Source organism: Magallana gigas, chromosome 1 (assembly GCF_963853765.1).
Source record: "Magallana gigas chromosome 1, xbMagGiga1.1, whole genome shotgun sequence".
Lineage (NCBI taxonomy): Eukaryota > Metazoa > Mollusca > Bivalvia > Ostreida > Ostreidae > Magallana > Magallana gigas.
Window position 1 is genome coordinate 49,478,397 of NC_088853.1, and position 61,803 is coordinate 49,540,199.

The 61,803-nt window shown below is 32.6% G+C and overlaps 5 protein-coding genes across 8 annotated transcripts; all 5 read right to left on the reverse strand.

Moving 5' to 3' along the window:
* Positions 1–5,852: 5,852 nt before the first annotated feature.
* LOC105334293 (protein draper) lies at positions 5,853–13,662 on the reverse strand. Its single transcript, XM_034466296.2, has 10 exons — positions 13,510–13,662; positions 11,443–11,667; positions 10,625–10,876; positions 9,648–9,785; positions 9,379–9,516; positions 8,800–8,940; positions 8,415–8,552; positions 8,104–8,247; positions 7,696–7,810; positions 5,853–7,576 (listed from the first exon to the last, which is right to left on the reverse strand). Exons 1-10 carry the CDS (start codon positions 13,568–13,570, stop codon positions 7,384–7,386), a joined length of 1,545 nt encoding a protein of 514 aa, XP_034322187.2. The 5' UTR covers positions 13,571–13,662; the 3' UTR covers positions 5,853–7,383.
* Positions 13,663–15,067: 1,405 nt separating this feature from the next.
* LOC117688334 (platelet endothelial aggregation receptor 1-like) lies at positions 15,068–43,046 on the reverse strand. 4 transcript variants are annotated; one of them, XM_066069530.1, is made up of 10 exons: positions 42,726–43,046; positions 39,788–40,015; positions 19,761–20,012; positions 17,555–17,692; positions 17,218–17,355; positions 16,863–17,003; positions 16,642–16,779; positions 16,191–16,334; positions 15,974–16,088; positions 15,068–15,857 (listed from the first exon to the last, which is right to left on the reverse strand). In XM_066069530.1, exons 1-10 carry the CDS (start codon positions 42,784–42,786, stop codon positions 15,659–15,661), a joined length of 1,554 nt encoding a protein of 517 aa, XP_065925602.1. In that variant the 5' UTR covers positions 42,787–43,046; the 3' UTR covers positions 15,068–15,658. The 4 variants fall into 4 exon arrangements, with proteins under 4 accessions (XP_065925602.1, XP_034322216.2, XP_034322215.2 ...); XM_034466325.2 differs by lacking the exons at positions 39,788–40,015; positions 42,726–43,046 and adding exons at positions 20,159–20,386; positions 23,893–24,021; XM_034466324.2 differs by lacking the exons at positions 39,788–40,015; positions 42,726–43,046 and adding exons at positions 20,159–20,386; positions 20,961–21,130.
* Positions 32,621–39,629, reverse strand: LOC105340720 (multiple epidermal growth factor-like domains protein 10; the record flags this gene model as incomplete). Its single annotated transcript, XM_066069554.1, has 8 exons — positions 32,621–33,086; positions 33,203–33,317; positions 36,875–37,018; positions 37,277–37,414; positions 37,498–37,638; positions 37,854–37,991; positions 38,200–38,337; positions 39,386–39,629. Coding segments are annotated over 8 exons (1,257 nt in total), but the record flags the coding sequence as incomplete, so codon positions are not given.
* LOC117684092 (MAP7 domain-containing protein 2) lies at positions 34,827–36,865 on the reverse strand. The gene is made up of 3 exons (XM_034454844.2): positions 35,757–36,865; positions 35,353–35,525; positions 34,827–35,080 (listed from the first exon to the last, which is right to left on the reverse strand). The coding sequence occupies exons 2-3, from the start codon at positions 35,471–35,473 to the stop codon at positions 34,836–34,838; spliced, it is 366 nt and encodes a 121-aa protein (XP_034310735.2). The 5' UTR covers positions 35,474–35,525; positions 35,757–36,865; the 3' UTR covers positions 34,827–34,835.
* Positions 43,047–45,767: 2,721 nt separating the features above from the next.
* Positions 45,768–53,975, reverse strand: LOC136270815 (multiple epidermal growth factor-like domains protein 10). Its single transcript, XM_066069561.1, has 9 exons — positions 53,743–53,975; positions 53,360–53,611; positions 50,604–50,741; positions 49,458–49,595; positions 48,756–48,896; positions 47,368–47,505; positions 47,081–47,224; positions 46,860–46,980; positions 45,768–46,770 (listed from the first exon to the last, which is right to left on the reverse strand). Exons 1-9 carry the CDS (start codon positions 53,819–53,821, stop codon positions 46,578–46,580), a joined length of 1,344 nt encoding a protein of 447 aa, XP_065925633.1. The 5' UTR covers positions 53,822–53,975; the 3' UTR covers positions 45,768–46,577.
* Positions 53,976–61,803: the final 7,828 nt, after the last annotated feature.

Here is a 61,803-nt window from a genome sequence, read left to right on the forward strand (position 1 = left end):
TTAAGTGTGTGAATTAACTGTCAACTGTTCCCTATCTATTTAAGAATATGCTATTGCTAAAAACATTGTGCGTAAAATGTTGAAAAAATGTCGTGAAAGAGATGATGAAATTAACAAAACGACACACTCTTATCAGTCCGGTGTATCCAGGAACACAGCCAAGACAGGTTCCATCCACGATGTGACAGTGACCTTCCTGACAGTTCTGTGGACACAGTAAAGAACAGTCCTCTCCGTAATATCCTAGTGTAGGACAACCTTAAATGAAACCATAATACAGCTTTGCAATGCAATTACATTACAAGATATTTTTTTAAATGAAATATGCTAAAACGGTTGCCATACAGCAGGTATTTTATTGGCGATTTGAACAGTTTCATATGTACAAAATATGTAAACAATTATGATAGTTTTCTAGCTCCGCCTATTTTATGCACCCGATCATTAGTTCACAACTATGCAATGATGTATTGTAATGTAATTTTTTCTCAATACAATGGTATTTAAATTGTATTGAAATTGTATTGCAACCGAGCGTTCGCTAAAATTTATGTTAAAAGTATAGAAAAATTTGACAAGCACCTACTCTGCTGAACACACTCTAGATGATCAGAAAAGCTCGCTTGACCTTACTGTTCATGTGAGCTAAATTTTATGCAACTACGTTTACTGTAGTTTTTCATATGACTAGTATGTGTGTACTATTTCTAATTATTTTGATTACAAAGAAATATACTAGTAAATCTTGCTGATTGTAATATGTTTTATGTGAGCTAAATTTTATGCAACTACGTTTACAGTAGTCTTTCATATGACTAGTATGTGTGTACTATTTCTAATTATTTTGATTACAAAGAACTATACTAGTAAATCTTGCTGATTGTAACATGTTTTATGATGATATTTAACAATATGATTGATTATTTAAGTATCGCATTGTTACATAATTATATGATTTTGACTATTGGATATATGCACGGAAATACATAATCATGCCCAAACATGTAAACTGAATAAAATGTGTCAAATAGGGTTAGATACCTCAGAAACACTTGAAATTTTTATACCAAGAACACTGGCGTCGGAATCAAATTGAAAGTGGTGGGGGGCTAGACTAGTCCTCAGAAATATTGAGAAAAAAACCCTAATTCCCAAAATCATGAAAATCCTAATCCGTGGGTGTGTGTGTGTGGGGGGGGGGGGTATACCTAAACTTCCAAAAAAAATCTTACCTAACAATTTATTTCCCCCAAATCATGGAATTCGTACTAACGGTTCGGTCTAACTTTGCAAAAAAAGGTGTGTGTGTGTGTGTGGGGGGGGGGGGGGGGGGGTCCGACGCCTATGAAAAAAGCGTTCCCGATTACATACAAGTAATGTATTAAAAAAAAAATAACACACCATACACTTCCACTTCACATAGATCGTTGAATGCGTGATCACTATAACTAGGTGGGAGAGGAAAGTGAGTCCTGTTGTTGTAGTAGATAACATATCGCCCATGCATCAGACAGGTCATGCTTATAGAATCGGGAATTGTGTCCTTTGTATAGTTGGTATCCTTGAAACAAAGCGTGCCTTCTTCCTTGTTTGTTGTGTTCGATATGTAAACAGCGAATCCTAGAAATCTTGTGTTATAACCATTTTCTTGATCTTAATTATAAAAAGAAAGTGCAGATATAAATGTAATAAATCAGAGTTACTTTTATTGAACAGTTTTGCAAAAAAAAAAAAGTAGACATACCAGTAGTTAAATCAAAATGAAGTGGTTCTTTGAAGAATATTGACCAAATAGATTACTTCAGTCAGTTAATCTTTAATGGTAATTTGAATAATGAAAATATATCGGTAAGAAATATCGTATTTATAAGCAAGTACATGTATAATGAATTCGGCATTGAAACCGAAAATCGTAATATCATACTCCAGACAACATTATCCGTCCTGTACTGTATATAGATGTGGTGTATACTAAGTACTCCTCCCAGATCTACCCGCCATTCTGCCGTTGTTTGGTTATTTGCTGATATCGTGCACTGTCCCCCAAAGGCAGACAGATTAGATTGTCTTCCATCCACTGCTAGGTCTGCTCCCCATGACCGAAGAGGGTAGGGGTGCTGCTGCCATGCTGGTTTGTTCAGAGCAATATTTCCTGGAAATAAAACACAACTGCGATACAGACATTAATATGAGTGGCATTCCATCCACTCTTTAATTAGTTTGTTGAGCACAAAGACAAACGCGTAAATTTTATTTGTTGCAAGAAATAGTGATAATCAACTGTACAGTTAAAAAAAAAAATATAAAAAATCAAAGTTATATCTACCTGCTAGGAAACATGCGGGTATTTTGTGTTTAATTATTAATTCTAGAATGTTGAAGTTTATCCAACCACAAAAATGAGAAATAGTCAATAATTGTTTTAAAATAAAAAAAAAAAATTAAAATCAAAGATCAAGGATGATTTCTGTCGATTTGTGAGTAAAACCGAATGAGCGTTAAACTTTGTTTACAGCTCAGATCAATAATACTTTTTTTTTACAAAGGTAAACGATTGAAAAAAAATAAAGTTAGGTAACTTACCATATGAACTTACTACCCAAAAAAGTTTGCTCAAAAACAAAATCCTATACATTTACGTTCTGTAATGTCCTTGCACTAGGAAGTAAAAAAAGTCTATCAATCTATCCAAAAAAAAAAAAAATACCAAAAAAAAAAACAACAAAACAAACAAAAACCCATAACATAATACTAGACTGACTAGAGTGTTAAATATTCATTTCAAATAACTCTGCAAACAAATTGCAGTTAAGTTCTGGTTAAAACCAAGCATAAGATTAAACAAGCATATAAGGGCAGGAAAATCGGTTTGTTTATTCTGCTTTTGAATGTACTTTTAATTTTCCTGCTAATATCTTGTGAACGTATACCTCGGACACAAGAAAATCGTGAAATGAAGGTTGATAAGTAATGACACACCGATATTACAATAAAGGAAGTTTGCAATTTGATTGTTTAATTACAATATATATTTGCGTTGCCTCTGCATGTTCCAAATAGAGAAAGTGTTATCACAGCGCGTAAATACAAGAGATGACTTGTCTATTGTTAAAAATGTAGAAGGAGTTCGATGAAGAAGGTTTTTTGTGAAAACATGTAATTTTTAACCAATTATTTGACCCCCAGGACTACCAGAGAATTTTTAAAACCTTTTTACAAAACAACGTGACATCCCAAATCAAACTCCAAAAGTTAAGTTTGCTTATTTATTAGATGTAAGAGCAGTTTGAGAAAGCTTGATACATGTAATTATCATGTTGAATTATTTTTTTTTTATATAAGGAAAGTTCCTTTAGAAATAAATTAACACAAGCGATACTTATCACGAGGCGCATACGTCCTCCAAAATACATTTTTTAACCCTTACGATGGGAATGGACTTCAAAAATTTCCAATACGTGTTGTCAACTTTAAAATATCAATATACATCGTAGACCAATAATCTCAGCCGTATTCTTAAGTGTAAATTGACGCAGACAAAGTCCGAAAAATGTTCGCCCGAATGTAATGAAAAAGTAAAATAGTTATTTGTTATAAATTAAAAAATAAGTAATACACTTAGTAATTGGTTATCAATTTAGTAGTTAGTTTCTAATCTGGTAATTAAATGGTAATTGACAGGACCATTAGGATAAGTTGTATTTAACGGAAAATTAAGGGGTCTAGCTAATCAATGACATACCTGTATGATTCCGCGGTTTATGGAAACATACATAAACCTACCGATATCATATTTACATCTTACAACTATGATTCCCTCTATTTCTAAAGAAACTCATTATAGTTAATTCAAATCTCTATAGAAACAGCCAAACGGAATTCTACATGCTCCGTTTATCGATTGGTCGAAACCTACAGCGACTGAATCTGACAGGACTGAAATGTGCACTCCCGTTAATCGATAGGTCGACACATACAGCGACTTCAAAAAAAATTCATAGACTGTACGAAATAATCGTGATGATGTCAGAATCAAATTCCTATAGGCGACAATTAGGCTGCTGCCTTTAGCTAATGTACTAATGTACATTAAGTCATTTAGTGAATTCTACTTGCTTTTTACATGTATATCAAGTTATTAATTTGTTAAACGAAATATGTCAACATAAACAATAAAATGCTTTCTTTTATGCACTACTAAGTATTCGTCAAATTTCCCCCTCCTTGCATCCAATTACATCCGCGAAAATGTATCATAAATAATGAAGAAGGACCATTACTTTTAATTTCATATATATCAAACTAATGCATATGGAATTCAGCAATTGATTCATGGTAATTCATTATTTTTGTTAGAAAATGATTATAATAATGTTGCAATTTAATTATAATAAAAAAAATTGTTAGTGCCATGCAATATCTTCAATTCTATGTTTGTTTATTTAACTCCCACTGTTGATGAAACTCCGAATGTAAGACAGCTGATTATTTTTAACATGTTTCGAGAAGTTTACATGTCAGCTTTAACAGCTTTAGCATAATTCAGATTATGACAACTTAACGCTATCACTAAACCAATTCTAATTTGTCCATTTAATCAAACAAGTACACAATTACTTATATAACCAATTAAAGACCAGGAAGACCCAAAAATATATTTCAAAATGAAACTCCCAGATGGGAGATTTTTGATGAAAATTGTAAATCGTACTTTAATTCAACCAAATATTTTGTAGTCTACAAAGAAATTCCAATCAAAAAATGAAATCAAAATTGTTCGGAACGCTACTCATTGTAAGATTTTTACGACCAATTACAACTTCTCAAGTCTTTCTGGTCTCTGACGAGAGGCTTAGGATTTTGCGATTATATTATTTCAATGTGATCATCAATACTATAGCGTGCCCAAAAGAGACCAATGAAACAATAAAACCAGTTATTATATGATTGATTAACTCCTATCTCTCTAATTGACTGATATTCAACAATCTGGAAAACATTAAAATGTTATACCAACCTGCAACTGACCTAGGATGTCCAAAAAACAGTTGGTATTTTGTACGTTGGACTAAATATAGACCGGGAATTTCAAAAATGCTACAATTGTTTATCATTATTCCTATCGTTCATTGAAATATCGCGTTTCTCAAATTGTTCTTGTTATGGGATCGAAGAAAAGGGTGATGAAGTGTTTTCCCTTGAAAACACTCAGTTTGATATGTGTGTATCAATTATTTGCAGAATCATATAATAAAACGATTATTGCTGGCTTTCTTTTTATTAATACATAGTATTGACCTTAAAAATCGCAGCAATACTTGTATATTATTATATCGATGATATCCGACATTCTAGAAAAAAAAAATAAAACGGTATATTAGCCTGCTCGTGACCTAGAGGGTGGATATAACATTTTGATTTGTTTTACTTCGAAAATGCAACAATTGTATACCATTATTCCCGTCGTCCAGTGAAATATCGCATTTTGCAATGTTTTCGGCTAAGACTAACAACGGTATTCTTCGATTGATAATACTTACTTTAATACGTCGCTTTAAATTTGTCGCTAAATCATGTAATAAAACAATTATCGCTGTTTTTCGATCAATACGATGATTTAAGTACGAATTACATTTGATGATATAGGTACCTTCGAAGTAAAATATTTACCTTAATAATTAGTAATAATTGTTTATGTAGTACTTTCTGATCTGACAAGGAGCTTAAAAGATGAGACAACACATGATTTGCGAATTTAGTAATTTTATTAAATGAGAGAGATGAAGCTTTCTAGACAGCCTCATTATATGACCCGAATTGATATTTCAAAGATTAAACGATGGTGAGTTATGCGGTTATTGTGACCTTGCGCAAAAGTCGTTTCAGAGATCAATCTAACTGCTTTAATCTAATGTTTCACTGAAAAAACCTTGAAATAATTTTTGGTCTCTAAATAATTTTTCTTAGAGATTAAGCACTTAATAAAATGGAAATACGTATTAGAGGACTTGAATAATCAAGTAGTTTGACATACACAGAGTAATGAATGCTCGTAAGTTTGAATTGGCTAGAACGAGCAAAAGTTGTTGATGTTTTATAAAACAAACACTACCCTAATGATTAGAATTTAACATATTGAATAAGGATGCTTACTGGTGGTAAAATAAAAGTCTCCGGATTCATTATTTTGGTAAGTTCTTGTATAGAAACACGATTAAAGCGTTTTGTTTTGGTCGTCGTTGTCAGGACTCCTTGATAAATAACGTGATTTCTGGTTTTATAAACTACAGATATGTGTTTTCCTTTGTTATTGTTATAAAAATATTCGACAAAATCCATTTTAAATCAATTTTTGGTAGTAGATACAGCTAAGTGGAAAATACTAGAAAAATCTTAGAAAATAAGTCACTAAAAAGTTGAAGCGAAATAGTTCAAACCGAAATATTTGATAAAACATCACCCGTTTGATAAAGCAAAGGTATACCACACGTATGAGATAAACTGCAGTATTTAAGACTAACCGATTACTGATTTCATTACCGGTAGCGACCAATCAACCAGTTTACAAAAAAACAATATTAATTGCAAAATGCTAATGACAAACGATAACAAAGAAACAATGATATCTTTTCATTATGCAGGGAAGTGAAATAAGCTGACAACACGTGTACGCATTGTTCCATGTTGAAATATAACATGATACAGAAATATAATATATAACATCATATGATGAAGAGATTTGTCAATACGTACACTCATTTTATAATATGTTAACTAACGTTAGGTCAAATATAACAAATATCTAATTGCAACAAATATATGCCTGTTTGAAATGCGTCGAGATGTTCTGATCGAAAGAAGGGCGTAAACGAAATGCAAAGCACTAAAAAAAACGAAGAAATTTCTTGTTTAGATATCAACATCCCTCGCTTGGTATATTTTTTTTCAATTTTGATATTTAAGTTATTTGTTCAAGGCAAACTTTTTTATTGAAAAAAAACCTATTAAGCTTACTACAGAGCATACTTGATCTCATTATTTTGTCAAATTCAAATAATAATTTGTTTTTGTAATCCGTTTTGTTAAAATTACTAGTTTCCATCATTTTTTTCGATTGAAAATCTGGTTTGAGACATATAAAGATGACATTCAATATACAATAGTTCAAAGAAATTGTCCCTCTCCTATTTCCTGATTTTCGCATTCCATGACATTTTTGTTTAGAAATCATGTATTCAAACACAGCAAGTATAAAGCGACCTCAATTACCCTTCCCAAATTTTGAAATTTGTTCACAAATCAAATAGAACCAAACAATAACAAATGTGTAATTTTTTCACAAACATAATAATGCACCACTACATTTGGTTTTGTACAATTGTCTCATGGTAGTTTAGCGTACTGAGATTCTTGTGAGAAGTCTCCTAGTTCATAATAAGCAGAGTTGTCTTCTCCTTGCTTGTTTTCGTATTTTGGTGAATGTTTGGTATGTTTGGGTTCATTGCTATGTCCTTCATTATGTTTATTGATATTTTCTTGGTTTTTTTGTTGTCTGCACATACCGATTCTTAGTAGTCTAAAAAGCCAAGAGGAATCGGTTTTAACTATTTTTTTTCTAAACATAAACTGATCAACAGTAAGTTAATCAAACATAAAACAGACAATATCAAAGGAATAGATTTTTCATATACCTACCTGACTATTAAAAACACAATTACTAGCCCACTTAAGATGTTAATGGCTACAGAGACATAGAGTGGGGTGGATGAATGTGTCTCCGACTCATCATCTATGGCACTGGTCTCCATCACTGAAAAGTGAAAAAAAAAATCTCAACTCCATTCTCAATTTCCAAAAACGAAATGAATAAGAATACCTACATTATTCTTAATTTCAAGAACAAATCAGCAGGCTGCTTAATTGAAAAAAAAGAAAAACAATTAATACATATGTTTTGCAACATATGCTTTTTTTATTTACTGTATTTTTGCATGTTCACTCTAAAATCAAAATAAGACAATGGAAATTATGTTTCATTTAATGAACGAAACCACATTGTGACTACTGTACAAACAGTAATCTTGTAGACATCACCATTCATACCTTGATCACAACGACTGCCATGGTAACCAACAACACACCCATGTGGACATTGACCAGTCACCTGATGACATTGTTCTCCATACGGGTATAAACAATTCCCACACTTCATCAAGCATCTTGGTCCATATGTATTGTTATTGCAAACTATTTGTATTAAATTATAATCGGGATGAAAGTGTTTTCATTTATTACTTCTCCTTATGATTAAATACATTTCAAATTGTTATCATTGATAGTAACATGAATGCATTTCTTATACTGATATAAAATATCATCAATTCATTTTTTTAATTTCTTTAACCACACATTACCTTCATTACATTCGTTGCCATAGTAACCACTATCACATCCGTTAAGACAAGTGCCATTTTTATAATGACACTGTTCTTTGTCTAGACAGAATCCACACGACTGACTACAGTTCAATCCAAACTTCCTATCATTGCATTCTGTAATAAATGCGCAGTCGTGTAGTTTAAAACATAGATTGTATAATATTGATAAGAATTAATACCGACTCGAATCAAAATTTATTAACAAGATATTTATTCCTTATCATAAGGTATATATCTATTCATTTCTAATATTTATGTTCTACAAACAATACACATCATTTACTCTAAAAATTGTTCTTTTTTTTCTTATTAGCTATGGAATGACGGTTTCGATTAAGAAAAACCACACACAATATATTACCTGTATCGCATGCTTGACCTTTCCACCCCACTTGGCAACCTCCCTCACACTGCCCTGTCACCCTGTCACATCTGTATGGAACTCCACAGTTGACGTTACACTGTTCCTGGCAGTTGTAGCCATAACGACCACTAGGACAAGCTTTTCAATTTAACGTTTAAACAATTATATAACAGTTACCTTAGTTTTAAAAAAGTTTTATTTACAAAAAAGTTTCTTTTTGAAAATATTCAAATTTAGTATATATGTTCCCTTATGTTTGCATTGAAAATCTGCGACTTTCAATTACATCGAATAATTACAATAATTATAATTTCGTACCAGAGTAACACATAAAAAACCCATATTGATGGATCTTAATAGTTTTTATATATTCGTTGTTTAGACGAGATTTCATTTGCCTTAGATACAGTAAATGGGTGAACATTTCTCTAACATATATGCATACAAATATTGTTTTTTTTTTTTTTTTTACAAATTATATGTTTTGTCGCCACATGATTGCAAAGACTTGTTTGACTTCACCTTCATATTCATATACTTACTACAGACCAATAGCAACAATTCTTTTTATCATACCTAAGTCGCACCTGGTGCCATAATATCCGCTGTCACAGCCGTTCAGACAACTTCCGTTCACGTGATGACACTGTTCGTTGTTTTTACAAATTCCACAAGTTTGCTTACATTCCAGGTCATACATTTTATTGCTGCATTCTTTAATAAAACATAAAGCTGCTCATCATTCGTCCCATAATTTATACCAAACAACCTTTTAATTTCATGATAATAGTATTCATTATATAATCATATGAATTTAAACGTCAAAAGGTGAAAGAAAATCTCACCTTCTTTACAATTTGGACCTTTGTATCCAGCAACACAGCCAAGACACGTTCCATTTACAATGTGACAGTGACCTTCCTGACAGTTCTGTGGACACGATAAAGAACAGTCTTTTCCGTAATATCCTGATATCGGACATCCTTGTTAAAAAACAAGACAATACAAAAGTGTGGTCAGCATGATAATAGAAGAAAATGTAATTTTCATGCACATTATCTTGATATAATCTTGAATCTATGTAGGAAAAACACTAATATACCTATTCATATTACAGTTAGGGTAAACTGCTACATCAAACAATATTTTTATGGATCGTTAAAGCATCATTTCTGAATCAATATGATGGATATATGCTCATAATTATTTAATATAGATATTTGTTTTGTATTTTTATAAAAAGTGAAAAAGTGTTTTTGTTGCGAGTTTATCTTTTTTATTTGATTTCATGATTTAATCACTTGACAAAGCTTAGTGTTTAATGAAAGAAAATGATATGATGTATCTATAGCATTTTAGAGAAATGTTATGGATTCTTTTGGGTAGACTGTTTATTCTAAAGTTTGTTCAAACAAATAAGATGTGTATTTACTTGTGGGCCGACCCGTCGGAGCCAAAGGTTATAAGGATTGAGGGATTGCCCATTTGACCAAAAACTTCCTAGTAATTATTGTTCCCAGGATAATCTTCACAAAGACTGCCCTTTCTTTGTAACTTGCCGATTAAAAAAAAATGATAATTTACGTATGGTAACTAGTATTGCTGATTGATTGAATGATTCTACGAAATATATGAAATGGGAAAATCCAATCAGAAAAGCATAGTTTCATCGGTGTATGAAACGGGATACGAAGGGAGCGACAATTGAGGAATTTCCTTCTTACATGCAACATTTGTATTTTCGACACCGTTTGCTACTTTTATATTGAACTAGAAAAAATGTATGGTTTAATTACGCAGTTTGTGAGCTAAAGCAACCTACCGTACACTTCTACTTCACAAAGATCATTAAAGGCATATTCAGAATATCCAGCAGGATAGGGAGGGTGTGTTCTGTTGTTGTAGTAGATGACGTATCTCCCATGTACGAAACACGTGGTGTTCATGTGATCGGGAATTGTTGTCCTGGTGTAGTTAGTGTCCTTGAAACACAGTACCCCGTCCTCTTTTTTGGTTGTATTTGATATGTAGACTGTAAATCCCAGAACTCTAGCTGTATAACCGTTGGTCTCACCTAACATCACAATGAAATTAAAGAAATCTGAGGAAAATTGGAAGATTTAATTGTGAAAACAATAAACTGGATGATTTGATAACATTGAAAGAATGATGACTACCCATGGACTGTTGCACATGTTTTATAAAATTAATATTAATATTAAAGTATTGAATGCATTTTATATGCCATATGATTTGTCATAAATCTTAACTGTGTTAGAGAAACCCCTAATGTAGAGTATTTTTTGTGTATAATTATTGTGGTTGTTTAAATTTTGATCACGTCGTTCTACATGATTGTATATGTACAAATAAATTGGTTTAAAAGAGTCGTATTTTTTCCAGCTACCAGGTATACTATATTGTTCCTGAAAAAGTCAGTTCATTAAGCAGAAGGTAGATTATGCATGTGTTCCAATCTTGCTTATCTTGAATGAAACCTTTAAATCATTATCATAACAAATCACAGTAGAGCCTGAATGAATTTAGATGATTACACTTAACAAGTGTAGAGTACTTTTTTGTTTTCATTTTAGTAAAAAAACTAATATTTTGTATTGAAAAATTCAATATTAGTATCACCCCATGCTACGTTGTCTGTTCTATGTTGAATAAAGATGTGATGTATACTAATTATTTCTCCTAGATCCACCCGCCATTCTGCTGTTGTTTGTTCGTTTTCTGAAAGTGTACATTGTCCCCCTGAAGAAGATAGATCAGATTTCCGTCCATCCACAGCACGATCCGCTTCCCACTGACTGTTGTAAGGATGCTGCTGCCATGCTGGCTTATATAAAGCTATGTTCTCTATAAAATTATTGTATAAATGAGTAAATATGCTAAATGTCAACGTCAAGGTTTGATGAACTAAACAGCAAATAGATAACATCGAAAGGAAACCATTAAGCAGCCTGGTATCATTTTGTTCATTTCCGAAATTGTTAAACATAGCATTCATATTGAACCTGAGAAGAACATCCAGTGAAAATTTTTTTTTTCTTGCAGTTTTTTGGGGGTATACTTTTATCTTATTCCAATTATTTTTTAAAACAAGGCATATAACAGCACGAGTTCGATATCTTCTTTGATTAGAATAATGAAAAGATTTTATCTTGAAAACTTAACCCATGAATTTATAAATTTAATTATTAACATACACGGTGCTTTAATGCGAGTTGCTTTGTTAAAATTTTGCCCCATCGCTACATAAATATGCAGGTACATAAATGTACCTGCAGTTACAATAAATATATGATTTATACACTCTTATCTCAAATTTATGAAACATTATCTAACATAAAGCATCTTATTAACTAAACTATTGTTACTTTCGCCAAAGGACACCGTAAAGAAAGATAATTCATGCATTATCGCTAAGATGGGGTTTGACTTATATCCAAGCTAAACAACATGTCAATGCTACAGTCACTATCACCCTGAGCGATTAAATTATCGTCTTTTTCTTGGTCATATGGATGGTATATTGTTACAAAATCACTTATCGTAAAAATCAAAATGTTTCGATGTGTATGTACTTTCATTTGTGTTTTTAGAAATTAATTCAACATGCAACTATTTAATGAAAAAAAAATATGTTTTAATCATAGCTTATTATGTTTGCATAATATATTTTTACTGCTTAAAAAGGCATTGGAGATGCAGCTGGTCAGTGTATTTTATTAAAACCTATCTGTACTATGTAAAGGAAGAAAAGTTACCTTGCTGCACTTACATGTAAATTTAAAACAAAATATCAAAGTCCAGTTAATCTTCCCCATTATAAAATGATGTTGTTTACTTTGATGAAAACAACTCGCTTAACCTTTTAAAATGCTACTGGTATGTGCCACACCTTTCTCGTAAAATACATTCTAATAATGTTGGGGTTGACTCTATATGCCTTTAACCATCATATATGCAAACGTATTTTGCCAGCTGTGCTTTCAACAACCGTTACATGTATTATTCATTATTTAAATTGCGGCGATTTTTGTGAAAAACAATACTATGTTATACGTAAACAGATTTTGATCATTTTGCTTAACTTCATAATACATACTCTCTATTGTATCAAATCAAACACATTTTATTTATATTTGTTAATTTAAACTACGGGGTCAGAAACCGAACGAATTTTAATGCTACTCGGTCTAGAAAATCATCAATAATTCATCAATCACAGCGATAGAAAAGATCCAGGCTATTAGTACCAATCAGGATGAAAACTTCTAATATCATTAACTGAAGTATTTTTTCTTTATACAGTCTGATTTAAGGGAGTAGGTTATTCAAAATAATGCATTTAAAGGAGAATTTCAAAATGACCGGTGTTTTTCCGTTTTGCTGGTGATTCAAAATGCCCATAAGTGCCAGGCAGTACATAAATAATTGTGGTCTTTAAGGGCCTCCTTAAACGTTGCTGCGTAGAATATTTTAATTCGTTTCATGGAAGACAGTTAATGTTATTTTGTAGCATCAAACAGCCAGTTATAGATATTTTTATTTATATACAGTACTTTGAAGCCAGTATCTAAAAACAAAATTAGTAATTACAAATACCCACAATCGTATCTATACACATGCAGAGATACAACATGATTAGGTATTTCAAAGTAAAGTTTGAATAAAAATGTAAATGAGCTTAATTACCATATGCTGTCCCTAAATTGACCAATATAGAAGGTAACAAAAAATAAACATTCCTTTCCATTTGAAGCAATGCGTTGCATATGTTTACTCATTGATACAGGAAGTTAAATGGAAATTAGGGAGCTGCCTGTAGACCTGTTCTGTATATTTCTAGCGACAATGACATTTAAATGTCTTTTGTTCAGTAAGTTTGTATATCAGTGCACTGACCTTAAAGAGTGTGGTAGTGTTATATAACATAGAACAAACAACGTACCATAGGGTAATACAAGTATTGAATTTTTCAATGCAATACATTTTTTGGTTAACAAATAGATGTTTTTAACTATTTTTTTTCATAAGTATATACTTAATTGTGTATGCAAGTTTAAAAGTATTATTTAATCTTGACAATAATTTTTTTGCACAGTCCGTGGTTTTTTTAAGATGCTGTAGGTGTCGACCAATCGATAAACGGGGCGTGTAGATTTCAGTCATGTCAGTTTCCGTGGCTGTTTCGATCAATTAATGCACGGGGCATGTAGAATTTAGTCCTGTTAGTTCCAAAAAGCTGTGAATTAACTATAAGTCTCCGTAAGAAATATGGGGGGGGGGGGTCATACTTGAAACATGTATATATATATATATATATATATATATATATATATATATATATATATATATATATATATATATATATATTCTTACGATATGTCTTTATCATTCTGATTGAAAGTGATCAATTAATTATTATTTTTTTTTTTTTAAAATGCTTTGTCTGCTAAATACACATTCCCCATAATAGTGTTTTTTAACACAGATTGTAAAATTACAACTCAAGTGCATTTACTTCTCCGTGTGCTTAACATAATATTTGTATTTGAAAAGCAGATTCATATTTTTTCGTCCTACCATATTGTTGTTTTGTTGAAAAATATAATGACTCTGAATCATAGTTTGTATAGACATTTATTAATCGTTGTGAAACTTAGATAAACATATTGCATTACACTATTGTTTTTGAAAGCATTATGTAATTGCCTACTTTTCACAAAATATTTTTAAGAGCTAGCTACCGAAAAACAGTACAGTAACCATTAACTATTATCATTTTGAGTGAGTATTCTCTTCCGTTCCCCAGCTATAATATGACACAACGTCTAGACAATCGTCTGGAAAACACGTTCGCATTTAGCCTTTTGACTTCTTACTATTACACATTTATCGTGCAACGTAGAAATGTGTTATACCGTAGTAAATATATCTTCATAGAAATAATTTCGTTGCATCTTTTTGCCTTTGCTACAAGTCTCTCTAACAAAATGTTTCTGCAAAGTGAGATCACAGGATGAATCTCTGCCATTCAGTCAACTGAAATGTGACTGAAAGGTAACTGAAATTTGACTGAATGGCATAGCTATGCCATTCAGTCACCTTTCCAGACCATTCAGTTAAGATTCAGTTGACTGAATGGCAGAGATTCATCCTGTGGATATCGTTTTTGATATGCCATCATAGGCTTAGAAAGAATCGACCTGTATTCGTTTAGAGACAAAGCAAGAACATTAAAACACGAACCCTTAAAAATTAGATTTATTTATAAAACATAACAAACAAAAAATGACTTTAAATGACACTAAAAAAAATATGAAATTGTTTATAAAAAGTAATATAATGACGTGTGTTGAACTGGAGTACGTAGTTTTAGGAGACATTCTCAGTAGTATATTCTCATATTTTAGCGCATATCGCACCACATTTCCGCTTATTCAAATACGAGTGCGTACTATTGTAAATGATAACCACTGTTACAAAGAGATGTGTGGCTCAATATGCCCACATTAATAATTTTTTTTTGCAAAATGGTTCTTTTCACGAGCTCATTTACTGTTTTAGTTGCTGGATTCTTTTTACTTTATCTTTAAAAAGATAAACAAAGTTTGCATTAAAAATAAAACACTGAGGTTGTTTTTATTGTGTTATATGTCAAAACTGTATGGTTTATTTTAGCTTTTGAATTGCATCAGCATACATGTAATTGTAAACACATACATTTTCAAATAATAAAAGAAAATGTTTCAATACGATACACTTACAGAACTAGCCTTTCAACAACATATTTTTAACCAGTTTCCGAATACACATATATTCAGGTTTTCGGATGTAATAATTAAGACAGTTTATCGTACTGGGACTCTTGGATGATTTCTCCAAGCTCATGATAAGCGGTGCTGTTATCATCTACGTTGAGATGGTACGTAGATTTAGAAGACGGCTGTGCCTGTTCTGGATCCTTACCAACTCTATGTAAATGTGAATCGAGATTTTCGTTGTTTGTTTGTTGACTACAAATAGTGTTTCGTAGTTTTCTAGGGAAGAAAAAAGAATCGGCATAAACCTTATTTGGTAAGAAAAAAAATATAAAAGCAGTTTTCTGTTTATCAAACAGTCAATTTATTAGTTAGATAGATGTAAAACTACATACCCGATTATAAAAAACGCATTGAGCAGCCCACTAAAGATTAGAAACGTCACAAAGACATACAGCAGTGTGGAATTTGATTCTTTAGACTCAACATCCAAGGTGGCAGACTCAAATACTACAATTTTGTTTCATATTTTGATTTAAAAACAAATTAAATGATAATGTATTATAAATACATATAATTACATAATCTTTCATTTAAATCAACTGCTGATACCTCGGTCACAGCGTTCACCCTGAAAACCAACGTCGCATCCACGTGGACATTGACCAGTCTCATGATGACACTGTTCCCCATATAAGTATAGGTAGTTTCCGCATGTTAACGAACACCCTTGTCCATAGGTATTGTTACCGCAAGCTAAGAGTATATCAATTTTTTTTTTTTTCAAAGACGTTTATACAGTAAGAGTATTAGGAAAAATGGTCATCTTGGGAAATTGATCTTTCAAATATATGTTCGTACAATTATAGGTATATAGGTATATAGTGACGGATTGTTGGACCTTTTCATGAGTTGAATTAGTTGAAAAAAACTCTGTTTTTCTAGAAGTAGCCTGATATGGCTTTTAGCTTATTATTATTATTATTATTATTATTATTATTATTATTATTATTTTTGGTAAAAATAATATGATATTAGATCTGCACTTATGTAAAACAATTACCTTGTTTACAACCATTCCCTCTATAACCACTATCACATCCGATCAGACAAGTACCATTAATGTAATGGCATTGTCCTTTGTTTAGGCAGAATCCACATGATTGGTTGCAGTGTAGACCAAATTTACCTTCATTGCACTCTGTAAGATTAATATAAGTGAACATTTCATAAAATTAATCAGCAATTAGAGCACTAGTATAAAAGGAAACACAAATGTGTTACTTGTATCGCAGGTGACGCCTTTCCACCCCACTTGGCATCCTCCCTCACACTGCCCTGTAACCCTGTCACATCTGTATGGAACTCTACAGTTGATGTTACACTGTCCCTGGCAGTTGTAGCCATACCGACCTTCGGGACAAGCTATTTAAATGACAAATTGAATCCATGTAAAAGAAAGTTATTCATATTGACAGTTTTAATGACACTTTACGCCATACTATAGGCATGTTGTTTGAATTTCTTAGTTCTAATTTTAAAAAAAATAAATATATAAACCGATTAATAGAAACTTTTACGCAGAGGATTCCACCATTCCATTTTAAAAATATACTTGTAACGTTCACATTTTACCTACCTTTGTCACACTTGACACTATACGAGCCATTATTACATCCGTTTAGACAGCTACCATTCACATTATGACACGGCTCATTATTTTTACAGTTCCCGCAAACCTGGAGACATCCAATGCCGTATATTTTGTCGTTACATTCTGTGATAGAATATGACATGATAAGGATTTTTTTCAGTATTCCCTTGAGGATAATACAATCTTTTATATTATTTAGTCATGCAATATCGATAACTTTGCTAATTCTTAGTTATTAGGTTTGTGATTTTATTTATATTTAAAATGTGCACTTAAGAAAACCGTTTAGTCATTACGTTCATATACATGTATCACCACTTACGTGCAATACAATTTGGACCTGTGTATCCAGCTACACAACCAAGACACGTTCCATCCACGATGTTACAATGACCTTCCTGACAGTTAACTGGACACGGTAAGGAACAGTCCTCTCCGTAATTTCCTAGTGTGGGACATCCTTTTAAATGCATATAAATGAGAGGGATATGTACGCAATTCCAAGAGTGTTTTATATTTTATGAACATTTTTTACACAAGTTGTGGTTCATTTTTAATGTCATAACTAAAACATAATTTCATATGATGACAGCATAATTTCATATCATAATTCATATATATTCATACCATGCCCACTGACGGTCTAATACAGACCACAATATGAAACGTGGATCAAATTAAAAAAATTGTTCTGATGAAGCTATAAAAAACAACTTAAGAAAAAAAATATATATATAAAAAAACGCAATCTTCTGATGAAAAACTTAATAGCGAGCGCAGCTCGCCGGCGCGCAGCGCCGGCGAGCGAAGCGAGCTCTAAGAACCAGTGTGCGCGGGAAAAAGAACGAGCTAAACCTACAGTTCATCAAACAAATTTTTTTGTCAACGTCCCATAATGCTCTCTAATGTTTTCACCCGTGGTGCTATGCCAAAAATGGCCGACTTTTAACTCGTAATTTACGGTGACTTAAAGTTTGAAGACACGTTTTGAGTACCGCATATGCTTTGGCGAGACTCAAAAGATTTGTTACATGCTTCCATACCTCCGTATTGAGTCGAGAAACGTAAACAAAGACGAACAAAGTCATGGATGACGTCACAGTGCACTCGCGCTATATTTCCCGCGATAAATTTAGAGGTGGATCAAACATCTGTAACGAGTGTACTGGCTTTTTCAGTATAAGACTGCGATACCTGCCTCATTTACATATAATTTGTTTTTAATTTTTTTTTAATATAGAGATTTTATGTATATATACTAGCAAGAGCCATACTTTACTGTCATATCTATCCATTTTTAAGCTAATTGTGCATGCAGGCAGGTAAGTATATGAGTAGGGAGGAAATAAACAATAGGATATTTTGAACTAAATAAAAAGGAATAAAATGAAAAAATAAACATTTAAAAAAATTATGTAGATATTGCATATAGTCAGACCATCAAATTTAAAAGTGGGAAATTACACACCTACAAACAGGAACCGGGCTCTCTCTCTCCTCTCTCTCTCTCTCTCTCTCTCTCTCTCTCTCTCTGGGTAGGGGGTTGCGCTGTATGTATCATAACCATTAAAATTAGTACATTTGGCATACTTATTGTAGAGCAATACTCTCTCAAAAATTCTTTGACCTTCGTTGATACCTAAATAAAACTATAAGTTGACAATGATGCAAGGTATGTGTAATTCTTGCTGCGCTCACCAGAACGGTAGCACCGTAAAACATATTAATATGTGGTATTGATATATACAATTGATAGCTAAGTTTTGTTGAGTAATGATCTTCTCCCGATTATTATTCAGCCCCGATTCTACAAATAATTTAGCGCCTGTTTCGGACCAACAGTTTCCTGTTAAATGAATATGGCTCCCCATTGAACACTCTCGCAAAAAGCAGAAAGATAAAAACATTTAATGACAATGTAGATATACATGTAATGCTGACACACTTTTAACGGATATGCAACATCTACTTATCACTCGGTACACTCTTAATCTATTACAATTGAGTGGCGTCATCATGGTCTGCACATTGATCCAATAGAATCTTTTGGCGTCAATAAATTTTGATCCACAATTCAATGTAAATTGCATATGGCTTTCATCTTTCATTTTCGCGAGAATCAAAGTTTAATTTTTGGGTGACCAGAAAAAAAAATATTTCAAGAATTTCATACTTTTAAAGGGTAAATACATCGATTTTTTTCTCGTAGTTAATTTTCAGAAGATTTTTTAGTGAGCCATAGAACAATGAACTGACATGAACTCTGACGTCATAATCAAGTAAAATATGTGGAAAAAAGTGGAAAAAACTGTAATAACGGAATACATAAATTTAATAACCGAAATCTGCCGAATTTACAAAATCCTCTAAATCTAGAAATCAAACAGATGCAATCGTTTCATGCAAACCAAGTGTATAACATTCTAAAGTGTTGTTTTGTTATAATTTCAGGCATGTCAAGAAACATTTTAGTGTTTATGGACACATTTATTATTAAAACATCCTTGTGATTTGATTGAAAAACATACCATAAACCTCTACTTCACACAGCTCGTTGTATGCATACAAATCAAGATCATTAGGATCCGGAGGGTTGGTCCTGTTGTTGTAGTAGATGACGTATCTACCGTGTGTGATACACGTTACGTTTGTAGGGTTGGGTATTGTGGCTCTGGTGTAGTTTGTGTCCTTAAAACATAGTACTCCGTCCTCTTTATTGGTTGAGTTTGATATGTAGACAGAGTATCCCAGGAATCTTCTAGTATAACCATTATTCGCATCTGAAATTTAAAAAATGCAAATATTGGGGGTTCTTTATGTGTAAACATCTATGACTTGTTTTCATGCGTATAACCTACTACAAGTTGTTTAAATCTATCACTGGAAAAAAAGTAACTTTGTGTGGAACCGTTGAAATCTGCATTACCCCATACTGTATTTTCCGTCCTGTACTGTATAAAGATGTGGTGTATGCTGAGTATTTCACCCAGGTCTACCCGCCATTCTGCTGTTGTTTGTTTGTTTGCTGATTCTGTACACTGTAATCCATAAACAGACAGGTCTGACTTTTGTCCGTCAACAGCACGCTCTGCTCCCCAGGGTCTATCGGGGTAAGGATGCTGCTGCCACGCTGTTTTGTTTAAGGCTAAATTTTCTACGAATTTCAAATAATAGATTTTTGGAAAGGTTATTAACTCATGAATAAGTTTAGCACAAGTGTAGGTTTAAACAACATTATCTTTTAATTTTAGAATCGTTTTTAATGTCTGACTCGAGTAGAAGTAGGGTATACATGCACATTGTAGAAGATATTGCTTCTTTGTTGTATTTAAAGGATTATGCAACAGTTTTTTTTTATAAAGGGCATAGACTGATTTATCATTTCTTATTGTATCTCAGTTATCTACGTACACTCTAGGTGTCAAGGTTGTTTTTCTAAACCTTCCTTTATTTGTACAAAGAAAAGGGAACTTAACATTGACGTTCATATATTGAATATCACTGTTACATAGGGGACGGGGGAGAAAGGGTGGCGATATAGTTCTTATGAGAGATAAGCGTTAGATGTTAAGGGAGGGATCTTACTGTTAATTTGAGCATTAAAACAAATTTACATTACAATGTGAAATTTAAATACATTGTCATTTGTACGATATACATGCATAGAAGTGAATATTATCTGTTGACATAAGAAAGTAATAAATAATTCAATGATTAGATTATCTTACTGTACGCTCCCCCTAAATTAATCATCACAATGAATAAACAGAAAAGTAAAGCCGCCTCCATCACAATGTAAGGATTTCATGTAATGATTATCCAGGAAGTGAAAACAGTCATTAAGACTTTTTACGTATACTGAGCATTTACACCAGTCAAGGACATTTAAAGCATAGAAATGTTTTACACTACAAAGTGCAGTTTTAATACATGATCATTTGTAAAATATATTCATTCATGTAAATATTATATGTTCATTTCCGGAAGTAATGAATAATTCAGTGAATACAATATCCTAACATATGCTCCCCAAAATTGATCATCACAGTGAATAAAAAAAAAAATAGAACTGACTCCATCACAATGTGTATGTACCTCATGTAGTCATTATCCAGGAAGTGAAAACGGGCGTTAGAAACATGCTAGGATGATTAAAACCTGTTTATTAATATTAAATCTTTATATTTTTCGCGGATATTTAAATAAATTACAAGATATTATTTAGAATCTTTCTGACAATAAAATAAGTGGTTGCTGTTTTTGAAGGCAGTGTGCTGAGGACATGATAGACATATTCAAAAAGACACTACTGGAATCGAAAAACACCTTTATTCCAAAGAGCAAACGAGGTAATAGAACGTGAAAGATACCGCTAACAAATGATACCATAAAATGTATTAGAAGGAAACATTGTCATTGGGCCCGTTATATGGAAACTAGAGACAGTAAACACTACAGAGATTACAATAAAGAGAGGAACAAAATGAAAACAGTACCGAGAAAAGAACGAAAAATAGGGGAAAGAGAAATTGCTGAAACTTCCAATTCTATTTACAAAAACTTGAAATATGTGAACCCAAAACGCAAATCTGTATCTGGCATATCAGAGCTACACTCCGAAGTCGACGGAGTTCCTTTTGTTGCTACAACAGACTCTGAGAAAGCAGAGGTACTTGCAGATTTCTTCACCAGTGTATTCACGTAGAAACAGAAAACCCAGTTGATTCTCGAAAGAGTCACTGTACTGAAACATCATCTGATGCGCCGGACACCAAATAAGACCAAAAGAAATTTTGAAGAACTTAACACGACCTAATCACCTGGCCAGGTGGCCCAGACCAAGTACATCCGAAAGTGTTGTTCGAATTGGCAGATGTTAAGGATGCCCCCCTTTGCCTGATTATCAACGAAAGTTTTAAGAGCGGAATTGTGCCACATAATGTAGAATTGGTCATATATCAGCATTATTCAAAAAAGGAGATCCAATTACCGACCAGTTAGTCTCACCAGTGTACTATGTAAGGTTATGGAGAAACTAATCCGGAAGAAGATAGTAGAACACATGAACACTCAAACTATTTTCAGCGACAAACAGTTTGGATATATTGGCGGCAGATCCACCTCACTAAAACTTTTAAAGGTTCTTGACAGATGGACACAAATCCTACTTAAAAGAGAGAATGTTCATTTCATCTACATGGACTTTATAAAAGCATTTGATGAAGTCCCTCACATCAAGTATAGGTTTAATGAAATGGCTTCCTGAGTGAAAGTAAACAGCGTATATATATTCATGGAAAATACTCGAAATGGCACAGGGTCACAAGGGGGATTCCGCAGGGCTCCGTCCTAGGTCGTATCTTGTTTGTCATTTTTATCAATGATTTACCTGAATGTGTAAATTCAGAAGTGTTTTTCTTTGCTGACGAAACCAAACTGTTTAGTGACATTAAAACTGAAAACGACGTTGTAACCTTACAACATGACTAGAACAACCTCCTTGACTAGAGTGTTGAATGGGTTCCACCCAAACAAATGCAATGTGCTGCAGGTTCAAAACAAATTGAAAGAAAAAAACCCAACTGCAGATACATCATGAAGAAGTGTGATGGAACAACAGCAACTATAGAGTCAGTGGAATCAGAAAAAAAAATATTGGAGTCGACGTCGATAGTTATGTTTGGATAAGCATATTCAAACACAGATTAACAAGGCAAATCAAATAGTTAGCATTATCCGACGAGCATTCTGCTCATTAGATTATATATTATTCTGTTTATTATTCAAGGCATTCGTGCTACCTCATCTAGAATATGTGAACAATGTATGGGACCCCTATAAATGTAAAGACACTGCATCTATTGAGAATGTACAAAGAAGAGCCACAAAAATACTTACTTCTATGAACATCTCATAGAATCGAACTGATTTTGAAAAAAAAAATGTTAAAAAAAAAATATTAAGACACAGATGTCAGATCATTTTGTACATGAATTTATATATACTGTATGTTAATGTCAATACTAAATTCATTACCATTTTTCCTTAAGAAATTTATATATAAATATATATATAGTTTGTATTTCTCGCGAATATAATAATTTAATATTACTACTTGTCCCATTATAACTAAAATTCTAGTATGTACTTTCAATTGTGTATTTTACACATTTATTCAAGATGTCATTGTTTGAAGACGCGTGCTTTAATGATATTTAATAAAATGTGTCTGTTTCTTGAATAAGATCGAGAAAAATGCATTGATAAAAGTTGATAACCGTTTTTTTTACATATTGAAATTAATAAGATTGAGTCAGAGTATTGCATTAAAAAGGTATTTCTAGCTGCTACTTTTCCGTTTAGACGTGATTAAAAATACTCGGAAGTAGTTGGCAATTAATGAACAGTTGTGGTTAAAAAAGGCCGCCGTAAACCTTGCTTCGTAAAATATTTTATTTTGTTTTATAACAAAGTGCCATTTTGTAGCACTAAACAACCAATAGTAGATATCTGTGTATGTGTTGAAGCAATTATGTAAAAACCGTAATTCAGTGATTACAAATACGCACAACCGTATTATAATACACACCGCTACGAGCTGTATGAATAAAATATTTTCAATTAAATGTGAACAAAAAACTGAATGAAATTATAAATTACCATATGTTGCTCCAAAACTAGTCAGTGTAGAAAACAAGAAACATAATAAATTCCACTCCATTTGACTGACTGCGTTGGATATATTTACTAATCGGTACAGGAAGTATTATTGAAATTTACGGAGCTGCCATTTTCATTTATGTGGTATATTTTTAATGACAATGACATTTAAATGTCTTTTGTTCAGTAACTTTATATGTCCGTGTTTTGACTTTAAAGATCGTGGTAAGATTAAATATGAACAAAAGGACTTAATACAAAATGAGAAAAAAGTCAAAAATGAAAATGACAGATGGTATAACATTTCTTACTTAATGCGTTTATTATGTTGATAAGGAATGGCCAAGCTTGTATCATTTTTTTTTTAAAGGTGCTTTGTCATATTTCCATGAATGTAGTTAAGAACCTAATGATTACTGTAATGGTTATACAAATCGTGCTTTCCAACAGATTGTAAAATTACTGATCAAGTGTAACAACTTCATCGGATTTTAATATCAATCGTGAATTTAATTGTTGCTAGAAAATGTTAAGTGGAATTTTTGCAGTTGATTTACATTATGCTGTTGGATTGATAAAATTGTGTAAATAAATACAAAAAATCATCTTTTTCAGAGCACATAAATTTAAACGATTAATGAAAAATTGTTTAATATGGACTCCTAAATTATACAAAATTTACAGTACTTGTAAATTGTTGCATAGTTTTCGGACAAATTAGCATTGTTAAGTCAATATGTAGTCGCTTAACGAATAAAAGTTTAATTGTTTCTTAATTATTTTTTCGTGGTGTTTTCCCTTTTGGATGTCAGACATATGTACAGTTGTTTAATTGCGTGTTATCTGCATTTGAAAAAAAAAACAGACGCATTTTCGTCATACCCCATACTGTTATTTTCTTGAAAAAAATATGTGTGTCTGAAACATGCTTTGTAAAGACATATATTATTGAATTCGTTGAGAAACTCGGATACATATATTACATTAGAGTGTCGTTTTCCTAAATCATTATGTACTTGCCTTTTTGTCACAAAATATTTTTAAGAGCTAGTTTCCGGTAGACAGTAACCATGATATACTATCATTTTGGGTAAGTATTCTTTTCCGCTCTACAATTCTTTTTTTTTTTTTTAATATTTCAATATGTAATATATATTCAGTTCTACATGTATTATGACACAACGTCTGCAAAACATCCAAGTTTATAAATTAGTCTGGAACACATGTGTGACATTGTTGTTTTCATATATCTTTGCACTTTCTACTGATATACCTTTATCTTGCAACATAAACAATGTTATACTATTGGAAATGTATCTTTATAGCGAGCGCAGCTCGCCGGTGTAATGAAGAATAATGACCCCCGTAGAATAATGACCGGGGGTCATTTTTCTACGTAGAAAAATGACCCCCCGGTCATTATTCTACGAAGAAAAATGACCCCCGGTCATTATTCTACGTAGAAAAATGACCCCTTTGCCTGAAGAATAAGTGTCATTTTCATAAAAATGAGCACACTCCACATGAAGAAAAGTGACCCCTGTAGAATAATGACCCCCTTGTAGATTAAAGTTTTTCAGTATATTTTTTTTATTATTTGTGATAAGTCTTTACACTATTGTAATATTCACTGCTGCAGTTTACAGAAAGTTACAGAAATTATAATTCATATTCAAATAAACTTAAAGTGAAAGAAGGGGTATATCTTAGAAAATAAAAATCCTTCCGTTATAACAAGATATTGACGTATTGCATCGGGGTATGGTTGTCATCTTAACAATTACATTTACATATATCTATGGTGTTCCGATATGGCCACTTCGACCTTAGGGCGAAGATGCGAAGTTGCAAAGGCGATAGTGCAAAGGCGAAGGAGCAAAAGTGCGAAGATGCGACGACGAAGTGCGAAGATGTGATGCCTAAAGTGCGAAGATGCGAAGGCGAATGAGCGATACTACTATCGCTCCTTCCCGACTTTGAACTCTGGACTTCGCATCTTCTCACTTTCGCATTCGCCTTTTTTGATTGCATTCAGCAAGTCTCGGTCGATTACATAAAATTTGATACAGGCACGCACTCGACAAGGTTTTCCGATTAATCCATTCTATTATTGGTACGCATGCGCTAGGCCATCGCGCTTACTATGAGTGTTTATCAATATTTTAATGTGTACATGTAACATATATGTTTATCAATGCTGGCTATGCCTAATCATTATCTACTCCACACAAAATTTAATGTCCGCCATAATGTGTACATATGGACTTCCAGACTCATGTCACTTACCAGCTGTCTGTTTACCGTGGACCAAACACAGTAACATTCTAATTTCATTATGCGACACTCCTTGCTCACGCATGGATCTAGAGGGTGGGGGGGGGGGGCGGAAAATTCAATATTAATAATTTCACGCAGTAAAAAGGGGAGAGGGAGTCCGGACCCCATCCCGCCGGAAAATTTTATTTTATTAATTTTATATTATGGAGAGCTCCGCAATTATAAAACATAGGTAATCACAGATTACAAAGCTCACCAAGACGAGGCATCACCTTTATGAGACCACCTTTATCATATTGTATGATAACCATCCTTTATGATCTTGGATATTCATGGATTCTGTTTTGAAAAAAATATCGTATATCATCTGTTAAAAAATTGTATGATAATCATATGTTCATATGTTAATCAATACAATAATATAAAATTAAAATTGCATCCTATCATACTTACAATATATATCATATAATACCATAAAATACCGTAAAAAATTGTGAAATATGATATTGTAACGTATGATATGACATTGTATTGTGTTATACATTATTGAATTTGATCAAACAATACAATATCATGAAAAATTATACAATATTATATCATATGAAACAATATCATACTGCAATAATACATCATAACATTGAAACATATGATATTATATTGTATAATTAAGCATTGAATCATTATTTTTTGAAAGATGTGGTCTCATAACTGCAACGGTGTGTGCATTCAAATTATAACGCGCGGTAGCGCGTTATGAAAATTTGTTTGCATTCATCGTTACAGTTATGAGACCACATCTCTGGAAAATGATGATTCAATGCTTATATTAACGTTTTTTAAACATGTATTTCCTTCCCGCAAATATGATTTTTTAAAAAGGCTCTGTCTTATTCAACGAGTAATGCGAAATTAACGGAATGGCCACTCGAACAGCCAAAATATGCTGACAAAAATAGTGCACAGCGTTTTAAATTCTAATAACACAATTTTATGTTTCTTTCTGTAATTTAATTGAATTTACTTTTGGTATACTAAGAAATTAATCAATTAAATTCATTTAACTGTCAAAATATATTTACTTCAATGAAATATTTATCAGCGTAAGTATAATATCAGGTCGTTATCCGGTTTGAAGTCGCGAGAAGGGTCAGTTCTTGTTCTTTGAGAAATACTGAAGGAATACTGAATGTATTCATACGCACCAGATTTGGTGATTATGTCTTCTGTGTTGTGCGTAAATATCATTCAAATCAACCAATGCAATTTAATAGAGGGAAAGTAAGTGAATGTAAATATTATAGTATGATATTGTATTGTATGATATTGTATCATATTTGATACATAAAATGATATTGTATTATATAATACAATGTGATTTGATATAACATTGTATCTTATCAAATGATACAACATCATGTGATAAAGTAAGATATTATATAATACAATCATACTATACACATTGTATCATATGATACAATAATATATATTAAAATATCATAAAATACAATTGTATATGATATGATAATATATTACATAAACCAATATCACATTATACAATATCGTATGATACGATATTTTATAATATTACAATATCATATATACAATTTCATGTTATATAACTCTATATTACACAAACAAATATCATATTACACAATACTGTATGATACAATATTATAGAATATACAATATTATATCATAGGATGCATTATTATATATTGCAATATCATATGTAATAGTATCATGTGATTAAATAATTAATGAATAATACAATATGACATTATACAATATTGTATCATAATATACAATACTATACATAGCAATATCATGATACAATATCATATCATAAAATACCTTTAAAAATGATACAATATTATATCGTATCAAATAACACATGGTATTATATTGTATCCTATTAAACAATAGTGTTTCACATCATACAATACTATATCATAGGAATCATGTTACATCATTTAACAACAACCACATTTATCTATCAAGCAGGTTTGAGTGAGGTAGGAAATCCTTGATAATGGAGATCAGGCTCTGCATCCGAAGCAACCTCTGCGTTTCATTATAATATAGTAATATCAACTATGCAAGCTATCATCTATAAAACATGTGACCTGTTCCAAAAAACTAAACCTCATCAAGAATCATAAAACTATGGCTCAAACTTAGCATTCAAGTCTGTCAGGTGCATCAGTATCATAAGACGTACCATCCATAGAAGTCTGGTGAAGTTAGGACAAGTAATAACTAAGATATCATCATCAGAGGGCACCTGTTTCAAAAATTTTAACCAGCTCTAAAAATCTTAACCTCCTCCAGCATCCGAAACCTGTGGCTCAGATTAAGCATTTAAGCCTCTTAGGTGCATCAGTATCATAAGACGCACCATCCATACAAGTTTAATAAAGTTAGGACCAGTAGTAAATAAGATATTATCATTAGAGGGCACCTGCAACAAAAACTTTAACCAGCTGCAAAAACCTTAACATTCTCCAGTATCCGAAACCTATAGCTCAGATTCAGCACTCAAGCATGTCTGATGCATCAGTATTATAAGACACACCATCCATACAAGTTTGGTGAAGTACGGACCAGCAGTAACTTAGATATTGCTATTAAAGGCACCTGCAACAAAAACTTTAACCTGCTTCAAAAACCTTAACATCCTCCAGCATATGAAAGTTAGGAACCAGATTCAGTAGGTCCAGATGCATCATCCATATAAGTTTTGTGGAAAGAGAGGACAAGTAATAGCTTAGATACAGGAGCTGCAACTAAAACTTTAACCAGCTCTGGACGCCGACGCCGGGGGTATATCATATGCTTCCATTGACTTCGTCTCGGTGAGCTAAAAAGGCGAAAGCGCGAAAATTCGAAGACGAGAGTGCGAAGTTGCAAAGGCGAAAATCACTTCTTCGCCTTCGCAACTTAGCACTTTCTTCTTTGCATCTTCGCGCTTTGCCGTCGCATCTTCTATATTCTTCATATTGTTCATCAATTGAGGATTTCCACAATACAAACTGCTGGGTATACAAGTGCATCACCCAGAATTAATGATGAAACCAAAATTATGAAAAGTTTACTCCACTGTTAGGCATTATAACCAAGCTTAAGTTAGTAGGCACTGACAGCAGCCATTACGCCAGTAAAGGTTAACGGCCAATACGGAAAATCGTCAAAGTACTGAGAGTACTCGTACAGAAAATAAATTTTACTTTATCATCGGCATACTTTAGTAAGTTTAGTTAATATCAAGACGATTAATGCATCAATAGTTTGTATGAGCATTGGTAACTTTTTATACAATAAAGATCGTGTGATCAAAATCAAGCGGGATATAAACCCCTAACATGGGCCCTAACCTCTTATCAACGCTTTTGGAAACAATCTTTTCTTATTATAATCGATCAGTGTTTATTATCCTTTAAGATTTACTATAGTCAGGTACTCTTCACAAATTTGCTGTAAAAGAATAAAGTCTTTTCATGATCACAAATACAACATTACAACAAATTTTTCGAGTATTGATGTTCATGTATTACGTAGAAAAAAACAAAACTAACGCAGAATAATTTAAATAAAATCACTTTCCCCAAGAAATGTAAATAAGAAGTATTCATATCTCTACGTTACCTGTCCCCTTAGTCTTTTTTCCATAAAGATATATACATGTATCATTCTACGATTGACAATTCATTCACCAATGAATATTGCTTATATTATTACAACAATTGTTCTTTCATGATTATTGTTCGTTAATTATCACACAATATCCTCATTGTGTATGAATTTTTCTTTATATGCGTCATTTCCCGCCTTATGTCGACGAGAGAAGTGACGTAACTGTAAGCAATCAATTTGTGGCAATGAAAGAGTGTTTTGCGTGTGCTTGCTACGGATATGAGTTCGGTGTTTATAACTTCAAAATCAGTTGAACAGAGTGAAAAATTAAGTAATTCAAAGTCATATCTTGGATACAGGGTAACCAATTTCTATTCATGTTTACGGGGGGGGGGGCATTTTTTTATGGGGGTCATTTTTCTGCATGTTTAACATGAAGAAAAATAACCCCTGGGTCTTTTTTCTTCAGAAAAATCCAATTATTCTTCGGCTAGGGGGGTCATTTTTCTACGTAGAAAAATGACCCCCGGTCATTATTCTACGGGGGTCATTATTCTTCATTACACCGGCGCGAAGCGAGCTCTACCGGCAAGGCGTGTGTGAATAGAAAATTCGGACTATTTGCACATTCATTCAACGGATTTTTTTGGCGTCAGTAAATCGGACAAGTAATGCATTGGTTTAATCGCCCCAGTAGTTCCCTGTAATTATGGTTTCCCATTTCACACTCTCACGAGAACAAGATAAAAGACTATGTACATGTACTGTAAATAACACAACGCCAATTTCCATTACTTTAAAGACTAACGGAGTTATCGTCCTTTCGAGTGACGTCACAATGGATTTCTTACACATTGATCCGACAGAATTTTTCGGAGTCAGTAAATTTCGACCCACAATGCAATTCCTCAATGTCGGCCGATCTCACTATAGACTGGATACCATCTCGCGAGAATCAAAGTAAAACTTTTGAGAAACAGATAAATTGTGTAATTTCCAGAACATCATGCTTTTTAAGTGAACAAAACAGTATTTTTCGCTTAGTTTTTTTCTAGTGTTTTCAAAGAGACAGACTACACTTGACCGACGTGAACTTTGACGCACAATAAGGGGAAACTACTCTAAGTAGTTATTGTAAATCTGCTGAAATATAAATACCAAAATCTTCTCAAAATCTTGCAGAGCTAACGAATAGGGACATTTCTTCAGAGATAGGAAACAGCTTTAACTTGCTCTCATTTGGATGAATGCTCACATTTAGTATTCACTATATTTACGGTAATTTCCAGGAAAGTTTTTTAAATGGGGCGTGGCAACATCATTCAAAAAATCTTCACATGCAAAAAGAAAAATAAAATTCTCAAAATCAGGAAAATTCTAATCGGGGTGGGGAATGGGGAGTGCGTGGTATGACTTTAGCTCTTGAGCTGCTCAAAAGTGTCTTTATTTTCACTACTATTTACGGTAACCGTATTACATGCTCCCGGGAGATCCATTTTCCTTATGTGATCAACAAATTGTTTCTTTACGTTTATTTGATTTTTTTTAAACGGGGGAGGGGGGAATCTGTGATAAGTCAATTTTTTTTGTAAGTTTAAGAAAAATGTCTGCTGCAAGAAAAGAGGAAATGAATTGCAATGTACATTATGTTAAAATCTTTATTATTCAACGACATTTTTATATCTGAGATAAATTCTATACTGGCGTGCGACCAGTATATAAACAATCCTAATTAAAATCAGATCTTTGATCCACTCCAACAAATTCTGATGTCGCTATACTTTGTTCAGCGACTATCGGAATTTCGGAGCGTTACAAAGATCTGATTTTAATCAGATTGGTATAATAAATAAATAAAAAATCTTATGAATTATGAATAATGAAAATTTACTGGAAAAATAGGTATATCTATTTTATTTTGCATTCATATTCATTTACTTTACGTCACTACTTTTATTTTTCTTGATTTATCATAATTCATTTTTGATCACCTGCTGCGCTCGCCCCAACGGTCGCACCGTAAAACATATTAGCAACAATAATAGTAATAGTAAAATAGCATTTTTTCATACAACCATGGCCTTTGGATAGAATTAACCTGTACCTTTTTGGGGCTAAAGAAGGCACACAAAGTCTAGACAATTGGATTTATTTACATAACATGATAAAAATCAATGACATTAAAATGACAATATTATCCCGTAACTGGTGAACAATTCTAAATATATGTCATCGTTAACTTTATAAAATAGGTAATTTTATGAAGTGCGTTTTAATTGAGTGCGTAGTATCACTGCGACTTTCTCAGTCGAATATCATTGTATTCTAGTGCATTTCGCAAAGCATCTTGTCCCCACATTTTAGATAGAAGTACCTGCTTATGTAAATGACAAAGATTAACACATATAAATGTTTGACTTAAAATGCGCAAAATGATGATCTTAAGATATATTAAAGCATTTAGTTTTATTTTCATTAATTCCTGGTTGCAAAAAACATGGGTCTATATTGTTTGAATTTTTTTTTTATAAAAATTACTGAGTGAATCTATTATTTCGAATATATTTATAAATTGTATTTCTGTAAATATTAAAGAACAGAAATACATGTAAACTGATTTTGGGTTGATCCATTGAGGAACACAAAATATACGTAAACTGGAGCAATTTAACAGTGTAGAATCTTAAATATGTTTAATACTCATTGCAAAATATCATTTTTTCCCCAAAAAATCGCAATTTGAAATAACGCACATTTATATGACTTCATTCACTGCTTTAGTTGCGGAAATACTTAATTCAATGCGTTAAATAGAAAAAACAAAGTTAGTTCAAAGAGAAAACAATAGTGAGCCAATCTATTTGTTTGTTAAAAATGTGAAAACTGTATGGTTTCTTTTGAGTTACCAAATTGCATCATCATTTCACCAACACAATTATTGTTATAATCGTAAGCACATACATTTTGGTTTCAGATACTATTGTCAAGTATCGTATTGGAACTCTTTTTAGCTTTCAAACTACATCAGTCTTTCACCAACAAAACAGCTTTTCGAATACACATATTTTCAAGGTTTCTGATGATATTCTTAAGACAGTCTATCGTAATGGGACTCTTGGATGATTTCTCCAAGCTCATGATAAGCGGTGTTGTCATCATCTACGTTGAGATGGTATGTGGATTTAGAAGAAGGCTGGGCCTGTTGTGGATCCTTACCAACTCTATGTAAATGTGAATCGAGATTTTCGTTGTTTGTTTGTTGACTACAAATAGTGTTCCGTAGTTTTCTAGGGAAGAAAAAAGAATCGGCATAAACCTTATTTGGTAAAAAGAAAAATATAAAAGCAGTTTTCTGTTTATCAAACAGTCAATTTATTAGTTAAATAGATGTAAATCTACATACCCGATTAAAAAAAACGCATTGAGTAGCCCACTAAGGATTAGAAACGTCACAAAGACATACAGCAGTGTGGAATTTGATTCTTTAGACTCAACATCCAAGGTGGCAGACTCAAATACTACAATTTTGTTTCATATTTTGATTTTTAAAAAAATTATATGATAATGTATTATATATACATATAATTACATACTAGAGAGGTTAAGCATTTGACCGTGTACGTGTACGCGTACGTGTAGAGTTAGAAGTAAGATTACAAGTACCCGTATCTAACGTTGCGTTCTGTTAAGCAAACTGCACGTGTACGCCTACGTGTAGAGGAAGATGTCACGTCATATTTGATTGGATGAAAAATTGAAATAAACTAATCAAAATCAGTGTTTGATCAATACGATCGTAAATAAAAATGGCTCAATCTATGATGTTACTTGCATCGCTGGAAGGTGATGATGACCTTTTACTGCTTTCATGTATGGATGACGACAAAGAATCATCAATTTATCATAAGTTAGGAATTGATGAACTCAGCGAAGAACAATTCCGTACATTATTCAGATTTAAGAAAGAAGACATATATGCTTTGTGTGATGCTTTAGGCATACCTGTCAAAATTGTTTGCAAGAATAGAACTGTATGCACGGGAATAGAAGGTTTGTGCATCCTTATACGTAGATTAGCATACCCGAATAGATTGCCAAGATCTTTCACACGTGTTTGGAAGATCAACAGCTGAAATATCCTATATCTTAAATACGGTTTTAGACCTTATAGATTCAATCCACGGACATAAATTGGAAAACTTGCATCAGCCGTGGTTGTCCCACGCGAAACTGGACGAGATGGTTGCAGCTGTCAACCAATGTGGGGCACCCCTTGCAAATTGCTGGGGGTTTATCGACGGAACCGTGAGGCCCATATGCAGACCACAATCTCATCAGCAGTTGGTATTCAATGGTCATAAAAGAGTACATGGTCTTAAATTCCAATGCATTACGACACCTGACGGAATGATTGCTCATATGTTTGGTCCAATTGAAGGCCGTCATGATGCAGGTATGCTAAGAGAAAGCGGTGTTGAACAACAAATGCAACATCATATGACAAAAGCAAATGGTGAAGTCTACTCAGTCTACGGTGACCCCGCCTATCCATTATCCCCATACGTAATTCCCCCCTTTCGAGGAGCTGTTATATCAGCGAATCAGATGCGTTTTAACAAAAAGATGTCAGCTCTCAGAGTATGCGTAGAATGGACTTTCGGCAAAATTCTAACTTTGTTTGCTTTTCTTGACTATAAGAAAATCAAAAATTGTATTTACAGCCTGTCGGAAAATATTACAGAGTAGCAACTATTCTAACCAACTGCCACACCATTTTGTATGGTAGTGAAACCGGTTCATTCTTTGATGTCTCCCCGCCATTTCTTCACGTATATTTGGCCTAAAATAACTCATTTGACATCAGTTGAAAAAACTAATTATGTATTCTATTTGTTCCGCTTACCTTTAACTACCTTATGTTGCTGTCTTATTTAATGAAAACAATGGACTATTTCCAACAGAAAAAAAATTGAATTTGTGTTTCAATCTATTAAATTGAAGAAAAAAACAATATCAAAGGGTATTGTTATTTGTGTTTATTCATTGTTTGTTAGTTTCTTCAACAAATCCATGAATGCAATTTTCTCCTGTTTTTCCATTTCCATCCTTTGGAGTCTCTCCTCCCGGTCGAGGTCGAATTGTGCCTTCTGTAATCTAAGTTCTTCTTTTCTCAATTCTAACTCCGTTCTCTTTGTTGCCATCTCCATTTCTGATTTCTCCTTTAAATAATCAACTAAGTAGGTTTGAGAATTTCTCCTTTTTGGAATGTCACTCTCATCATCTGTAAATAAAAAAGAAAAGAAATTAGCAATGCATTAGCCCCCCCCCCCCCCTTGAAAAATATCGAGCGGCGCATGCGATATGCATGTAACGGGAGTCTGTTCATATTCAAAAAGTTTCATTCAGAAACGTTTCTAGAAAATTTTTGAGGTTATGATTAAGGATATCGTACCTTTCATTTTGCCAACAGTTGAGTACAGTGTAATATATAGCAAATACTTATTCTAATATAAACCCAGTACATCTTTTATTAATAAAATAACGTGTTCATACCTTTCTTTGGAGTTAAACACTCCAGGGCTCTTTTTCTTATTTCTTTCCCCAAGTTTTCAGATTTTTCCTTCTTCTCTTTTTCTTCTTTCTTTTCTCTCTCTTCTTCTTTTTTCAGTTCCATTATTTCATCTAGTAAAGTTGTTCTTTCAGTAACATCTTCATCAACGCCAGATCTGAAAAATTAAACGTGATAAAAACAATAAAAAGTGGGTCAAACACGCTTCATGGATCTAAAAAAAAGAAAGAGAAAAAGCAAGGATTTATTTTGCGAATTGTGTATATGTGCATGTGTGATAGAAAGAGATACTATAATCCTGACTGTCTGTCTGTCTGTCTCTCTCTCTCTCTCTCTATCTTTTTCTAAGTTTGGGGGGGGGGGGGGGTAAATCCATCTTTTAAAATACCTTTTAAGATTTTCTCTATTTTCTCGCTTATGTTGTTCAATGAGGAGGTTTGTACGTTCTCATACTCTCCTAGCATCAAGCACAAACATAGGCGTTGACAAAACTGCAGCGACTTCTGCCCATTTGTTTTTATTTTTTATTGGATTTCTCGCAACAACTTCCCTCAGAAGCCTGATGTCATCATCATTCTTAAATCTTATTTGTTTTTTTCCTGTCGAAGTTCATATTCGAATCTCACCTAAAATAATAAAACATGTAATTTTACACTGAAATCAAATTTATAAAAAGGGGGGGGGGGGGGTGTAAGCATCACCTCGGCCCTCCCCCGACAACGCCTTTGTTTTATTGCACATATACAATTACTTGTGAGTTTAGCTTCGGTTTAGCGAAGCAGGTGCTCGTGATTGCTCTTTAAATCTCTGTTAAAGTATAAGAATTTAAGGGAATTCACAAGCGCCTGCACAGCTGAACATGCAGGCACATAAAAAATGGAAATCAATTAAAAATTTGCTGGTTTTGATCCGCTGTCGTCTATCAATTTTTAAACTAACAGTATAGCGGATCATTTTTACATCAAATTTTAACATACGTAGTAGAGTTATATTGGACCGCCGGCAATGTGTTCGTGCCCCCCCCCCCCATCCCGTTCTGTGTTTAAAGATTCATCACAGTTTATTATATATGTGACCTCGAATGTATATTGCTAATTTATGGTGTCAATTTAAATGCTAAAAATACGATAAAAGGTTTTTTAAAGTAAATTTCCTCTACGGATGAACGTCTTTTACCAATGTAATTTTAAAATCATATTTGATCAAAAAATTCTCTGATTTTAATCAAGTTAGAAATACAATCGTATGAAATGAATCCTCCTCTTTTAAAAAAGATATAGTTTTCATACAAAAAAAAATCATTTTGAGTGTGAGAAGCTAGAAGTTCTTACCTCCGTGTACTTTTGAATCTACACGATGTTGACAACTTGTAGAATTACGCGGTATGCAAAATTGATGACGTAACACGCAATAAATAAGGGGATTCCCCTTGTCACACGTACGCGTACACGTACACGGTCAAATGCTTAACCTCTCTAATCTTTCATTTAAATCAACTGCTGATACCTCGGTCACAGCGTTCACCCTGAAAACCAACGTCGCATCCACGTGGACATTGACCAGTCTCATGATGACACTGTTCCCCATATAAGTATAGGCAGTTTCCGCATGTTAACGAACACCCTTGTCCATAGGTATTGTTACCGCAAGCTAAGAGTATATTAAACTTATTTTTTAAAAAGACGTTTTTACAGTAAGAGTATAGGAAAAATGTATATCTTGCGAAAGTAATCTTTCGAGGATGTGTATGAACAGTTCTGAGATATATAGTCACGAATTGTTGGACCTTTTCATGATATAATAGGTTGAAAAAACCTGTTTTTCTAGTAGTAGCCAGATATAGCTTTAATCTTATTATTTTTGTAAAAATGATATGATATTATATTTGCACTTATGTAAGACAAATACCTTGTTTACAATCAGTCCCTCTATAACCACTATCGCATCCGATCAGACAAGTACCATTAATGTAATGACATTGTCCTTTATTAAGGCAGAATCCACACGATTGGTTACAGTGTAGACCAAATTTACCTTCATTGCACTCTGTAAGATTAATACAAGTGAACATTTCATAAAATCAACCAGCAATTAGAGCACTTGCATAAAAGGAAACAAAAATTTGTTACGTGTTTCGCAGGTGACGCCTTTCCATCCCACTTGACATCCTCCCTCACACTGCCCTGTCACCCTGTCACATCTGTATGGAACTCCACAGTTGACGTTACACTGTTCCTGGCAGTTGTAGCCATACCGACCTTCGGGACAAGCTATTTTGATGACAAATTGAATCCATGTAAAAGAAAGTTATTCATATTGACAGTTTTACTGACACTTTACGCCATACTATAGGCATGTTGTTTGAATTTCTTAGTTCTATTTGAAAAAAATAAATATATACACCGATTAATAGAATTTTTCATGCAGAGGATTCCACCATTCCATTTTAAAATACACTTGTAACGTTCACATTTCATTTACCTACCTTTGTCACACTTGACACTATACCAGCCATTATTACATCCGTTTAGACAGCTACCATTCACATTATGACACGGCTCATTATTTTTACAGTTCCCACAAACCTGAAGACATCCAATGCCGTACGTTTTGTCGTAACATTCTGTGTTAAAAAATGACAAGATACGTTTTTTTAATATTCCCTTGAGGATAATACATTCAATATAATGATTTACTCATGCAGTATTGATAATATTTGCTAATTCTTTATTATACATGTATGGTTCGTTATTTTAATCATATTTACAATATGCACTCAAGAAAACCGTTTAGTCTAATTATGGCGTTCATAGACATGTATCACCACTTACGTGCAATACAGTTTGGAACCTGGTATCCAGCAACACAACCAAGACACGTTCCATTCACGATGTTACAATGACCTTCCTGACAGTTAATTGGACATGGTAAGGAACAGTCCTCTCCGTAATATCCTGGTGTGGGACATCCTTTTAATGGATATGCATAAGAGGGATATGAACGCAATTTCAAGAGTGTTTCATATTATATGAACATTTTTTACAAGCTTGTGGTTCATTGTTATTGCCATTTTCAACATAATTTCATATCATAATTCATATATATTCATACATATTCATACCATACCCACTGAGAGTCTAATACTGATCACAATATGAAACGTGGTTCAAACTAACAAATTTGTTCTTTTGAAAATTAAAAAAGAGAACAAATTAAGCAAAGCATCTATATATAAGAAAAACGCAATCGTCTGATGAAAAATTTAATAATATGTGGAAAGGATATAAATATGAAAGCTAAGTGTCGTTAAATAACGGTCGTCTCCCCATTATTTCAGCGTCAGTTAATAAGAACAACAGTTTCCTGTTTTAATCGGACCAACAGTTTTCTGTATAATGAATATGGCTTTCCATTGAACACTCTCGCAAAAAGCAGAAAGATAAAAATATTTAATGACAATGTAGATATACATGTAATGCTGACACACTTATTACAGATAAACAACATCTACTTATCACTCGGTACACTCTTAATCTAATACAATTGAGTAGCGTCATCATGCTCTGCACATTGATCCGATAGAATCTTTTGGCGTCAATAAATTTTGCTCCACAATTCAATGTAAATTGCATATGGCTTTCATCTTTCATTTTTGCGAAAATCAAAGTTTAGTTTTTGGTAACCAGAAAAAAAAAATACTTCAAGAATTTCATACTATTAAAGGGTAAATACATTGATTTTCTTCTCGTAGTTAATTTTCAGAAGATTTTTTAGTGAGCCATAGAAGAATGAACTGACATGAACTCTGACGTCATAATCAAGTAAAATAAGTGAAAAAAGGTGGAAAAAAACCTGTGTAATAACGGTAAATTTAATAACCGAAATCTGCCGAATTTACAAAATCCTCTAAAACTAGAAAACAAACAGATGCAATAGTTTCATGCAAACCAAAAACTTTTAGTCTTTATGAACATATTTATCATTAATACATCCTTGTGATTTGATTGAAAAACATACCATAAACCTCTACTTCACACAGTTCGTTGTATGCATACAACTCATGATCATTAGGATCCGGAGGGTTGGTCCTGTTATTGTAGTAGATGACGTATCTCCCGTGTGTGATACACGTTATGTTTGTAGGGTTGGGTATTGTGGCTCTGGTGTAGTTGGTGTCCTTAAAACATAATACTCCATGGTCTTTATTGGTTGAGTTTGATAAGTAGACAGAGTATCCAAGGAATCTTCTCTTCTGGTATAGTCATTATTCGCATCTGAAATTTAAAAAAAGCAAATATTTGGGGTTATTTATGTGCAAACATCTAGTACTTGTTTTCATGCGTATAACCTACTACAAGTTGTTTAAATCTATCTCTGGAAAAAAGTAACTTTGTGTGGAACCGTTGAAATCTGCATTACCCCATACTGTATTTTCCGTCCTGTACTGTATAAAGATGTGGTGTATACTGAGTATTTCACCCAGGTCTACCCGCCATTCTGCTGTTGTTTGTTTGTTTCCTGATACTGTACACTGTAATCCATTAACAGACAGGTCAGACTTTTGTCCGTCAACAGCACGCTCTGCTCCCCAGGATCTATCGGGGTAAGGATGCTGCTGCCACGCTGTTTTGTTTAAGGCTAAATTTTCTACGAATTTCAAATAATAGAGTTTTGGAAAGGTTATGAACTCACACAGGATGAATGACCATCTTTAAGTCCTCCTTAAAGATAGCTTAAAGGTGTTTAAAGGTAGCTTAAAGACGATCTTTAAGCCACCTTTAAGCTACCTTTAAGCTATATGTATTGCTTAAAGGTGGCTTAAAGAAAGCGTAAAGATGGCTTAAAGGCAGCTTAAAGACTATCTTAAAGCCACCTTTCAGCCACCTTTAAGGACAACTTATAGGTCCTTAATGTTCAAACTTCTTTAAGCCACCTTTAAGCCACCTTTAAGCTACCTTTAAGCCACCTTTAAGCCATTAAAAAAATTTTAATTCAATATTGTGCTTAATTTCCAACAAAATGTATTCACTTAATGAAAGGAAAGGTATTAAAACGGTTTTTGTTCTAGAACGAAAAATGAAAAAAAAACATCCAAAAAAAAAGGGCCGCGGTGAGAATTGAACCCGGGACCCTTAGTTTACTAGCATCACCAAACATCCTCTGCGCCACGGCAACTTACATATTTATAAGTGTTTTTATATCATATATATCAGTGGATATTGAATCACTGTATTGGATGTGTTTACTTGAAAAGATTTTGACAAACCATTCAGTTTGTAACAATCAATTATATCTAATTTATAAATTACATGCATGCATGTATTTAGAATGAAATACGGAACTTGGTCTTCAGTGAACAAAAATATATTATACCTAAATGGAAACCGTTAGGTTCACTATAGTAGGCTTTCTTAGTTAATAAATTTAAACCGAGTAGATATACGTAATTCATCTAATTTATAGCTATAAAAATGTAAGAAAGAAAATGAAATCATTTCTTTTATTAAATGCATTGATACTATTAGGGTATTTGTTCAATTTCCCGCAATTTCCCGGTTTTCATGATCGCGGCGCCGTTCCAATATGTTTAAATATTTACATGTAATTGTATGTACATGATTTTTAAACTATCAATTCTATAACAAACAAAATTACCAATTACCGGTGACGTATTTACTGCATGTGGCAGTTGCAAATAACTTGTAAATACAATTGTATGATGTGCCAGGCCGAGTATATTTGACATATTTACCCTTATACATATATTTAAATAATCAACCCCTATTTATGATCACCGTTACATTAATTAATTAGCCTCAAGATTTTACTCTTACATACATGTATCGTTAATTTGTAGACGTAACATATTTGAAACCCAGAGCTAGGAAATAATACTTTGAAAATGAATTACAAATGTAAATTAACTTTTATTCACTAGACTTATCGTATACTCGTACATACTAAGATTCAACGCCTTTAGAAACCCTGACGTCCACCTGGGCACACGACACACCTGTTGTGTATATCTTGTATATTCTGTGTTAGTTCCAGGGGTTTTCTTAAGTTGGACAAACAATAGACTTTAATTAGATATACACAAACATGCACCTGGGCACACGACACAACTGTTGTGTATATCTTGTATATTCTGTGTTAGTTCCAGGGGTTTTCTTAAGTTGGACAAACAATAGACTCTAATTAGATATACACAAACGAACAAAACTATGTCTAGACAAACAAAGCAGTAATATCCTGCCCGATAGATTTTTTTCACCGATTAATTTATAATAGGAAACAAACATACTTTATTTGTTTTATGCACATATTAAGATACAGAGACTGCGCTCACCCCTACAATAATTTTGAAACCCCCCAAAAATTATAAAGAATTTTATAACGACAATCTGTGTCCATCGGAGCGGTGCTGATGATACCGATCTGTGTTTAATGGAGCGACGATTAAAACCGCCTGGAACCCCCCCCCCCCTTCCTTGGAAATTATATTATCACTCGGATGACCCCCTCCCATCTCTATAAAAGAGCTTTTGCATTTAATATATGTTTTTATTGTTCAGCTTGATCAATATTGACTTAAAGGCCACTTAAAGACAGTGTAAAGGCAGTGTAAAGAGAGCGTAAATGCCACTTAAAGTGCTTAAAGGTGGCTTAAAGGTAGCTTAAAGAAGTTTGGACATTAAGGACCTATAAGCACTTGCTTAAAGGAGACTTAAAGGCGGCTTAAAGGTTGTATAGCCTTTAAGCTCCTTTAAGTCACCTTTAAGCCACCTTTAAGGACTTGCTTAAAGATGGTTTTTCGCCCTGTGTCATGAATAAGTTTAAACATAAGTGTAGGTTTAAACAACATTATCTTTTAATTTTAGAATCGTTTTTAATGTCTGACTCGAGTAGAAGTAGGGTATACATGCAAATTGTAGAAGATATTGCTTCTTTGTTGTATTTAAAGGATTTTGCAACAGTTTTTTTTATAAAGGGCATGCACTGATATATCATTTCTTATTGTATCTCAGTTATCTACGTATACTCTAGGTGTCAAGGTTGTTTTTTTAAAACTTCCTTTATTTGTACAAAGAAAAGGGAACTTAACATTAACGTTCATATATTGAATATCACTTTTACATAGGGGACGGGGGAGAAAGGGTGGCGATATAGTTCTTATGAGAGATAAGCGTTAGATGTTAAGGGAGGGATCTTACTGTTAATTTGAGCATTAAAACAAATTTACATTACAATGTGAAATTTAAATACATTGTCATTTGTACGATATACATGCATAGAAGTGAATATTATCTGTTGACATAAGAAAGTAATAAATAATTCAATGATTAGATTATCTTACCGTACGCTCCCCCTAAATTAATCATCACAATGAATAAACAGAAAAGTAAAGCCGCCTCCATCACAATGTAAGGATTTCATGTAATGATTATCCAGGAAGTGAAAACAGTCATTAAGACTTTTTACGTATACTGAGCATTTACACCAGTCAAGGACATTAAAAGCATAGAAACGTTTTACACTACAAAGTGCAGTTTTAATACATGATCATTTGTAAAATATATTCATTCATGTAAATATTATATGTTCATTTCCGGAAGTAATGAATAATTCAGTGAATACAATATCCTAACATATGCTCCCCTAAATTGATCATCACAGTGAATAAAAAAAAAATAGAACTGACTCCATCACAATGTGTATGTACCTCATGTAGTCATTATCCAGGAAGTGAAAACGGGCGTTAGAAACATGCTAGGATGATTAAAACCTGTTAATTAATATTAAATCTTTATATTATTCGCGGATATTTAAATAGATTACAAGATATTATTTAGATTCTTTCTGACAATAAAATAAGTAGTTGCTGTTTTTGAAGGCAGTGTACTGAGGACATGATAGACATATTCAAAACGACACTACTGGAATCGATGAACACTGTATTCCAAAGAGCAAACGAGGTAATAGAAAGAGAAAGATACCGCTAACAAATGATACCATAAAATGTATTAGAAGGAAACATAGTCATTGGGCCCGTTATATGGAAACCAGAGACAGTAAACACTACAGAGATTACTACATGTATAAAGCGAGGAACACAGTGAAAACAGTACCGAGAAAAAAACAAAAAAATAGGGGAAAGAGAAATTGCTGAAACTGCCAATTCTATTTACAAAAACTTGAAATATGTGAACTCAAAACGCAAATCTGTATCTGGCATATCAGAGCTACACACCGAAGTCGACGGAGTTCCTTTTGTTGCTACAACAGACTCTGAGAAAGCAGAAGTACTTGCAGAATTTTTCACCAGTTGATTCTGGAAAGAGTCACTGTATTGAAACATCATCTGATGCGCCGAACACCAAATAAGACATAAATAAAATTTTGAAGGAACTTAACACGACCCAATCACCTGGCCAGGTGGCCCAGGCCAAATACATCCGAAAGTGTTGTTCGAATTAGCAGATGTTAAGGATGCCCCGCTTTGCCTAATTTTCAACGAAAGTTTTAAGAGCAGAATTGTGCCACATAATGGAAAATTGGTCATATATCAGCATTATTCAAAAAAGGAGATCCAACTACCGACCAGTTAGTCTCACCAGTGTTCTATGTAAGGTTATGGAGAAACTAATCCGGAAGAAGATAGTAGAACACATGAACACTCAAAATATTTTCAGCGACAAACAGTTTGGATTTTTTGGCGGCAGATCCACCTCACTAAAACTTTTAAAGGTTCTCGACAGATGGACACAAATCCTACTTAAAAGAGGGAATGTTCATTTAATCTACATGGACTTTATAAAAGCATTTGATAAAGTCCCTCACAGCAGGTATAGGCTTAATGACATGGCTTCCTGAGTGAAAGTAAACAGCGTATATATATTCATGGAAAATACTCAAAATGGCACAGGGTCACAAGCGGAATTCCGCAGGGCTCCGTCCTGGGTAACATCTTGTTCGCCATTTTTATCAATGATTTACCTGAATGTGTAAATTCAGAAGTATTTTTCTTTGCTGACGAAACCAAACTGTTAAGTGACATTAAAACTGAAAACGACGGTGTAACCATACAACATGACTAGAACAACCTCCTTGACTAGAGTTTGTATGGATGCTACGGTTCCACCTAAACAAATGCAATTTGCTGAAGGTTCAAAACAAATGGAAAAAAAAACCTGCAGATACATCATGAAGAAGTGTGATGGAACCACAGCAACTATATAATCAGTGGAATAATAATAAAAAAATATTGGAGTCAACGTCGATAGTTATGTTTTGATAAGCATATTCAAACACAGATTAACAAGGCAAATCAAATAGTTAGCATTATCCGACGAGCATTCTTCTCATTAGATTATATATAATTCTGTTTATTATTCAAGGCATTCGTGCTACCTCATCTAAAATATGTGAACAATGTATGGGACCCCTATAAATGTAAAGACACTGCATCTATTGAGAATGTACAAAGAAGAGCCTCAAAAATGCTACATGTACCATACCTGTCAGAGAAAATTTATCAGGAAAAACTGGAAATACTGAAATTACCAACACTGAAAATTAGACGCTTACGTGGAGATATGATAGAAGCATATAAAATGATAGGTGGAATTCATGATGAATAAACAACAGAATGAATGTTTATCGTGAATACAAGTAACACCACGGGACAAAATATGAAAGTGGCAAAGCAGATTTGTAAACCAGACGTTCGTAAATACTTCTTCACAAACCTGATAGCTGACTCATGGATCAAATTTCTGAGCATGTTTTATCTGCCGACAGGACAGGTACTGGAATTACCATCATTATGGACTATATAATGGACCACTATATTATGGACAATTATGGACTATACAAAAGCAATGACCAGGCTATAACACAGTCTGATGATCATGAGACCACAGAGATGGACAAATAGGAGCAGTAGCTCCTGCGTTCATAATGAACGTACAAAGTATGTAGGTAAGGCAAGACATATATATACACGTATCAGAGTGTATATATCTATAAATAATTGTACTATCAGTTTATCTATATATGCAAAGTATATTAATCTCATTGACTTAGTAAAAGATTAGCCACATCGAAGTTTAGCCATGTGGATGGAATAAGTTAGGATTGATTTTCAATGACAGGTAGACAATATATACTTGTCTATATTATATTATATTGATATAATAGTATTTGTGACAATACAATGAATTTACAATCAATATTATTAGTATTATATAATATTAATATTATACAATATTATTATATGAATTACAAATAAAACACAAAAACAAAACCATAACGCAAAGGCTGCGAAAGATAGAAGAAGAAAAGAAAACATTTTAATGATAAGGTAGGAGAGTTTTACTCTCAATTTTATTCTGATGAATGTAAAAAGTTTTCGAAGGTTTGTATGACTTTTAATTAGACATGAGTACAAAACAGTTTTTATTACAGCATTTATAACTATTTCCACGCAAAAATAAATTTCATCAATTAAGATAAAAAAACGAATTAATTATAGATTAAAAGGGGTCTGAAGAGACTAGAAGGTGACAAAAGAAAGAATGAATTTGATCGTTAGTTACATGTACTTATCAAGTGTTCACTGCGATCTCAGCACTGGGCCTTAATTTCTTTACTTTAATTCTATTTTAATGTATGAGGACCACAAAATTTAATTTTTCAAAAGAAGCTGCGTTAAAATCTAAAAACATATTACAGGATGTATGAATATCCGACTAATGACGTTACCGTTAACGATCGATTTACAAAAAAAGGAAATGTAATTATCACCCTTAAGAACAAAATGAAATACAGGAAAAGTAATATTCTTTCATTATACATGTTTGTGCAATAAGTTGATATATAGTTGATTTACAGTAGTTTAATATAATAGAGATAAAAGATATGTAACAAACTATGATTAACAAATGTGTTTCTGTGTAAACTATTTAAATGTTACATTTTAAATTACAAACTACATGTAGTATGAAATATATAAATGAAGGTCAAATTGAATTTGTAATAGTTCAAAGTAATATATTTGTCTAAATTTAATTCTTTATAATCACGAGGAAGAGCGAGCACAATTATTTGATCTATGACGTTTTTATTCTCTTATATCTACACAATCAATATGCGTATACTTTTCAAAAAACAAAACTTTACATCGACTGCTTTGGTTTGTATTTCTTGATCAAGGAAGTTTATCGTATTGAGATTCTTGTGAGAAGTCTCCTAGTTCATAATAAGCAGAATTGTCTTCTCCTTGCTTGTTCCCGGATTTAGGAGAATGTTTCAGGTGTTTTGATTCATTGGTGATTCCTTCGTTATGTCTAGTTATATTTTCCTGGTCCGTTTGCTGTCTACACACACTGATTCTAAGTAGTATGAAAAAAATGAAGTCATCATGAACTAATTTCTTCAATACACAATACCCAACTGTGGTTTATCTAAGAAAATTCATGTTTGCACCAACCTGACTATTAGAATCACATTTAGCAGCCCACTTAAGATAATGACAGCAATACAGACATATAATGGAGTGAATGAGTGTTTTGTTAACTCCGTAGTTTCAGAAGTAGTTTGCAACTCAAGCACTGAAATGATAAAATAACATTTCAATACATGTATATAAGAATTAATTCGAAATTCAATTATTATATCATTTCCTGTTAATTACTGTATAATCACTCATACCTTGGTCACAACGATCGCCATGGTAACCAACGTCACATCCACGTGGACATTGACCAGTCACGTGATCACATTGTTCTCCATACAAGTAGAGACAATTCCCACACTTTGAAGAACATCTTGGTCCATAGGTATTGTTATTACAAACTATTTTTATTTTATAAAAAAGGTATAATTTTTTTTTTATTCAATTCATTTCATATGATTATCAGTGAAAGGTCCAGGAATCAATTTTTTTTATATTGAAATTTCATTTTCTTTATATATTATTTTGTTAAAGGATACATTACCTTCATTACATTTCTTTCCATAGTAACCACTATCACATCCGTTAAGACAAGTACCATTTATATAATGACACTGTTCTTTGTCTAGACAGTTGCCACACGAATAGTTGCAGTTCCTTCCAAATTTTCCTTCATTGCATTCTGTAATATATTTAGGGTGCGAAACACAGTTCTATATGTAACGTTATAAGGACGTTTTTAGATGAGAGACGAGCAAAACTGACCCGTATAAAATTAAATTGTAAAACATGTTACATATATATCTATATATCAAAAGAAAGATAAAATTGTGAATTTTGTAAATAATTAAGAATAATGCATATGTAACATACTTCTGGAATTTATTTGGCATTGAAAACATGAGGAAAATAGACAAAAAGATGCCTCTAAATACAGTACACCCATGCATTTTAGGCTCCCCCTAACAGCAGAATGCAGGTAAATCAGCCACTGTAATTTCTGTGCAGTTTTATAGTATTTTCAGGGTACATTCGCCAGCTTTTTAAAGAGCTATATTACCCTCAATTCATGAAATTCTGCACGTGTAAAATCCGGAGGTTTTTGGAGTTACCTCCCTTTTACAGTCTAATAAAATTAATTTTTAAAAAATGTCTACGTACTTTTTTCATGTATTTAAAAAGATAAACCTCTACATTATGCAATTGAGAAATAAAAAAAAATAATATTCATGTATACTGCATCAAAATGGCAGGGAAACCCCCCTACCCATCATGCTTTTTCCCCAAGCAAGACCCCCCCCCTCCCTTGATTTTATACGAAACTGTGTTTAGCTACCTTAAGGAATGAATTTAATTTCTACCTATGCTATACAATATCAAACACCCTGCGGCAGATTACGCTTTAAAAGCGCAAATCAGTTTATGAAAACGCGCAAACTTGCCCACGTTATTTTATACTCGTATAACATATGTTGAAAGTAAATTAATTTCTTATTGTTTAATTTTCTTCTAATGAAATTAAAAAATAAGGCCAATTATTTAGTAAAATGTCGTTAATTTGTACAAAAATTGAAACGTAACGTCAAACGGATTAATACGTTTCGCAGGCACATCGTATTTAGACCTTGGCAATTATGTTATACTTAAATATAACTTTAATTCCTAATGAATTAGGCAGTACACCTAAAATTAAATTATTTACATATTTTTAAAGATGCTTCTTCGTTCTAAAAAGATTGAAAGAAGTACATATCAATTCAAATCAGGTTTTAAATTATAAATATTTAATACGTGTGGTTTTATCTATTTGTACTACTTTTTCTGTTATAGACAAAAATAATTTTATATTATATCATATGATACTGTTAATCGGTTTGACATTAGCTACTAGTATCTAATGACAATGTTCAAGAAAAAAAACTCCAACGTTACCTGTATCGCAGGGGGTGCCTTTCCATCCCACTTGGCATCCTCCTTCACACTGCCCTGTCACCCTGTCACATCTGTATGGAACTCCACAGTTGACGTTACACTGTTCCTGGCAGTTTAAACCATAACGACCTTCAGGACATGCTATTCAGATGACAAATTGATTAGTATAAACAACTCCTATTTAAAAAAAAGTCTTAAAATGTAAGAATAAGATTTAAAATATTTAGATGTTTAAACCAACACATTTTGGAGTTCTCAGAGAGCATCACAATTTCATTCGTATTTTAAACAAAAGCTGTATGGTTTAGCTCAAATGATATAATAAATGTTAAAGAATTTTAACCCCATTAAGCCAACTTTTCAAATTCAAGTCCTGAAACCATGTTACTAGGCACTGCATACCATATTTATGTTAAAAGGCCGTAGTTACGAACGGAATAGTACATATAAAGACAAATAATAGTCATGATAATTTTACATTGTTAATACGTTGTCATTAAAACACCAAAAGTGGTGAACTTTTTTGTTACATAAAGTGTATAGATTTTGTTCTGTAGAATTTTGTATTATTGTTACATTATTATATTAAACAATTAAACTTTACTTCAGAATTTGATGTTAACAAACCATCGACATTTTTATTTGATATACATACTTTGATACACTTACTTTAAACCAATGCAAATATACTTTTCAGCATACCTAAGTCACATCTGGTGCCATAAAATCCGTTGTCACAACCGTTCAGACAACTTCCGTTCACATGATGACACTGTTCTTTGTTTATACAGTTTCCACAAATCTGCTTACATTCCAGGCCATACATTTTGCCGCTGCATTCTGTGAAATAGATACATTTTGTTTTAACATTGTTCTGATATGTGCGAAGTCTCGTCATTTTTTCTCTTTAGAGGCTTTAAATGGTTAATTTTAATCCGAATTGAAAAAAAATCCACTGATGATAATGACAAAATTTGAATTGTGTATTTTAGATCTTTAATTTAAACATTAAAAAAGATAAATATTCTTCAAATGTAGGTCAATGACCTTCTTTTTGAGTTAATGATCACTGACTATTTTTTTAATAAAGAAAAATTCTTTTTAATTTTTACACTATGATTAAACTTTTCTTCATTGTGAAAATATTACTTAAAATACAGTTTTAAAATTCCAGTCCAGCTAAATATAAACTAAACATAACTTTTTCAGTGACATTACATGTATCTATAATTATTCAAGCCTGAATTTTTTCTTCTTTTTGAATCTCTAGAAGTGTTCTTATTCTATTCATTAAAACACTGAACAGTGATAACTCTTAAAACATAAGTAGTCCGAAATTACATTATTAACCCATATGTTGTCATAATATCTATATGAGATTAATAAGGAAAAGCTAGATATACATGTATGCAGTCTTTTATTAATTTTAAGCATTTTATAATTTTTTTTCATTGCGTGCCATTCGATTATCTTAAGAAATAATTTAGACATAATCAATAGAATATATGCAAATTTGTATTGACTAGTAAATAAAACCTTAACTTTTACTATTATAGTACAGCCATAAGTGTTTTCGTGGAAAACAAAATTCGAAAAATTTAGCTTTCGTTTCCTCTTATTTGCACTAAGTCGTTTTTGAGCCTAAATCCGTAACACAGTAAAATAGTAAATGTGATGCCAAATTAATTCATTTGATAAACAAATTTTAGATCAAATTTTTCATAGACGTTGAACTTAATAACAATTCAACTCATACCCTGAGTACGAATCGTCCTTACTGCTATTCTTTATAATTGTACTTTGATAATTTTTTAAGAAAAGACGCACAAAAGCAAAGGCAAAACATACGTTCATTACAAATTGGACCTCTGTATCCATCAACACAACTCAGACACGCTCCATTTACAATGTTACAACGACTTTCTTGACAGTTCCGAGGACAAGATAAGGAACAATCCTTTCCATAAAATCCCGGGGTCGGGCATCCTGGTTAAGATATGAAAAAATAAAATAAGAAGACAAACAGTTATTGTATTTTCAGCATGATATGAAGGATTGCATTTCACATAACACAATGGAACATACTGGTGTGTATTCGTCTTCATGATAATTATATTGCATATGATGAAAAAAAAATCTTTAACAGAATTGCAAAACTTTTTTTTTCAAAATAAACGAACAAGTGAAGCAGATTTTGAATTCACTTTCTCAATCTCCCGATTAATATTTGATATTTATATGCATTAGAGTTACTTTAACATTAAAATTACTTTAATATTTCTTAAAAAGCCTAATGTATATATATTGCTATCTAGTTTTGCAAAGTTATCTCTCTTGCAGCATAATACTAATTTTTGGGCAGTTTCATTAATAATTACGAAAGTAATCTCGCAGCGTGTAACTAATGGACTAGTTTCGCGGGAAAATTACAGGTGCGTCGTTTAGTTTTTCAGTTGATCATTTTAAAGTCTTTATAAATTTTTAAAGCGTTTCAACCACCTCAACCCCTACATCTGGCTGCGGAATGTACTTTGTATATTTTTTTGCTTTATTTGAGTTGTCTTGTGGTTTCAAACCACAAGGATTTTTTTTTTACAAATGTTATCAATGTTAAATAATGGTTGTTAAATAATTTTGGACAGAAAGAATCAAATATTCATAATTTGGTATTAATATTATAAAAAGTGATTATTAAATAATCATCTATTGTCATCTGGTCTTATCTGTAATAATATGAATGATAAAATCAAAGTCACAATAGTGGCAGAGTGCAACATTTATCTTTTGATTCTAGTTTTACTTTATATGTATGGATGACTCAGGTGGGTAATGTTGATGGAGTTATACAAATATATTGATACCTATTTTATAGTCGTTAAATTGGAACATTATCAGTTATGGATAAAATGCTTTTTTGGGTGATTCATGCTGGCACTACTGACGAAATGCATAACCAGCGTTAGGTTCATAATCTGCATGATTCAAAGAAAGCATTTAATTGTTAATATTATGATATTTTGTTAATATTTACATGTTTCTTCTAACAAATTAATTTTTAATCATAAAATGTAAGAAAAGGTAAATTAATTATTGTTAGGTGCATCATTTCGTTAGATATATAAAAAGAATAATCATTTGATTCTTACGTGTTTCCGGTAGTCCATTGTTTTGTTTTGCCGAAGGCTAGTACCAGTCAAAAAATAAACTGGCTAATACTAGATTGTGTAGATTTTAGCTCTTTTGGCTTTTGAGAGTTAAGAATGCTATCAATAAGTTTTCTCAAGAAATAGAAGAGAAAACAATTGCTCATGAGTTTCTATGACACAAGTCAGAGTTTGCTTCAATTAACTTTCTTTGAGATAGGCACTCCTGAAAAAAGTTACTTGCTTTCTGGACTCAAAATTCTCGATATTCTAAAATTTCTTTTTAAAAGCCATCTTTTTTTCTTTCGTGAAAAAATATTTGCAAAAACATAATGGTTCTGTTGATTTTTCATTTAAAGTAAGTACAATTTGGTAAATGTCAACCATATCAATTAGCGAACGGGAACATTCAACAGTCAATGGTTTACTTTTTCAATTTGCATGTGGAAAAAATCATTAAATGTGCAATCCTTGAAATATAGGACAATCAAAAACAACCATCTTATATGATTATAGTGTGTACATTACGAAGGAGTCAAACTAATTCAGTGATACATGTAATAGTTCTGCATTAGAGCTCCTCGATAAGTCTCTAAACTATTTCATCCTAATAGGTTCATTATAAAGCCCATTTTATATAATTATTAGGGATGACAATTTTACTCGGATGGCATAGTCGATTAATCGGAGGCTTTAGTTGAGCGATAGTCGAGTACACGATGATTTATTTGAAAATAGGTGTCCTTTTCAAATCAAATAATGTTACTGTCATATACACTTTACCTTAAAATAAAAAAAAATTTAGAAAATTATGATAATACATGTATGTACTAGATGTATTTGATTTAAAATGAATTGAAAAGTATTTTATTCAAATATCCGTTAGAAACTGTCATGGCGTTTCCTTTTTATTGTGACGCTTACATATCATATGAGCTCCATCTCATCTTAATTGGCAAATCAAATATGACATGTTTAATGTTTATTTAGTAATTGTCCGTATCTAATCAATAATCAAAGATTAATGATTATAAAAACAAATGACTTGACAAAATGATTGATGAATACATTTTTGATTATGAAAACATTTAATCCAATAAATACCGATTAGTGGAGACACAAATTGTTCTTAAGTGCATGTCTGCCCATGTAAACCAAAATAGATCAATTAGTAGCCGCTTTAAAAATACACCAGGAACACCAATGGAAAAGAGTTTAACTTACGGATGAAACATTTCGAAAAAAGAAAACTGCTTTCTTTTGTTTTTTTACATTAGTAGCACAAAAAAACTGCCGCGTTAAGAAAAAAAAAATATTTTCAAATTCTATTCATTTTATTACTAATAAAATTTTAGTCGATGATCGGTGTGACCGAGCAGTAGTCGACTACTTGAGTACTTGTTGACATCACTAATAATTACATAGGTATTTTTTTGTATAATTTTATCTTTAGTAACTTACCGTAAACTTCTACTTCACAAAGACAGTTAAATGCATGTTCAGAATACCCAGAAGGATACGGAGGATGAGTTCTGTTGTTGTAGTAAATGACGTATCTCCCGTGTGTGGTACACGTTATGTTTGTAGGGTTGGGTATTGTGGCTCTGGTATAATTGGTATCCTTAAAACACAGTACTCCATTGTCTTTATTGGTCGTGTTTGATATGTAGACAGAGTATCCCATGAATCTCCCCGTGTATATGTTATTCACGTCTGATATAATAATTTAAAGAACTTTTCAAGATGTATTGCAATAGTTAAACATTAATTGATTTGATTTTGGTGTTCTCTTGTGTTTTTGTTTATCTTAATATTTTGTTGGTAATGTCTAATAAAAGGATTACCCCAGGGAACGTTAGCCGTTCTGAACTGTATAAAGATGTGGTGTATGCTGTTTACTCTTTCCAGATCAACCCGCCACATTGCTGTTGATTTTCCATTTTCTGATATTGTACACTGTCCGCCATTAGCATCAAGATCCGATTTCCGTCCGTCAACAGCAAGACCCGCTACCCACTCATTGTTGAAAGGATATTCCTGCCGTGCTGGCTTATTCAACGCAATATTTTCTAATAAAAAATTGTGTAAATATACAAAAATATTGAATACTTAAGATCTGAAGCTCAAAGATAAATTGATAATATAGAGAAATAGTTGAATCCTTTCTCTAAACAAAATACGACCCGTAACATTGTGTACGATTTTGTTCTTTCTTTCAAGACCAAGCAAACATGCATTGTTTATTTCCATGTATATTGTTCTAAAGAAAGTTCGGGTATGTTGTTGTTACCCTGTTCCGTCCGTCCGTCAGTCCGTCCGTTTGTCCGTCCGTCCGTTCGTTCGTCTGTCACGTTTTACTTTCTCAAACTGCTCTTACATCTTATAAACCAGCAAACTGAACTCTTGGAGTTTGATTTGGCGTGTCATGTTGTTTTGTATAAAGGTTTCAAAGATTCTCTGGTAGACCTAGGGGTCGAATAATTGGTAAAAATGACGGTTTTTCACAAAAACCCTTCTTCCTCGAACTTCTCCTACATTTTCAACAGTAGACAAAGCATCTCTTGGAATATGTTTTGGAGTATCCTATAGCTGCGCAAAAGGGTTTCAGAATTTTCAAATTTGTCCTGGGGGCCATTAAATGGCTAAAAAATGACGTCTTTTAACAAACAAAAAAACTGATTTAAAACACGTCATTTTATTTGTAGTAGCCAAATGATTTTCTGAAATATAATTGGGGGTGTCATATTGAAGTGTGATCAGGTTCCAGAATTTTTTTTATTAAGGGGATCAGTGGGCAACAAAAAGTGACTTTTTTTTGCAAAAAAAGTATGGTTCCCAGAACTCCTCTAACAACTTGTGGAGTAGCTACGTCATCTCTTGGGATATAACTAGGGCTGTCCTATAGATGTGCAATAAGGTTTTAAAAATTTTAATTTCATCCAAGGAGTCAAATAGTAGCAGAAAATTGACGTTTATCACTCCCAAAAAACCCCATAAATCCCAGAACTCCTCTTATGATTTAATGGATAGACACATCATATCTTGAGATATGATAGGGACTGTTCTATATATGTGCAGTAAGGTTTTAGAAATTTTAATTTCATCAAGGGAGTCAAATAGTAGCAGAAAATTGACGTTTCTATCACTTAAAAAAACATAGATCCTAGAACCCCTCTTATGATTTAATGGATAGACACATCATATCTTGGGATATGATAGGGACTGTTCTATAGATGTGCATTACGGTTTTAAAAAATTAATTTTAACCCTTGGGCCCATTGCCGCTTGATGCCCTTTAAGGATCAAGAATATATAAGGTTAAGGCGTGGGGATCTGAACCGTTTTCGAGATATTCGTGCACTTCCTGTTCAAGGGAGGTCACGACCACCCCTGGGACCTACATACCGTTTGATGCCCCTTGACACAAGGAACAAGAATATATATTTTTGGTAAGTTTATTGATATAAATAAATTTTCATGGGGGGGGGGGGGGGGGGGGTCTGGAACCCTCACTTTCACCCATTTTCTAAATCTGTGCACACGATTAGGTACATGTAGACACACAGAAGCATATCTAAAGCCGGCAACTGCCACTGAGAAGGGACATAATTCAAGTTTGTTTGTAATAATTATATAGACCATTATACTTTCTATGACATGAAATGTTAAGATTATTAATCAACTTTAAATTCACATGCAAACAGTTCAACCCAAATTGCACATACAGTGCTGCTCATGTGAATTATCATACGGGAAGGGATCTCATCCTTCAGATATGCAAATTATGATTTTTAAATGTATTACCGGAACTTGCATGTGGCATTCATTTTTAATTAAACTGACGTAAACAGTGTTATTTAGGGGCAAACACTTGGTGCGGGTATTACTGTCCAAAGACAGCATCTAGTTATAAAACTGTTAAAGTGTTTCATGATTGGCAGTGTATTTTAATGTACAATGCTTATACTTTAAACATTTTGCAAATTCAGTAATAAAATTGTTTTTTAAATAGTTACTGTCATCATCTGTAATTATTTACACATACAACACGATATATTAAAGACAATTTTGGATGTGAACTACCCCCAGAAGTTTTGATGTATTTTTTATTCTTATTCGGCTTATTTCTTTATTCCTAAGTGTATTTAAAAATATATGTTACTGTATTGTTCTCGTATTCACTTTGATTCTTTTTTTTTTTTATCTTTTTTTCCTCTACTTACTATTCATGTTGTTATATTATCCTCTTATCTAAGTAAATTTTCACTTCTATTTTTAGAATTTTAATTTTATTTCTTTATTACATTAAAGTACTATGCGTATTTTTATTACAACTAATATTCATGTAGATAATTATAACAATGCATAAAGAACCAAAAGAGATATGAAAAAAATACAAAACTAAGGCATACTTTACACGAAAAAGAATTAGAGATATTAAAAATAAAAGCAAAATGCGTATGCTTTAGGAGCTAATTCCCTACTATGGAAAACATCTTACATTTATTTATTAAACATTTGTTTTAAAAAAAATTGTTTTCCTTTTCTACATATTAAAGAAATGTTTTACAACTATTTCTCGCTTTTATGTTGGGTAAAAAACAAATTGACTGGTATCACACAGCGATTGCTTAACAAAATTGTTTAATTAATGCATAAAATATTTATATTATGCACTGACGCAAAATGCATGGTGTGGGTAATGCATGATAGTATGTGTAGATATCATTTTAGCTAGTTAATCTAAAATGGAAGTGGGCATTGATAATTTATAGAATTGAGTTGGTTTTACAATCGTATTTATTTAGGTATAAGGTTTTATCATGAAACGTAAAAATTCGATCATAAAATGGATGTCGTGAATTTTAAAATAAAAAACCCACAAAAAACCCGGACCAAATCGATAATTTTGTTGACTTAAGAGCGAGGGGAGAAGGGGATGTAGTGTTTCAAAAATTCGTTTTAAAGGGTAACTCAAACTTTTAATAATTGCTATTTAGGTTGTTAAAAAACCGGAAGTAAAATTCAATGCATTTACAAAAACAATGGTGGTGTTTAAATAACCCTCATCATACTTGTTGTGTAGAAAGACTAAATCATTCCATGTTTCATGAAAAACGGAGTTTTCTTGTTTATTTATTTATTTATATTTTGTAACAAGAAGAAAAAATGATGATAAATCTATCTTATCTGAATTTAAAGGACGACTTGGCAAAAGGTATTTAGATTTTTTTCTGTGCCCAACCGTATAAAATCTTTAAAAATAAATATTAGTTAGCAACTAAATAGGATTACAAATAAATAAAATGTGTTTACCATACGCTGTTCCAACATTGCTGAATATGATAAGAAAAGAACATGATAATTTCCATTCCATTTCAAAGGAAGTATGGAATTTAACAAAGTTGTATTAATCCATGAAGTATATCTAAAGGCAATTTTAGGAGCTGTTGTGTATTTTAAATGCACATATATTTAAATATCTTTTATTAACACATAAATATACAATCATAGACAGTATGTCCATTTGTATAAAAATGCATTGCTACAGGGCCATTGTTCTTCTAATCATTAATAAATTTAACACATCTTTGATATAAAGTCAGCCCCGTTTCCCCAACATATACTATTTTGTTACTTTTTTTCAAAACACCCCATAAACAACATTACTTGACTTACAATCGTTTTGACTTTTTAACTTGATACATTGTGATGTTAGAGTCATGAAATTTGCTAGAGCAAATGATATATTTACACATAACACATTATTTTTGCACCACACTTCCCACATAAATGTTGATTCTTAAAGAATTGGTTATGTTTTTTTTATGAACTAATATGTCCTTTAAGCTTCTGTCTCTTTTGGATGCCAATATACATGTAGGTGTATTTCAAAGTTTCAATGTTTTTTAACATTTGTAACATCAAACCAAATGCAAGCAACGTTATCTTGTTAATATCATTATTTTTGATATACAATACAACCAGGGAAAGGTATTTTAAGTGTGTGTTTCTACTAATGATTGTTAGGCCAATTCGATATCCTCCTGTCCAAAAGAGTATGAAAACACTATGCAAAACTACAGTATGGATTTAACTTGTTGAATACATGTTATATATTTAAAGTAAAGGTTCCTACCATAAGCTCCTTCCAGACTGAACAATGCTAATAAAACCAAAGACAACAAAACTGACTCCATTACAAGGTGTGTTCTTCAGATGGTGAATCATCCAGGAAGTTGGATAAAGGCGTAAACAGTTTATGCATAAAACACGGCACAATATGTAATGGATAAATCACGAGATAGTGTTGAATAGTGTAGAGAAAACATTCCCTCCTCGGGCCTTCGGTCCTCGGAGGGGATGTTTTCTTTAAACTATCAACACTATCGAGTTATTTATCTTACTTAAAAAAATTGCCCCCCTTGAACCTCAAAGAAGAATTGATTTATGCAAATATCTAACTGTGCTGTAATACAAAAGCATCTAGTCATTTATACATGTAACTCCAACAGTACCATACAGAATAGCCTAACCAAACACACCTTGTATTCATGGACGAGTGAACAGATGGGCATGTTATAGAAATTGTTCCGTGATACAGAGCTGAGATTGATTTAGATGAATTTTTTAACGCAAAGTATAGAGGTCCACAATTTGGGAAAAGACACAGATACCGTTTGAATTATATTTTGCATGGATTTGCAAGGAGAAAGGAAAAATCAGAACTTTGACGTTAATTAACAGAAGATGATATGTTAAAAAATTTGATCGGAGTCTTATGAAGTCATAGTGCGACAATATTCCCTATATTGTTAAAACTAATGTAAAGGAGTGATATGGTTCAGGGTTCATCAAAGAGGAAGTCTAAACGTGTTTATGGAAGTAATTTACGTTTATGTGATCCAAAATCTATCAAAATTAAGAAAAGGGGATATTTCCGCTGAAATTTCATTTGTAGCTTATCGGATATACATGTATGGATGACAAGATTCTGTGTTATAAATTTGGATTTATGGTGGAAATACACGTTTCAACACTCTGGCATTTTTATTTATTTTATGCACGTCATTGTTGAATATTTGAATATCCAACTGCCCATCAGTTGAATATTTATATATCCAATAACTGCTGATTGAATATTGAAAATGAACGCTGACTAAATACAATGGGTGACGTCATAGAAGTTTTTTTTAAGTACATGTATTAGTTGACGGGGGAGTGGTTTCATGCATGCAGTGTAAAATAACTGCCTATTCCCGCCATGAAGTCGGAGGAGAATTTATTCCCCATTTCTCTTGATTTTTCAATGGGCTATCTTGATTAATCTTTTTTTTTTATCTTTTGAAAAAAATAATTTTATAAAAACATTTAAAAATAATTTTATTCTTCATTTTGTACTTTCTAAAATTGGGTCTTAGAAAGTGCTTTATATCATAAGAGTGTTTATATCGGGGTGATATACAATAAAGCATTCTGTGATATACGACTTACGAGGGAGGTCGAAAGAGTCCGTGGACAAAAATAATTTATTCAAAATAACGACGCCAGTTTCAGAAAAGTATTACAATATTCTAATATCTTAATATCTAGCTTTTCAATATAGGATACAATAAAATATATGCATAGCAATCGTATGTAGATTATTACATTGGAGTTATCATTATACACTGTATATTAATTACCTAGTAAACAAGCTGCACGTCCTACTCTGACGTTGAATTATAACGATTTTTTAAAAATGTCGCAGTACTTTGTTCACCTGAGATTTTTTGCTTGCATTTACCGTCTGTCCAAAGGGTACAATTGCACAATTTATCCGAAAATCGCTTGTGTCAACTATAAATAAGTGATATCCAACTATTTCACTATTTTATCTGTTTCCGCAAGCTTAAACTTTGTTTCTATCGGTGTTTTACCCACGTCGACATTTCATGATGGCTCGCTGTTCCGTGCTTTCAATCTATGCCCCTGTTCTAGTGGGCCGTACATACTTTCTGTGATCCTTCAATAGCAATGAAGTTCTAGCTAACTTGTAGGGAAAAATTGCAAACCCATCTAGTGTGATTTTAAATTTCATTGCAAACATTTGGGTATTAAATATTCATATACAAACTCGTTTGAATGATAACTCTTTAAAATCAGAAAATTCATGATACTTTGAATTAAAACATATTTTACACACATATACTTTTTCCAATGTTTTATAAACGCTTAATCGAACACTAAAACTCTCTTTAATAAAAGAACAATATACTCTAAATTTATTGACGATGCTTAATGATTTTTATTTTAACAATACTAACATTGTCGGCAAAATCAATGTTATCGGCATTGATGTTATTGTTTCTATCAATAATTTTTTTAACACAGTATCAGTTACATGTACATGTTTACAGAAGCCCGTTGGTGCCACTTCGAAAAATATTATATCTGGCGGCGCCAGATAATTATTTGGGTGCCGCCACTTATTATCTGCCGGACGCTATATAAATATTGGCGGCCGCCACATATTTATCTGGCGGCCGCCTTTTCAATTATGTGGTGGCCGCCAGATATCAAGTGGCGGCCGCCAGATACATAAGTGGCGGCCGCCAGATAAAATATTTTTCCTACGTGGCACCAACGGGCTTTCGTAGGACATAGCAAGAACAGCTTGCATTTTTATTCCATTCTTATGAAAATAATCATACATGTGAAACAAAGATCATTTATCCCATTCTGTTTTCTTGAGCTGAGTAATAAGCGCTTCCGGTTTTCACTCCCTTTTGATCGATATCCTCGTTGATCACGTGGGTTGTGTTAGTATATAAGTGGCTATAACGGAGGTTGTTAGTCATTTGCAGTCTAAAGCTGAATACATTCACTTCGTAATAGGTGAGGACTAACCCTTGGTCTTATATGCCCGAATAAGGGTTCTGAGACTAGATTTGGTTATTGTATTAGCTTGTGAAAGATGTTAGGGTTAATAGAAAGCGCGTGCACTCCATAATAAAGTGGGATATTGTAAATATCATTGATTAGAATTTTTCATTAAGAAATTTATAGTTTATTTACATATTTCTCAACTTCATCAGGCGGAGCAGCCGAATACCTGAACCCATAAACGTTACACATGTAATTTAGCTTTCGACATGTTTATTTCGTGGTTTTTACACAATTCATTGTAGGTAAACAGCATATGAAAATACAGCAGCTGTGTCAACATCTATCTTCTCAAAGATAAGTAAATACACTAACACTTACGTTTTGCAAAAATAAATAATGTGGCGGCCCCAAGATAAATTATGTGGCGGCTGCCATATAAATTATGTGGCGGTCGCCAGATATTAAGTGGCGGCCGCCAGAAAATTATGTCGCGGCCGCCTGATAATATTTTTCCCAGTGGCACCAACGGGCTTCCGTAGTTTTTCAACAATTCGATTTATTTTCCTTGAGCTGTACAACTCATCGGAATACAAATTATAATACATATAAAATTATATACAAATATGCAATGTGCAGTAAGTGAGTGGACATATTAACGAGGCCGGGTCTAATTTTTTCTGCCCTAGATTTTTGAATTAAATTTTTTACACGAATTTCTACTGATATAATTATTATTTTAAGATAAAAAATAAGACATGTACCATACCGTTTGTTTAAGGGGTCATCTCAAAGTTTGTTAATTTTTAACATAGGTCCCTATGGGATTTTGCTTGAAATGCATCAATTTTGCACATTTTTTACAATTTTCTTAAACTTCTGCCCTAGGGATTTCTTTTTCTATTCTACTTATTAAAGTTATTGCTAAAAGGCATCAAATGGTCAAATAAAAAAAATCTTTTACCTCCTGGTTTGTTCCAGGGGTCTTATCAAAGTTGTTTTTCGTATGCCCAATTTCCCAGTTTGTCAGATAATGGCTA

Excerpts from the sequence above, each read along its gene's own strand:
- LOC105334293 (XM_034466296.2), bottom strand. The coding sequence starts at position 13,570 with ATGGAAAGGAATGTTTATTTTTTGTTACCTTCTATATTGGTCAATTTA. Across the intron at positions 8,941-9,378 it reads TGGCACCAGGTGCGACTTAG|CTTGTCCTAGTGGTCGTTAT; the intron begins GTATGATAAAAA and ends TAAATTGAAAAG. Across the intron at positions 8,553-8,799 it reads AGGTCAAGCATGCGATACAG|AATGCAATGATAGGAAGTTT; the intron begins GTAATATATTGT and ends CATTTATTACAG.
- LOC117684092 (XM_034454844.2), bottom strand. The coding sequence starts at position 35,473 with ATGGAACTGAAAAAAGAAGAAGAGAGAGAAAAGAAAGAAGAAAAAGAG. Across the intron at positions 35,081-35,352 it reads GTGTTTAACTCCAAAGAAAG|ATGATGAGAGTGACATTCCA; the intron begins GTATGAACACGT and ends TTTTATTTACAG.
- LOC117688334 (XM_066069530.1), bottom strand. The coding sequence starts at position 42,786 with ATGGAGGCGGCTTTACTTTTCTGTTTATTCATTGTGATGATTAATTTA. Across the intron at positions 20,013-39,787 it reads GACGGAAAATACAGTATGGG|ATGCGAATAATGGTTATACT; the intron begins GTAATGCAGATT and ends TTTAAATTTCAG. Across the intron at positions 15,858-15,973 it reads AATGCGTTTTTTATAATCGG|AAAACTACGAAACACTATTT; the intron begins GTATGTAGTTTT and ends TTTCTTCCCTAG.
- LOC136270815 (XM_066069561.1), bottom strand. The coding sequence starts at position 53,821 with ATGTGGCGGGTTGATCTGGAAAGAGTAAACAGCATACACCACATCTTT. Across the intron at positions 47,225-47,367 it reads TGGAAAGAAATGTAATGAAG|TTTGTAATAACAATACCTAT; the intron begins GTAATGTATCCT and ends AAATAAAAATAG. Across the intron at positions 46,981-47,080 it reads TGGCGATCGTTGTGACCAAG|TGCTTGAGTTGCAAACTACT; the intron begins GTATGAGTGATT and ends TTATCATTTCAG.